This window comes from Eriocheir sinensis, chromosome 11 (genome assembly GCF_024679095.1).
Source record: "Eriocheir sinensis breed Jianghai 21 chromosome 11, ASM2467909v1, whole genome shotgun sequence".
NCBI lineage: Eukaryota > Metazoa > Arthropoda > Malacostraca > Decapoda > Varunidae > Eriocheir > Eriocheir sinensis.
This window is the reverse complement of record NC_066519.1, coordinates 5,960,769-6,032,456: the sequence shown is the minus strand read 5'-3', so window position 1 is coordinate 6,032,456 and position 71,688 is coordinate 5,960,769. Positions and strand designations below refer to the sequence as shown.

At 45.0% G+C, this 71,688-nt stretch overlaps 2 protein-coding genes and 1 long non-coding RNA gene across 3 annotated transcripts in view; 2 read left to right on the top strand and 1 right to left on the bottom strand.

Moving 5' to 3' along the window:
* Nucleotides 1-8,127, top strand: part of LOC126996802 (putative protein TPRXL) — a 68,479-nt gene extending 60,352 nt beyond the window's left edge. The window contains exon 3 of the mRNA XM_050857664.1: nt 2,764-8,127. Coding sequence (XP_050713621.1) covers nt 2,764-2,843 — 80 coding nt within the window. The 3' untranslated portion in view covers nt 2,844-8,127. The remainder of the gene's footprint in view (nt 1-2,763) is intronic.
* Nucleotides 8,128-22,156: 14,029 nt separating this feature from the next.
* LOC126996801 (uncharacterized) lies at nt 22,157-28,444 on the top strand. Its single transcript, XR_007751611.1, has 3 exons — nt 22,157-22,363; nt 23,431-23,544; nt 28,306-28,444. It is a non-coding gene; the product is annotated as an uncharacterized LOC126996801 (long non-coding RNA).
* Nucleotides 26,282-61,882, bottom strand: LOC126996800 (PDZ domain-containing RING finger protein 4-like). Its single transcript, XM_050857663.1, has 10 exons — nt 61,529-61,882; nt 60,440-60,622; nt 52,045-52,299; nt 48,144-48,242; nt 47,671-47,771; nt 44,365-44,542; nt 42,588-43,343; nt 41,740-42,153; nt 38,789-38,926; nt 26,282-30,221 (listed from the first exon to the last, which is right to left on the bottom strand). Exons 1-10 carry the CDS (start codon nt 61,874-61,876, stop codon nt 29,802-29,804), a joined length of 2,892 nt encoding a protein of 963 aa, XP_050713620.1. The 5' UTR covers nt 61,877-61,882; the 3' UTR covers nt 26,282-29,801.
* Between the last annotated feature and the right edge of the window lie 9,806 nt (nt 61,883-71,688).

Here is a 71,688-nt window from a genome sequence, read left to right as displayed (position 1 = left end):
GTCGAAAGCCTTTCTTCGTAGGATTTGTTGCGCAAGGGAGGGATCATTTTTGTTGCCCGACGCTGAACACCTAATTTAGCAATGTCCTTTGCATGGTGAGGAGACCAAAACTGTACCGCATATTCAAAGTGCGGTCTGACTAAACTATTGTAGAGCGGAAGTATTACATCTTTATTCTTGAATAAAAAGTTTCTTTTAATGAAGCCCTACATTCTGTTCGCTTTATTTGCTGCATCGATGCATTGATGTGAGAATTTGAGGTTTGACGCGATTTTGAGCCCCAGGTCATTAACGCATTGAACGCTTGTGAGTTTAACGCCGCGCATTTCGTTCTTGTTCCAACTTGAAGGACCTGGCACTTGTCTACGTTAAAGGGCATCTCCCATCTATCCGACCAAGCTGAAATTTTGTGCAAATCCTCTTGGAGGCTTTGCCTGTCTTCGTCAGTGAGAACCGAGTTACCAATCTTTGTGTCGTCTGCAAATTTACTAATGCGATTATTGAGTCCAACATCCACGTCGTTGATGTAAATAATGAAGAGCACCGGGCCAAGAACCGAGCCCTGAGGGACGCCACTAGTGACCGACGCCCACTCTGAGTTAAATCCGTCAATCACCACTCTTTGTTGTCTGTTGCTCAACCAATTCGCGATCCATTGGTTTACTTGACCGTCAATACCTATTTGCTTTAATTTATAAAGAAACTTATGATGTGGGACTTTATCAAACGCTTTCTGGAAATCAAGATAGACTACGTCCAATGATTTGGTTACGTCATAAACTGAGAAGAGGTCGTTATAAAAGGTCAATAAATTTGAAAGGCAGGATCTTTTGTTACGGAAGCCATGTTGTGAATCCCCAATTAATGAGTGGCTTTCGAGGTAACTCACAATTTTGTCTCTAATTATGCTCTCAAGTAGCTCACCTACAATTGAAGTTAGATTAATGGGTCGGTATTTACCTGGTATTTTTTTCTCTCCTTTCTTAAAAATCGGCGTCAGTTAGGCTTTTTCTAATCCGAAGGGACGATGCCTTGTCGCAAGGACATATTGAATACGGTTGTGAGGGAGGAGAGCATTTCGCACTTTGTTTCTTTAAGCAGTATAGGATATACTTTATCGGATCCGGGACTTTTATTTGTTTTAAATGAATGGAGAGCCTTAAGGACTTCATCGGTTGTTATTTCAAAATTAGGCAATGCATGCTCGAGATTTACATTAGTACTGGTGTTGGTGGTAGCGGGAGGAAGACTGTTAGTATTAAACACCGAGGAAAAGTAATTGTTTAAGAGGTTTGCAATGTGTTGGCTCTCAGACACTAGTGTACCGATGCTGTTTGTTAAAGGTCCAATTCCACTTCTGATCACCTTTCTGTTGTTTATGTAACTGAAGAAAGATTTCGGATTATTTTTACAGTTGGCTGCAATATTTTCTTCATATCTACGCTCTGCCTGACATACTAATCTTTTTACTCGTCGCCTGGCATCGTTATAAAGTCTAATGTTTTCGGGCGTGCTTTGTTCTTTCTTTAACCTGTAAAACAATTTTCTCTCCTTGACTGAGTGTTTAATTTCGCTATTAAACCAAGGTGGGCTTTTATTAGTGTTAATTCGCTTCTCGCAAAAGGGGACGAATGTGTTCTGCTGAGTGAGTAAGTGATTTTTAAAGCTTAGCCAGGCTTCCTCTACATTGCCGTCATCTGATAGTTGTATTTCTGTTAGTTTTTGTCAGATTTCTACGAAGTTAGCTCTTTTGAAATTGGGCACCTTTACTTTATTTTCAGTCACTGATGTTTGAGCTCTAATGTCGACGCGCACTAATTTATGATCGCAAGAACCGAGGTGTTCTCCTATCGTGACATTACTGACTAGGTTATCTTGGGTCGTTACAACAAGGTCGAGTATGTTATTTTGTCGAGTTAGTTCAGAAACCATTTGGCTCAGATAATTTTCTTCTAGAAATTCGATCATTCTATGTGACTCGCCTTCTGTACCTGACAGTGTCGCCCAGTCGATATGGGGGAGGTTAAAGTCTCCTAATATCAGTGAGTCGTTGTTATTAAGTGACTGCCTTAAAATGCTGTACATTTCAAGGTCGTCATCGAGTGATTGCCCGGGAGGCCTGTAGGTGACAGATATATTTAAATTGACTTTTGCAATGTTTACTCGCACGCACAAATGTTCAACGTTACTGTCTCTTGGTGTTTTGTCAGTGGGTTGCAAATAGCTTTTGACAAAAAGGGCGACGCCACCACCTCTACGGATTATACGATCTTTGTTGAAGAGTCTGTAGCCATCTATGCTGTATTCGGAACTTAAATCAGTGTTTGTGGTGTCGATAAATGTTTCGGTTATAGCAATTATGTCAAAATTTTCTGTTTGAGCAAGACATCTCAGTTCATCAAATTTGTTTCTTAGGCTACGCGCATTGAAACTAAGGATTTTTAAGTTATCTAGAGGCTTGGTAATAGAGGTGGTGGTACTTGCGGGATCACGGTTACGGGTTTGTTGTGATGCATGGCGTCTATTTACACGGGCGGGGTGGAGGGACGTGGCTGAGGGTCGTTTTTTGATCGGGTGTCACGTACTGCGTCGTTGAGGAGCCTTCCGAATCTGGCTGCCCCGACGGGAGACAGGTGTATTCCGAGAGAGAGAGAGAGAGAGAGAGAGAGTGTGTGTGTGAGTGAGTGAGTGCGCGCGTGCGTGCGTGCGTGCGTGCGTGAGTGAGTGAGTGAGAGAGAGTCTTAACATCCTCTCTCCCTCCAGTCAGCGGCAGGCCCGGGCCCCTGCTGTTCCTCCTGATGCCCCTCTTGCTGATGACCGCGGTGGCGTCCTGCTGTTGCTGATGGCGATGATGATGACTGCTGGGCGAGGGACACGACCAGGGCAAATACTACTACTACTACTACTACTACTACTACTACCACTACCACTACTACTACTACTACTACTATATGTACTACTACTATTACTGCTACGACTACAACTACTACGGCAACTACTACTACGGCTATTCATTCACTCTAATGTCCTCGTTCTATGATGTGATCATGTGCCTGTGTGTGTGTGTTTGTGTGTGTGTGTGTGTGCGTGTGTGTGTGTGTGTGTGTGTGTGTGTGTGTGTGTGTGTGTGTACTAGCATGAAGCATATCTCTATATTACTACTCATGATTGTATTCTAGTCTGTAAATATTTTAAGATACAATGAGCTCACCGTAGTATTAATTTTATGTGTATTTATTCGTATTGTATTATAGTGAGGAGAGAGAGAGAGAGAGAGAGAGAGAGAGAGAATGTTCTAAAATGATTTATTCGAAGTGTAACCAAAACGTTTCGGTATCCCGTTGAAAAGGATGAATTCTTCTGCCTGTAAATAGTTTGGTCCTTGATCCAGCTGTGCGTCGGTGTATAGCTCTGGAAAAGGCAAGAGGGAAAGTTAGGGGCATACGCTAAAGCTGCGCGTGTCCTCTGTGCTCTTCTCCGTCACAGTGGCCCGTAAGGTATGTTCATTTTCCTCACTACACAAAAAGATGAAATGAAGGGCAGGGCAGGCAGAATGTTAGTCGTGTATGATCCATGAGTTGAGGAATTTGCCGAAAAAGGATCTCCGTCACTGTGGCCCCGTAAGGTAGCAATGTTCATCTTCCTCACTGCACAAAGAAACGACACGGATTGGTGGGACAGGCAGAGTGTTAGTAGTTTATGATCAATGAGTTGAGGAAATTGCCGTAAAATGATCTCTGTCACAGTAGCCCGTAAGGTAGCAATGTTCTCCTTCCGCACTGCACAAAAAGATGACGTGGGTTGGTGAGACTGGCAAAATATTAGTCGTTTATTATTTATGAGTTAACAAATTTGCCTTAAAACAATATTCGTAAACGTCTAAATTTACATTCCAAGGAGAGGTTATGGACTGAAGCTAATAAATGGATGATGAGTTTGGGCAAGGGTGATGTTAATTAGGTTATACTTATACAAGAGCAGCGCAAGGCGCTTAGCTCTATGTGTTTGACTTAGATACATTCGAGATTCAGTAATTACGTAGACAGGACTTGGTTTACTAACAGAATGGGATGACCGGAACAGGCTTGGCAGAGTCCTAGTATGATAGGCACCAAGATAACGTTAGATAAAGTCGTGGATAAGGAGAATAGGTGAAGCTAGATTTACAGGTGATGTCCGTGGATAGGCCGACTGACTGGATTCTTGCAGACTACAAGGTAAAGAGAATGGATGGAATCTATTATCTTTATCTTGCTTAAACCCATATTCTCGGACACTTTCGGCTCTCACAACAACTATTTCCAAAGGCCACAAAGGAGATCAGTCTGGTTTTCATGAGTGTTTTCCGCATTCATGGTGTAGAAGCCTTGTCACGCCTTCACTAGGCCCATGAAACCACCCACGGCAATACTATAATACAGCCTCTACGAAAGTCTTATCAATTTAATGTGTGTATAAGAATCGAAGTGGTTGAGAATATGGGCCTTATAAGTGTTTTCATTTTCGTGGTCGCCATCTCGCTCGTACCGTCACCACGCTGTCACCACCAACTGTATTGTATATATGAACTATCGTATAAATTGACTGAATCGTATATATGAAGGAGGAACAAACCGTCTCCGTTGGTTAGGTGGGGTCACGTTAGGTATAGTTTCCTTAGCTAGAATTAGATTAAAACAAGTAAATAAATCCATCAACCTTTTGAGCAGCTAAAAAGGCCTGACTAGCTTTAGTTTGGTTAGATTAGTTGTGTTTGGATTGGTTCAGGTTAGGTTAGGCGTAGATTAGATCAAATTAGGATCATAAATCTAGATGAGGTCAGGATAGGTTAGGTTTGGAAACACACAAAGGTTGAAGATATACTACTTATGATTAAGAATTGAATGTACTTGTACAGTTTGCATGATGGCAGGACTAATAACAGATGAACTACCAAAGTAACAGAGTGGTAATCCAGGTGTTGTATGTCAGGGTAAACAGGGGGTCAGGTAAAGAGATAAGGTTAGAGCATTTTTCCGAAGCAGAATGACGAAGACTAGCATCAAAAAGCGAGGTGAAAAACATTAGGAAAGCCTTTTTTTTCTGTTGTTGCAGTGGACTGGTAATTGTAGTGACCCGCCTGACGCGGAAAGCCTCCCAAACTCATTCAGCTAGGGGGTACCTCTTGGGTCGACTGGTTAATGGTGGCTTCCCAACTTGCCAGCCGGGGTTCGATCCCGGGTACCGGAAACCCTTTCCTGATTTGGATGAATTTACCGAGTGCTTCGTGACACGGAGAGGTTGTGTGGAGATATGATAAAGTGAAATTCAGTTCGTTATATAGTGATTGACTAATGATGATGAAAGAGAGGTTACATATGTAAAATTTACATTGCCTTATATAAGATTAGGTTATTGACGTGTTAAAAGAATGAGGTTAAGTAAGTACAGTTTAGAACAGGTTAGGTTAGACTAGTTCATTGTAGAATAGAACAAGCTAGAATAGAGTTTAAACGTCGTGTTAATATTTATCAACAGCTCTGTGGCTAGTTTGACTTTTAAGTTCCATTTTTGGAACTGAGTTAGCAAGAAGTATTGGGTTTTGGACATATTACACACTCAGTCGTAAGAAGATTATATCTAAAAAAAATCAACAAAACCAACCAACCACGCCTTGAAAACGGGTCAAAAAGGCAAATCAGCCACATTATTGTTTTTTCTTTACTGTAAAGTAAATGGCTCAAGGGAAATAAATAAAGAAAAAAATACTAAAGGCCTCCCGCTGTTGATGAAAACTAATACGTTTAAAAAATCAGGCGTTACTAAAGCCTGTCTTCTTAAACGTTTCGGCGCCTCAGTTCGCTTGTTTGAAAAGACTCCTGTAAGAGTTGCTGGTATTTCCATGGACTGTTTTGTGATGCTGGTGACAGTTTTATTCAACTGCTGCATCTTGAGAGGAAAAAAAAAACACCCATGAAAACCAGATTAATCAAAACTTAAAGCCCATATTTCCAAAGGTCTCGGCGGCTCAATTTGCCAGTTTGAAAAGCCTCTCGTAGAAGTTGCTGGTATTTTCATGGACTGTTTTGTGACGCTAGTGATAATTTAACCAAACTGCTGCATCTTGACCTGGGAAAAAGTCATAATAGGAGCCCGACACGCTTAAGATTATGAACTAATTATGAACTTTACATTTCTGCCCGGAATCGTGACAAAACTATTCTCCGACTAACCAAAAACTCTTTCATTAATAGAAAATGCCAAAACCTTGCTTTCTCTAACTCTTCCCGTGACTTCTGGCATCTAGCCAAAAACATCTCCTCCACTTCACTTCTTCATCTTTCCCTCCACTCCTCAGTACTGATGGCAACACTGCCGTCTCATATATCTCTAAGGCTGAACTCTTCTCTCAAACTTTTTCTAAAAACTCCACTCTGGACGATTCTGGGCATATTCCTCCTACTCATCCCCCCTCTGACTCCTTTATGCCTGTTATAAAGCTTCTTCAAAATGATGTTTTCTATGCCCTCTCTGGCCTCAATCCTCAGAAGGCTTATGGACCTGATGGAGTACCTCCTATTGTCCTTAAAATCTGTGCCTCCGTGCTGTCACCCTGCCTGGTCAAACTCTTTCGCCACTGCCTGTCAACATCTACCTTTCCTTCCTGCTGGAAGTATGCCTTCATACAGCCTGTGTCTAAGAAGGGTGACCGTTCAAATCCCTCAAACTACCGTCCTATAGCTTTACTTTCTTTTCTATCTGAAGCTTTTGAATCAATCCTTAACCGGAAGATTCAAAAGCACCTTTCCACTTCTGACCTTCTATCTGATCGCCAGTATGGGTTCCGCAAGGGGCGTTCTACTGGTGATCTCCTAGCCTTCTTAACTGACTCTTGGTCATCCTCTCTTAGCCATTTCGGTGAAACCTTTGCTATTACGCTGGACATATCAAAAGCTTTTGATAAGGTCTAGCACAAATCTTTGCTTTCCAAACTACCCTCTTACGGTTTCTATCCTTCTCTCTGTACCTTTATCTCCAGTTTCCTTTCTGACCGTTCTATTTCTGCTGTGGTAGACGGTCACTGTTCTTCCCCTAAACATATTAACAGTGGTGTCCCACAGGGTTCTGTCCTATCTCCCACTCTCTTTCTGTTGTTCATTGATGATCTTTTCAAAACGAGCTCTCCTATCCATTCCTACGCCGATGATTCCACTCTGCATTACTCAACTTCTTTTAATAGAAGACCCACCCTACAGGAACTTAACGACTCAAGGCTGGAGGCTGCAGAACGCTTAGCCTCAGACCTTACTATTATTTCCGATTGGGGCAAGAGGAACCTGGTGTCCTTCAACGCCTCAAAAACACAGTTTCTCCACCTATCCACTCGACACAATCTTCCAAACAACTATCCCCTATTCTTTGACAACACCCAGCTATCACCTTCCTCAACACTAAACATCCTCGGTCTATCCTTAACTCAAAATCTCAACTGGAAACTTCATATCTCATCTCTTACTAAATCAGCTTCCACAAGGTTGGGCGTTCTGTACCGTCTCCGCCAGTTCTTCTCCCCCGCACAGTTGCTGTCCATTTACAGGGGCCTTGTCCGCCCTCGTATGGAGTATGCATCTCATGTGTGGGGGGGGGTCCACTCACACAGCTCTCCTTGACAGAGTGGAATCAAAGGCTCTTCGTCTCATCAGCTCTCCTCCTCATACTGATAATCTTCTACCTCTCAAATTCCGCCGCTATGTTGCCTCTTTATCTTCTATCGATATTTTCATGCTGACTGCTCTTCTGAACTTGCTAACTGCATGCCTCCCCTCCTCCCGCGGCCCCGCTGCACAAGACTTTCTACTCATGCTCATCCCTATACTGTCCAAACCCCTTATGCAAGAGTTAACCAGCATCTTCACTCTTTCATCCCTCACGCTGGTAAACTCTGGAACAATCTTCCTTCATCTGTATTTCCTCTTGCCTATGACTTGAACTCTTTCAAGAGGAGGGTATCAGGACACCTCTCCTCCCGAAATTGACCTCTGATTTTGAACACTCCTTTAACCTCTGTTCTGGAGCAGTAAGTAGCGGGCCTTTTTTTTTTTTTCATTACGCCCTTGAACTGTCTCCGTAGCTGTAAAAAAAAAAAAAAAAAAAAAAAAAGACAGATACAGAGAGAGACAGAGTGATGTTGGTAATAGTTTTAAGAGAGTATTGCATCATGAACGAAAAAATAACCCATGAAAACCCAGTTAATCTTCTTTGTGGTGGCCTTGGGAAAGTCTTAATAGGAGCCCGATGCGCTTAAGAAAACAGATACAGTGAGAGACAGAGTGATGCTGGTGATAGTTTTAAGCGACTATTGCATCTTAAACGAAAAATATTACCAATGAAAACAGTAATAATCGTCTCTGTGGCCTTGGGAAAGTCTTAATAGGAGCCCGATGCGCTTAAAAAAACAGAAATACAGAGATAGAGACAGTGATGCTGGTGATAGTTTTAAGCGACTATTGCATCTTGAACGAAAAAAAATCACCCATGAAAAAACAGTTAATCTTCTCTGTGGCCTTGGGAAATAGTCTTAATAGGAGCCCAGAGATACAGAGATAGAGAGACAGAGTGATGCAGGTTATAATTTTAAGCGACTATTCCATCTTGAACGAAAAAAAATCATCCATGAAAAAACAGTTAATCTTCTCTGTGGCCTTGGGAAATAGTCGTAATGGGAACCGGATACGTTTAAGAATATGGACTTGAACCTGCGAGCTGCCGGACCGAGACCATCACCTGTGCCGTAATTACCTCATTTTGTACCGAGCATACCTGGTAGTGTGGAGGCGAAGTGCTTACGTAGAGGTAGGTGGTTAGTGGACAGCTGTAAGGGAGCGTAGGTGTAAAGGAAATAGTTAGGTGGGCAAGAAGTGAAAGTGAGGCAGGGATATTTCTCTCTCTCTCTCTCTCTCTCTCTCTCTCTCTCTCTCTCTCTCTCTCTCTCTCTCTCTCTCTCTCTCTCTCTCTCTCTCTCTCTCTCTCTCTCTAACGCTCGATGTAATTGCTGTCATGAGGGTGTGTGACTATTGACCCGAAGAGATTACGACTCTCTCTCTCTCTCTCTCTCTCTCTCTCTCTCTCTCTCTCTCTCTCTCTCTCTCTCTCTCTCTCTCTCTCTCTCTCTCTCTCTCTCTCTCTCTCTCTCTCTCTCTCTCTCTCTCTCTCTCTCTCTCTTATTTATCTATTTATTTATTCGTATTCATTCATTCACTCATCCTTTCTTTATATATATGAATCACACGTTTTCATTTATATTCTCCGAGCGGTATTTTCATCAGCTCTGAATGCTAAGACAACAAAGTGCCGCTGTTATTTTACGTTGCTCGTGGCGTGCTAGTAATGACTATTGTGTGTTGTCTTGGTGTTAGTAATAAACGTCGAGTAATTATTTAGCCACCTGCAGGCGTCACTGTTTTATATATTTATGATGTGTTGGAGACAAACTTTTATATATATATGAAAGCTGAGAGAGACCACGGACTTAAACCTTCTTGGATGTTCGCCTTATTATTCGTCGACAAATACGAATTCCGGAGTAAATATTAACTTGCTGCTATAAAGATTTGAACTACTGTAGCTAAAAAAAAATCTGAGTACTTTCTTTTTTATTATTTGCTTGGTTCTTCTCTTATGCGATATAGAAGCAGCAAGTTATGGGCCTTTTTTAAGCATTCTTTACCTCTTGAGATGCATCAACAATAGAAAGAGGCGACCACGTGTTTCCAAGAAGCTTCCAGTTCGTCTTCTCTTTATCTCGTTCCTCAATAAACCTGCTCCCTTTGCCTCGGATTTCTTTCTCCCGTAATAGTAGTAGTCGTAGTAGTAGTAGTAGTAGTAGTAGTATAGTAGCAGAAGTAGTAGTAACAGTAGTAGTAGTAGTAGCAGCAGCAACAATAGTAGTAGTAGTAGTAGTAGTAGTAGTAGTAGTAGTAGTAAAGGTAGAAGTAAAAGAAGACTAATAATAGTAATGATAATAATTGGAAGAAAAAGAAGAGGAGGAAATGAACTAGGTAGATTCACATCCTACTTTACAGTTGTTTCATATTCTTGAAAATCTGTGTGTGTGTGTGTGTGTGTGTGTGTGTGTGTAATAATAATAATAATAATAATAATAATAATAATAATAATAATAATAATAATAATAATGTACGGTTTATTTAGGGATAAGCAGCTCTAGACCTCAAAATATACATATTATATATGGAGATCATCAAAATTACAAACTTAGAAATAACAAGGAGTAAAGTGTCTATGTGTTCAGGATTTTCACTCGTGTGTGTGTGTGTGTGTGTGTGTGTTTTACTTATAATATTTTATTTCAGGAACTCTCTGCATAACTATATAATACTTCCTTTTCTAATGTTTGGTTCTTTCTCCAAAATTTAGCATTTTCACTCCGGCCTTAACTAACAATCTCGCGCAAAGGTTTATTCATATGTTTCGAATCAGCTTCGGTCATCATTGGTGGCTAATGAACTGTTCTGTCATAGCTATCTTGTTTAATTCATATTATTTCCGCTCTTCTCGTCACCCCACCGTTAGCCTAAACACATCTCTAATATCTAGCACAGTGCCACGGCAGTTTTGTATGAGATAAAGGCCAAGGCTGCCGCAATACAAGGGCTTTGCAGTTCTAGAATGAGAGAAGAGGCAAAGTTGTCCGTCTCATTATTTCATTTTCAATAATATCCTTTGCCATTTAGTTTATTCTGTGTATTTTCTTATAGTTCCTTAAATCTACACTTATATATGAGCACTGGACTCATAGCTACGCCCTCACACGCGAACCATATGCAGACCCAGACCACTCATATGCAGACTCAAAGATACGCGTAACACTGCCATCTCGGGTTTGCTTCGGAGAAGGTAGCCCCTCCTCCTCCTTTATTTCTTCTTCCTGTTTCTTCCTCCTATATTGACGGCTTTGAGGTACGAAAAGCCTATTTTTGGGTTCCCTCTGAGCTAGTGCACTAGTCAGCAATAGAGGACTCGATCGCGCTCCAGGGACAACCCTGAATAAAACTGGCAACCTTATCCCACATCTGGATATAATGAATTCAGGATGCACTAGAAATTTCGAACCCAGCGAAGCAGGAAGGAACACGTCTAGCAGTCCCGCGCCATCCCACGGACCGACCTCACACACCCCGCCAGCTCATTCCTATCCCAGAGGAGAACTCCCCCGGGGACCGGGGGCTTTGAACTTGGTGGGGAAGGAAGGGCGGGAGGTAGAAGGCCGTGCACCAGCTCATTCGTGGACCCAAAAATAGGTTTTTCGTACCTCAAAGCCGTCATTTTAGGTCCTCTTCTAGCTAGTGCACTTGCTACCTACCACTTGGCGAAGGAGCAAAAAGCCCCCTATTCCCGAGGGGAAAGGGAAGACAACTGCTCAAGACCCCCAAAAGTTCAAAGAAGAACAGACGAAACAAAAGTGAGCCGAGAAACTAACGCCTCATCCTGGAAACGCAGGGGAGCGGGGGAAGAGCCTCGCATCGCCGCACTGCATCCATCACTCCAACCAACCGACAGAGGTGGGAGGAGGAGGCGAGGCCCCGTAAGCCAGGAACGGACGAGGAGCGGCGAAAGCATTCTAAATCAAGTCACTGCATCCGTCACACCGAACAGGCGACAAGACGGGAGATAGTACAGTGAGGCTTCAGAAGCCACGAAAGGCCTGGGAGGCGCTGCAAGAGCAACGAATTCCCGTCCTCTCTCCTTTCCCCGATCAGTCCATAGAGAGGGAAGAAGGGAGCGAGGCTCCAGAAGCCGCAAATGGCTAAGGAGGATGAAAACCGAACGTCGAATCAGACCTAAGCCCCAACCAAAACTGAGTGGATCAGTCAGGGTTACGAGGAAAATGGAGTTTATGTCAGAAGACCTCCTTTACAAGGAGCCCTTTTTAAGGTCACCGACTGCCCTCCCGAGCAAGGCGAGGAATGCCTCCTTCGGGAAGAAGGGCTTTAGCCAGTCGTAGCGAACCGCACCCTCCTCCGGCTGAAGAAGCCATTCAAGAGGTACAGGGCGTGCAAGGGCCAGAGCTTGCAACCACAGAACTAGAGGGTGGCCGAGTGGCCCTGCGCTTGACTAGCCAGAAGAGGAAGTCATGACCGTGAAACGGAAGGGGTGAAACAAAAGAATCACTCCTCTGTCTCCATCATCAGTGAAACGCCCCATCCTTAGCCGCAAGAGGGTAAGCTGGGCGGCAGGAGAACTACGAAAAGCCGTGCTTCCTCCCTCGCACCAGAAACCAGACAGAAAAGGTTGGTGGTGACGAAGCTCCAAAAGCTACGCAACGCAAACCCAGACCCTACTTGCCACCAAGGCTAGCCACTACGAAAGATAGGTGAAAGGGGCAGGAGGGGCGAAGAAAAGGAAGAGGTGAAACAAAGCATACCCTACTCTACCAAGAAAACCGAAAGACCCAGGCCTTCGCCGAAAGGGAGCGGCGAAAAAACGCCACAAAAACACCGCACTCCATCCTTCACGTTGACCAGCGGACAAAGATGGAAGGTGGCGGCGAAGCCCCAATACCCACGAGTCACCGAACCCCGCCCCCGTACCTTCAATCAGCGAAAAGAGAAAGCGGGATGGGTGTGAGGGCAACTACCAACTTAGCAGGCAAACGACCGGGGCACTCCTGCCGCCCGCCCGCATCTTGCCGTTTGAAGCTGCGAACAACCACCGAGGCGCCGCAACGACCCGCTACACTCCCGCTGCCCGTTCGCATGAAGCCGCTCGACGCCTCATTCGTGCGAACCACCGAGGCTTCTCAACCCGCTGTGGGAGGCGACTTGGTGGGCGCCAGCGTCTTCCTCGTCAGACAGCGGCCGGGCATCGCTCTGAACACATGATTCTACTCCGGTTCCAGCCCTGCTCTCACTCGGGTTAACTCAGAACCGTGGGCTCGTTCTGGGTGGCTTACCTCTCTCCTCTCCACGCCTTGAACTCCCGTTACTGCCGTGAACCTGACGCCCCTTCTCCTCCTGCGCCTCCCTCGTCTACCACGTCTACACCACTTCAAGGACGAAGCTGTGCTGCCTCGTCATTGCCACTCAGAGGACGGGACGGCCAGAAGAGGGAGAAGCCTTGCAAAGGATCATTGCTGAGTCCGGCGTGCTGAAGTTTTGTGAGGCTTGTTTTGGGGTTTCTACTTTATTTAAAGTAAACTGGTGTCTAACCATTTATCTTGTTTATTGTTATCCCTTCCGATTACACCACCCAACTCTGGAACCTTGACAGTGGGGGTGGAGGGTAGGAGCGGACGGAGGTGGCGAGCGTTCCACATATCGTAGCACTCCCAGTGAATGAGGCACGAATCGTCGCATTTTCAGCGAACGAGCCATTAATCGTCGCCCTTCCTTACTCACTCCGGCCAATAGACAGAGAGGAAAATTTGCGGCGAAGCTCCTCAAGACACTAAGAGGATCGGCGAAGGAGGCACGAGTCGCCGCACTGCTCCACTCCGACTAGCCGACAGAGATGGGAGGTATAGCGGCGAAGCTCCATGAGCCACGGATGGCCCACGAATGGCCTACGAATGGCCACGAAAAGACTCCGACCAACAGGCAGACAAAGGAGGCCACAGAGAAGTTCCGTAAGTCGCTAAAATCCAAAATCACCACTCGTCCACCTTTACTCAGTGAAAGGAACAGGGGAGAAGGAGGGGAGGGCGAAAGGGGCGGAACGGCGAAGGGGCTACGAAACTATGTGCATCTCCCTCACGACCGAGGTGCTGGCGGCGAACCTCTGAAAGCCGCGAACGGCCGAGGAAGCATGGTGAAAGAGCCCTGAAACACCGCCCTCCCTCCGTCACTCCGACCAACGAACCGAAAAGGGAGGCGGCAGCGAAGCTCCAGAAGCCAGAAAAACTGAAAAGGAGCAGCGAAAGAACCGCGAAACACCACACTGTCCCTCACTCCGACCATCCGAAGAGGAAAGGACGTAGCGGCGAAGCTCCAAGAGTCACGAAAGAAAAGCCTAGGAGGGTCGACAAAAGAGCCAAGAGTGGCCGCCCTCCTCCCGTGACTCCGACCATCCGACAGGGATGGGTGGAGGTGGTGGCAACGGCCCGGAAGCCACGAATGAACACGGAGGAGGGGCGAAGAGCCACTCATCGCCGCACTCTATCCCTCACGCCGACCACCCGACAGAGGTGAGAGGAGGAGGCGATGCTATGGAAGCCAGGAACGGAAGAGGAGTGGAGAAAGAGCCACGCCTCGCCGCACTATGTCCTTCATTACGACCAACCGATAGAGGTGGGAAGAAATAGCGAAGCTCCGAAAGCCAGGAACGGCCGAAGAGGAGCGGCGTAAGAGCCACACATCGCCGCGCTGTGCCCTTCACTCCGACCAACGGACAGAGGTGGGAGGAAGTAGTGAAGCTCCGGAAGCCGGGAACGGCTGAGGAGGAGCGGCGAAAGAGCCACGCATCGCCGCACTATGTCCTTCACTACGACCAACCGACAGAGGTGGAAGGAAGTAACGAAGCTCCAGAAGCCAGGAACGGCCGAGGAGGAGCGGCGAAAGAGCCACGCATCGCCGCACCGTGCCCTTCACTCCGGCCAACCGACAGAGGGGGTAGGAATACATAGGAAGAACAGACACCAGAAGACCTATCGGTCTATGGCGAGGGTGTCCGTTTACTACCGCTACCACTAGTAATCTACGTGTGGTAGGACAGGACAGAAAAGATGAAGGCTCCTCCCCACCCACCCCTCCCTCCGGCAACGCGCCGACAGGAAATAGTTAGAAGAGAACACCATGCACCTTTAAGGAAGAAAGGGACATGGAAATTTTACAGTAAAGACAGAAATAAGAGGAAATTACTACCCTTAACTCACACTACTGGTAACCTAAGCTGTGGAGGAAAATGACTTCATTACATAAGAACATAAAAACACAGAAACACTGGGAGAATAGAAGAGGACGAGTGGCCTGCACAGGGCAGCCTCAGGATCCCCCCTAATACTCACGATGGGTGAGATATAGTTTCAGGGGCACAGGTGGAGGCTTGATCCTCGTTTTACCGGCGGTACTAGGGACGGCACCAGTAACCTGTCACCTTACTGCACCCACACCTCACTCCACCTGTCATGCGGACATTAACCGTTGCTTTACTCTATTGAGAGAGAGAGAGAGAGAGAGAGAGAGAGAGAGAGAGAGAGAGAGAGAGAGAGAAAGATAGATAGATAGATAGATAGATATTAGGGTAGGCGGTGGCCGAACTGGTAGCATACTGGGCCCACATTCACCGCGTGATAGACGACGCGGGTTCGAATCCTCACGCTACCACTCGGATTTTTCAGTCACCGCCGAGTGGCTTAAAACTACCCACATGCTGTCCTGAAGACCACCCATCAACCCGGACTCTAGAGGAAGCCGTCCAAACGAATCAAGAACGAGTTCCGGGGGCCAGCATGAGCCAATGCAAGATGGCGCCACTATAAACACTGCCTGCCAGAACGGGCTGGGCCGACCAATATATATATATATATATATATATATATATATCTATATCTCGCCATATATATAGATATATATATATATATATATATATATATATATATATATATATATATATATATATATATATATATATATATATATATATATATATATATATATATATATATATATATATATATATATATATATATATATATATATATATATATATATATATATATATATATATATATATATATATATATATATATATATATATATATATATATATATATATATATATATATATATATATATATATATATATATATATATATATATATATATATATATATATATATATATATATATATATATATATATATATATATATATATATATATATATATATATATATATATATATATATATATATATATATATATATATATATATATATATATATATATATATATAGTTATATAGTTATATATAGTTATATATATATATATATATATATATATATATATCTATATATAACTATCTAACTATATATATATTTTTTTTACAACAAAGGATGCAGCTCAAGGGCACACAAAAAAAGAAAACAATAATAAAAAAAAAGCCCGCTACTCGCTGCTCCTAAAAAAGAAACAAAAGAGGTGGCCGAAAGGAAGATCAAATACGAGAGGAGAGGTGTCCTGATACCCTCCTCTTGAAAGAGCTCAAGTCGTAGGCAGGAGGAAATACAGATGAAGGAAGATTGTTCCAGAGTTTACCAGCGTGAGGGATGAAAGAGTGAAGATGCTGGTTAACTCTTGCATAAGGGGTTTGGACAGTATAGGGATGAGCATGAGTAGAAAGTCGAGTGCAGCGGGGCCGCGGGAGGGGGGGAGGCATGCAGTTAGCAAGTTCAGAAGAGCAGTCAGCGTGGAAATATCGATAGAAGATAGAAAGAGAGGCAACATTGCGGCGGAATTTAAGAGGTAGAAAACTATCAGTATGAGGAGGAGAGCTGATGAGACGAAGAGCCTTAGCCTCCACTCTGTCCAGAAGAGCTGTGTGAGTGGAGCCCCCCCACACATGAGATGCATACTCCATACGAGGGCGGACAAGGCCCCTGTATATGGACAGCAACTGTGCAGGGGAGAAGAACTGGCAGAGACGGTACAGAACGCCAAGCCTCGAGGAAGCTGATTTTGTAAGAGATGAGATATGAAGTTTCCAGTTGAGATTTTGAGTTAAGGATAGACAGAGGATGTTTAGTGTTGAGGAAGGTGATAGCTGGGTGTTGTCAAAGAATAGGGGATAGTTGTTTGGAAGATTGTGTCGAGTGGATGGGTGGAGAAACTGTGTTTTTGAGGCGTCGAAGGACACCAGGTTCTTCTTGCCCCAATCGGAAATAATAGTAAGGTCTGAGGCTAAGCGTTCTGCAGCCTCCAGCCTTGAGTCGTTAAGTTCCTGAAGGGTGGGTCTTCTATTAAAAGAAGTTGAGTAATGCAGAGTGGAATCATCGGCGTAGGAATGGATAAGACAGTTCGTTTTGGAAAGAAGATCATCAATAAACAACAGAAAAAGAGTGGGAGATAGGACAGAACCCTGTGCGACACCACTGTTAATAGATTTAGGGGAAGAACAGTGACCGTCTACCACGGCAGAAATAGAACGGTCAGAAAGGAAACTGGAGATAAAGGTACAGAGAGAAGGATAGAAACCGTAGGAGGGTAGTTTAGAAAGCAAAGATTTGTGCCAGACCCTATCAAAAGCTTTTGATATGTCCAGCGCAATAGCAAAAGTTTCACCGAAACGGCTAAGAGAGGATGACCAAGAGTCAGTTAAGAAGGCTAGGAGATCACCAGTAGAACGCCCCTTGCGGAACCCATACTGGCGATCAGATAGAAGGTCAGAAGTGGAAAGGTGCTTTTGAATCTTCCGGTTAAGGATTGATTCAAAAGCTTTAGATGGACAAGAAAGTAAAGCAATAGGACGGTAGTTTAAGGGATTGGAGCGGTCACCCTTCTTAGGTACAGGCTGTATGAAGGCATACTTCCAGCAAGAAGGAAAGGTAGATGTTGACAGGCAGAGGCGAAAGAGTTTGACCAGGCAGGGTGATAGCACGGAGGCACAGTTTTTAAGGACAATAGGAGGCTCTCCATCAGGTCCATAAGCCTTCTGAGGATTGAGGCCAGAGAGGGCATAGAAAACATCATTTTGAAGAATCTTTATAACAGGCATAAAGGAGTCAGAGGGGGGATGAGTAGGAGGAATATGCCCAGAATCGTCCAGAGTGGAGTTTTTAAAAAAAGCTTGAGAGAAGATTTCAGCCTTAGAGATAGATGAGACGGCAGTGTTGCCGTCAGGACTGAGAGTGGAGGAAAGATGAAGAAGTGAAGTTGGAGGAGATGTTTTGGCTAGATGCCAGAAGTCACGGGAAGAGTTAGAAAAAGCAAGGTTTTGACATTTTCTATTAATGAAAGAATTTTTGGTTAGTCGGAGAATAGATTTGGCACGATTTCGGGCAGAAATGTAAAGTTCATAATTAGCATTAGTTTGAAGGCTCTGGTACCTTTTGTGAGCTACCTCTCTATCATTGACAGCACGAGAACAAGCGTGATTAAACCAAGGCTTTTTAGCGTGAGGAGTAGAGAAAGAACGAGGAATGTATGCCTCCATTCCAGAGACAATCACCTCTGTGATGCGCGGAGCACACACAGAGGGGTCTCTATCCTGGAAGCAATAATCATTCCACGGGAAATCGGAAAAGTACATCCTCAGGTCGTCCCACCGAGCTGAAGCAAAATGCCAGAAGCATCGCCTCTTCGATGGGTCCAGAGGGTGTACAGGAGCGATAGGACAGGATACAGAAATAAGATTGTGATCGGAGGAGCCCAACGGAGAGAACAGTTTGACAGAATAAGCAGAAGGGTTTGAGGTAAGGAAGAGGTCTAGAATGTTGGGCCGATCTCCAAGACGGTCGGGAATACGTGTAGGGTGCTGGGCCAACTGCTCTAGGTCGTTGAAGATAGCAAAGTTGTAGGCTTGTTCACCTGCAATTGGACTGAGACTAGTGAGAGAATTTTTACCGAAAATTCTGCCTCATGCTATAATACTTCCTAGCTATTTACTGTTAGGCACGGTAGGAGGAGGCTTGCTTTGTTGACTATTATTTTGGGTATCATTAGAGGGTAAGCCTGACTTCTGGCATCTAGCCAAAAATATCTCCTCCAATTTCACCTCTTCCTCTTTCCCTCCTCTCCTTAACCCTGATGGCAGCACCGCCATCTCATCTGTCTCTAAGGCTGTACTCTTTGCCCAAACTTTCTGTAAGAACTCCACCTTGGACGATTCTGGGCATATTCCTCCTACTCATCCCCCTTTTGACTCCTTTATGCCTGTTATTATGATTCTTCCTAATGATGTTTTCTATGCCCTCTCTGGCCTCAACTCTCAGAAGGCTTATGGACCTGATGGAGTGCCTCCTATTGTCCTTAAAAACTGTGCTTCTGTGCTGACACCCTGCCTGGTCAAACTCTTTCGTCTCTGCCTGTCAACATCTATCTTTCCTTCCTACTGGAAGTATGCCTTTGTACAGCCTGTGCCTAAGAAGGGTGACCGTTCCAATCCCTCAAACTACCGCCCTTTAGCTTCACTCTCCTGTCTATCTAAAGCTTTTGAATCAATCCTTAACCGGAAGATTCAAAAGCACCTTTCCACTTCTAACCTTCTATCTGATCGCCAGTATGGATTCCGCAAGGGGCGTTCTACTGGTGATCTTCTTGCTCTCTTAACTGACTCTTGGTCATCCTCCTTTAGCCGTTTCGGTGAAACTTTCTCTGTTGCGCTAGACATATTGAAAGCCTTCGATAGAGTCTGGCACCAGTCTTTGCTTTCCAAACTGCCCTCTTTCGGATTCTATCCCTCTCTCTGTTCCTTTATCTCCAGTTTCCTTTCCAGCCGTTCTAGCTCTGCGTTGGTAGACGGTCACTGCTCTTCCCCTAAACCTATCAACAGTGGCGCTCCACAGGGCTCTGTCCTATCACCCACTCTCTTCCTGTTATTCATCAATGATCTTCTTTCCATAACAAACTGTCCTGTCCACTCGTACGCTGACGATTCCACTCTGCATTATTCAACTTCTTTCAATAGAAGACCATCACAACAGGAAGTACACGACTCCAGACTGGAGGCTGCAGAACGGTTAACCTCAGACCTTGCTATCATTTCCGATTGGGGCAGAAGGAACCTTGTGTCCTTCAATGCCTCAAAAACTCAATTTCTCCACCTATCAACTCGACACAATCTTCCAAACACCTATCCCCTATTCTTCGACAACACTCAGCCGTCACCTTCTTCAACACTAAACATCCTCGGTCTATCCTTAACTCAAAATCTCAACTGGAAACTTCATATCTCCTCTCTCGCTAAATCAGCTTCCTCGAGGTTGGGCCTTCTGTATCGTCTCCGCCAGTTCTTCTCTCCCGCGCAGTTGCTATCCATATACAGGGGCCTTGTCCGCCCTCGTATGGAGTATGCATCTCACGTGTGGGGGGGGCTCCATTCACATAGCTCTTCTGGACAGAGTGGAGGGTATAAGGTTCTTCGTCTCATCAGCTCTCCTCCTCCAACTGATAGCCTTTTACGGCTTAAATTCCGCCGCGATGTTGCCTCTCTTTCTATCTTCTATCGATATTTCCACGCTGACTGCTCTTCTGAACTTGCTAATTGTATGCCTCCTCCCCTCCCGCGGCCCCGCTGCACACGCCTTTCTACTCATGCTCATCCCTATACTGTCCAAACCCCTTATGCAAGAGTTAACCAGCATCTTCACTCTTTCATCCCTCACGCTGGTAAGCTCTGGAACAATCTTCCTTCATCTGTATTTCCTCCTGCCTACGACTTGAACTCTTTCAAGAGGAGGGTATCAGGACACCTCTCCTCCCGAATTTGATCTTGCTTTCGGCCACCTCTTTTGATTCTTTTTTTGGGAGCAGCGAGTAGCGGTTTTTTTTTTATTATTGTTTTCTTTTTTTGTGCCCTTGAGCTGCCTCCTTTGTTGTAAAAAAAAAAAAAAAAGCCATAACTGAATCAAATGTAGAATATTTGGACTGATTTCTGCGCTCCGTCGAGTGTATATAACGACTGCTGGTAATCCAAATAGTAATAATCAGAGTATTTCTTCATGAGGACATTATTTGAAGTTGTTTTAGTTGTGCAGTATGGGCTGTTTTATATAGCTCTTGCACACCCACCTACCCCTGTTATGTTTTTGTATTAACCACATTTGAGTGACGACCCCGAGACAGCTGGGCTTTCATGCTCTTAGGAGAAGCAATTTATGTATTTGCACAAAAGTAGTAGACAGGTACAAATCATATTTTGCTGTTATTCATATGTGTTGATTTGATTGCATTGAGTAATTTCATTTACTATTTTCCAGCAAACCCATGTTCAGAATTAGTTGGTTGGCTGGCTATTCATGGCCTATGGAACCAGTGCATTATTTTCAGTAGGGTGAAAAATAACTTGTGTTTTTGTAGTTTTCAAAAAGCAATAAACCAGGATTTAGTTTTAAGTACATATTTTTTGCCTCAGGTTGTTGTTGGTGATTCCTAGGCTGCCTGGCCCCTGAGAAAGGTCATTGCCAAGACTGGGCTTTCTTACTGTGCTCTCATGGAGTGTATTCCATGTTGTTGGCACATCTGCCTGATAAATTTGCCTTGGGTTGATAAGCATGGATACTGTACTTAGGCCAACAGGATGATAGTTCCTGCTGCCCACAGATCCATTGTTGGAGCTCAAATGACATCCCTATGTACATCAGTTTATTGCCTTTTGTTGAAAGTAATTTCTTGGTTTCAAATCCTTGAAAGGTGACTTTCAAGGATTTGAAACCAAGAAATTACTTTCAACAAAAGGCAATGAACTGATGTAGCCTACATAGGGATATCATTTGAGCTCCAACAATGGATATGTGGGCAGCAGGAACTATCATCCTGTGCATCTAGGGGAATGTTGCCCATGCATGCCCATATGGTTACCACATGGGGCCCACTCTGCCCACCTGGGCCCCACACAGATACCTTGTTGCATCCCCCATCTGGGGTCCGTGTGGGCAAATGTGGGGCCCATATTTGCCTATCCGGGGCCCACCAAGATTGCCCAACTGGGAACCCATATTTTTGCCCACATTTTCCCATATGTTGCCCACAAGGGGCCCACATTTTTTGCTAGCTGGGCATGGCAGGCACCTCCCATCTCCTTTATTGTATTTTTATACAACATTAAACCTACAACTCATTAATATCAGCTAAATTAAAGTAAACAATGGATGTATTCCCTTCTCGCATTGATTACCAAGAATTTGTAGCTACATTACCTTATCAACCATCATAATTATTTCATTAAATAGAAAGTGGTACATTTTGTGGTACATTTTTTAAATTTAGTGGTACGAATAGTACTTTTTCAGTGCAGCATGCGGTGCATTTTTTTTTTTTTCGAGGTGGCAACACTGTAACATGCGATCAGTTTGTCATTCCTGACGTCACACCAAGACGTTTTGGGGCCGAGACTAACAACGCCCCTTCCTCGCCCTGGTTTGTGGGAGCGAGCTCACTCTCCACGAGCGACATCGTCCCTTTCAGGTGAGGAAAGAGCCGTTCACGGTGTTCAACTCACTTTGGCTATAATTAATACTATAACTGAGACTGGGATTCTCACGAGCGACATCGCCCCTTTCAGGTGCGCCAAAGGCAAGCCTGACAGATGGGAAGCTGGGCGTCTCCCAGACCAAGGCCAACATGCAGCAGTAAACACTTTTGAAGCTGCGTTGTGGGGGATTGCCTGTGGCAGGGTGTGTGAAGAGAGGAAGGAAGGAGAAGGCCAAAAGGGTGGTATGTGTGTCGTTCTCAGGGGTAACAATGGATAAGCGCAAACACTCACTAGTTTTAGTTAGGACTTAATTAAGGTGTGGAATGGTGGAGTCTGTGTTTCCCCGTGTGGGTGGAAACAATTATGATGGTGCTACTTATTCCCATGTGTGCATGTTAGTTTAAGGTGTTAATGTTAACCTGTGTTCATGGTATTTATAAGTGTAATTAGTGATGTAAGATACGTAAGCTAACCTCTAATCAGTGGACCCTGTCCAATGACCCTTAGTTCACCATCAGAATCTCTACACAATAATTACCTCAAGTAACATTCTTAAAGTCGCATTACCTATATTACTTGGGCAGGTGATGATCCTGTGTGCGATAATGGTGCCTTATAAGACTGGGTGAATAAACTACTAATTTTACTCTGTGGTTCAAATGATCAATAATTAATTCTACTTTGAGGTATAATGAACCTACATAATTAATTAAAAGAGTGCCCATGAACGGCACGACAGAGTCGGTCAATTGCTTCTCATCAAGAACACAAGCTAACTTTGTTTCTTACCTTCATGGCAGTGATGGAGAAATTCCTTTGTATCATCATTTGGTCATGTCTCAAACCTCTGCAAAACATTTTTAGGATTTTTTTTCTCCTACAAGAACATGATATGGGTCCTGTCCATTGTGTGTCTCATGTTGCTTGGATGTACTAGAGTCCCAGTCTGGTGAAAATTATACAGTGCATGATGGTGCATGAGCCCTCTCCATAGTCACTTTGCTGCATCTCTGCAGATCACACCAAATGTTCCTTCATATGTCTTAGGGTCTGTGCAGGTGTGGATCCAGGAAAAAAGTCTGGGGGAGCCTGATATCAGGATTTTTTGGGGTGGAAGGGGCATTAGTATTAGAGTTTTGTTGTTATAGCCGCAGCACGCTTTTGAGCTAATTTTCCTGTATCCGCTCATGACCATGGGGGGGCCCAGGCCTTCTGGGCCCCCCCTTGGATCCGCCAATGGGTCTGTGTGAGCCTGTAGCCAACCTTCTGGGCTTTTCATTCTCCCTTTCAATGCTGTTATTGTTTCCAGGCCAGAAGCTGCGCAGCGGTCACACAACACAGTCAAGAATATGACATTTCCTCACCAAAGTTGTGTCATTGGAAACACAATATGAAGACAGAAGATGAACACTCGCCTGCTGAGGTAAGATGATGAAAATTATGAAAATTTAAGTGTGTATTTATTTTAACTTCTTCAGCACATATATAGTTTCAGTGATTCAGTGCTTGAGAAATCTTTTATTTTTTCCTTGAATGAGAAGTGAGAAAAGTTGACTTGTTTGGTCATTTGGGAATCTCGTCAAATTTCTGTTAATTGGAGACAGAATATTCTGGTGTCAAGATGGGCAATTTACCATCCTGTGGGCCTCAGCAGGTTGTACAGTGGAGGCGGGTCACTGACACGATAGCTTTCCTTACACCACCTTCCCCAAGGATCACAAGCATCCTGGCACACCATGGACACTTTTCCCCCCATATATTCCATACTTATACAGAGGACTGAGCTGCCTAAACTCATCTACCTCTTCTTCACCCAGCCACATGGTACATCTTGCTTGTGCCATCCACCATAACACTGACCCTCATGATAACTGTCTCAAGCCCATAGTACATGCTTCCCTTCTCATACTTCAGTTATATAATTTTTTCATTGCCCTCTTGTACCATAATATAACAGAGAAAATTACAATGCTAATTTTAGCCATTTATTCTTTAAAGTTGTTCACAGAAAGCTAATTGGGAAAAAGGTCTGGATTTTGTTGGAGCTGATATCAAGGGGATGGCCAAGGAAGGCGGAACATGTATGTAGGTACTGTGGGCATGAGACAGTCGTCATGAGGGTCATCATTGTTATGGTGGACTGCAGAAGCAAGATGCACAGTGTGGCTGTGTGAAGAAGTGGATAAGTTTTGAAAAGAATCAGTTCAATCCTGTGTAGGTGTGGAATATATGGAGGGGAAAGAATTGAACTGTGGCAGGGTGTTTGTGATCCTTGGGGAAGGCAGCACAAGGAAGGCTATATTGTGTTAGTGGCCCGCCTGAGTGGAAAGACCCTCAACTTCATTAAGCTGTTGTACCTCTGCTTGACTGTGTAGAGACCTTCCTTTCTGGCTGATCATGCGAGTATTTCCCCTTTTCTGAGCTGGATCTATTTCTCTTTTATATTGAGACTAATTTAAGATGATATGTAATTCGAACAGTTTCAAGGACTAAGTAATACTGTCCAGGAAGAAGTACATAGTGTGAGTGTATGAGTCTTGGTATGGGTGTGACAGTGAGGGGAGTGAGTTGTGTGGCTGAGTGGTGAAGTATGGTACTTTGAGGTGTTTGGACATGTGAAAGCAATGAATGAGGATGACTTTGTAAAGAGTGAATGAAAGCAAGACTGGGGGAAAGAATACCAAAGAAAGACCAACTGTGAAAGAGATGAAGTAAGTGAGTAAGTAACGAGAGAAGAAAGCGTGGGTAGACGAGGGCGAGGGAGCAATGTATGATGGTATTGTGTACATTAATGGTCTGCTCTCGACATGGAAAATCATTAGAGCATTTTGTGTTTTAGTAAGCTTTCTGGGAGATAATAAAAGTTCAGGTTAAGTTGAGGGCATCCACTATAGCTGCAAGTGGGCCAATGGGTCGTCATAAACCTCATCACATAACATTAGATAGTGCATAGTAGGTATAGATGAGTCTAACTTTAACTAGGCTTTTCATGCTTTTTGAAATTGGTGCTTGTGCCCATGTGACTATATATGGGAACATTGCTGAAGGGGAGCATGTCTGAAATCTCCAATGTTTCCTGTTCTAACACACTCTCTGCTTATTTCAATTTCTTGCTTGCTAACTCTTTCCAATATTCATCTATTATGCTAATCCATTTTACTTGTGGTCTTTTCCTGGTAACATTTCCCTCACTCCTGCTCAAGAGGGCCATGGCTGAAGTCTGCAATTTTTCACACACACACACATACACACATACACTGTTTCTTCAATCCCTTCCCTGCCAACTTTGCAATACTCATCTGCTCTGTTGATCCATTGTAATGATGGTCCTCTGTTGGTAACATTTCCTTTCAATTTGTTCTCATGCATTAGTCACAAACTTATCCTTATTAACATTCCCCAAGCATCTCAAGAGCAGCTCACTTCACTCATTCCACCACTCCACTGTCCACTCCCCTTGCTGACACACACACACACACACACACACACACACACGGCCCGGTAGCTGAGTGGATAGAGCATCTATCTCACAACCGGAAGGACTGGGGTTCAATTCCCTGGCCGGGTGAAAATAAGTTGGGTTCATCTTCTTTCACGTGTAGCCCCTGTTCACCTAGCAGTGAGTAGGTACGCGACGTAAGGCAAGGAGTTGTGACCTTGTTGTCGCGGTGTGTTGTGTGTGAGTGGTCTCAGCCCTACCCGAAGATCAGTACTATGAGCTCTGTGCTCTTCTGTAGGGGAACGGCTGGCTGTCTTGAGAGAGACCCGCAGCAGACCAAGAGGTGAATTACACACACACACATACACACACACACCGTGGCACAACTGGTTAGAGCATTGCGCTGCCAGGCTTCACGGCCTGACAGGGCGGCGGTTTGAGCCCGCTCAGGCCAGATTCTTTCCGTTGATTATAGGAGTGGTTACTGTCCCCCCTTGAGCAAGGGGGATGGGGTGTGTGGTGTGTGAAGTCCCGGCAGTACCCAGAGATCGACGATAAAGAGCACTTGCTCATGTCAGGAGGGTACCTGCTGGCGATTACAAGTCCAACATGTGATCATGCCGTGGTGAATTACACACACACACACACCAAATAGCTGTTGCCACTCACAGCAACCAAAGAGGACAATGCACCATGTAAAAAGGAGACAGAAAATCCATACTAAATATCAATGATTTACTTTCAAGCATAACATATTCTTAAACTGCCATATTCAATATAAAGCTTTTTTGTTCCTATACACAAATATACATCAATATAGAGTATGCATAAATTTTTAAAATCACCAAGGGAGGGAAGAGAGGGAGACTAGTGGTGTGGCGGCCGCTGGCGTGGGGCGGCTGCTGCCTCGGCGAACACAGTGGCCTGACGGAGCGGACTGGGCTGTGGTGGCCAGTCCGTGCCCTCCGCTCCAGTTACCTTGCTCACCCAGGGACCTGCCGTGGCCGTGTGTGGGTAGGCAGGGCTCTTCATTACTTCCCCAAGGGGAGATTCAGGGGTCGACTTTTTACTCATTTTCTGAAGGGCGTATTTAGAAGTCTGCTTTTTATGATTTTTTTTTCTGAAGGGGAAATGTAAGGGGTCATTTTTTTACCATTATTTTCTGGTGGGCAAATTTGGGGGTTGACTTTTTAGTTATTTTCTGAAGGGCAAATTTAGGGGATCAAATTTTAACCGTATTTTTTTTTAACGGTAAATTTAGGGGATCAACTTTTTGCAATTATTTTTAAGAGCGGGGTAAATTTTTTTCCATTATTTCCTGAAGGCAGCTTCAAGGGGATCAATTTTGTATAATTATTTTTAAGTGCAAATTGTTGTTGATATGGTGGCACTCTGGAAAACTTGAGTTGAGGTTTATGAAGGAAATCCTGTACTGCCAAGAGTCAAGAATGCATGTCAACCTTCACCATGGCCGAGCTTCATTCTCCTGCCACAGTTCACAAGGGGACTGTCAGGGTGGCTGCTTCAGTGTATGGAGCAGCACGACATTTACTGGTCCTTCGGTCTGGAGTCATGTTGTGAATGCCAGACAAGGGATGGTAAGTGCAGTGCAGAAGCAGATTTGTAAGTCCACCATTTTCAAAGTTATATTTCCCCCGGTTGTGATAGGTAACTGGAGTGGTGTGGTGCACATGGACTGGCCAGCACACCCTCAGCCTTGCAGGAACAACAACAACAACAAAAAGAAGAGCTATGTAGGAAACACAACTGTGCTCAATGCTTTGAAGCCACAGAAAGTCGGATGAATGACGCTTTTGATGCGCGCGGCACAGACAAAATCCTGAAGATACAAAACCCGACCAGCGCTTGGAGGGACACGGCGGCGCCTCCAATGTGTGTGTAGACTTGATTCACTGACATGTTGATTTTTTTGCTTTTATTACACATGTAAACACCAAGTATAAAACAGTGTGTGTGTGTGTGTGTGTGTGTGTGTGTGTAGTCTTATATTTTCTTAACAGGGATGAGCTATACAAGTTATATTCAGCCTCCTGATAAATTTTTCTATACATTTCTTTATTTGTTTTTAAAGCTCTGTATGTTGTCTGCAAACACCATCTCCTCTGCTAGACTGTGTGTGTGTGTGTGTGTGTGTGTGTGTGTGTGTGTGTGTGTGTGTGTGTGCACATACATATATGATGGTGCACACGTGTGGACGAGTTGAGTGAGCAGCATTCAGTGTTATGTACAAAACTTGCTGGTGGAGCCGAGCCAAGAGTGTAATGCTCACAGGGCTGCCAGAGACTGTTCTGTGTCTCTGGTCTGGGCAGCGAGTGCATGGGAGTGGCAGCGTTTGTGGGCTGGAGGGTGTGAGGGTGGCTGTGTCTCATGGTAACTATTGGGTGCCGGCCCAGGAACACTGGCACCCATGCACTGGCTGGGAAATGCTGCGTCTTTCTGCCTGCCTGTCCACCCACCGCCCTGCCTGGGTCATGTGGGCATGGCTTGGTCTACCACCTCTTAGGCACCCTTTACAGTAGTGCATGTGTCAGGGAAAAACTTGAGTCATTTTGAGTGGTTATAGAAAATATTGTGCAAATAAATGATCATTTTGATACTTTATATTCAAACTTTATATTCAAGCTGAAGGTCAATATTCCAAAGCAGTGTTTCTCCTGACACGTGCTGCGTGCAGAGGTGCTCACAGGTGGGCAGCACACCCTGTACACACTCTTATCTTTCCAGGGTGTTGCCGGTGGCCACTCCAGGCAAGCAGGGGTGAGAACGCTGCCTTCTATCACGCTGCAGAAGGAAGAAGAGGACTTTGCCTGCCTTTGCTGCTCTGCCCCTCCACAGTGAAGGGGCAAGCATGCTTCATCTATCCCTTCACTCAGCTGCCGGGAGTGAGCGAGTGGCTGCAGTCTGTTCCTAGCATCACTCAGCATCGGAGGTGAGTGCAGCCTCTGTCTGGAGCATCGCTTCACAACAGGTGCAAATTAGGAGCCTCAACCTGTTTACAAAGGATGCACAAACCATTCTCTTTATGACACACTGCTCCATTCTCTCCTGTACAAACCACTTATTTACAAGAAACTTATGAAGAGAACTAGGTTGCACTATAGAGCTAACGTTAACAGCTGGGGTGCCGGGTGGAGGAGGGCGAGGGAGGGAGTTTGGAGTTTTTGGTAGATCAGCTGTCATTCATTATGCCTCCAGGGGTGCCCGAGGGTAGCGGTCACCATCAGCCTCAGGGTGGGGATACACACAAGACCTCGGCCAGGGAGGGAGAGCAACGGCTGGGCATCGCTGTGACTACTGAAGCGCCAACACACACACGCACACACACGAAGATGGTCTACTCAATGCAGTGAATAGCAAGGTCTCCGTAGTGAATAGCAAGTCCTCCATAGGGAACTCGCACGCTAAGCCAGGAAAGCTTGTGTCCTGGGAACAGGCTCAGCCCTAAACCATGAGGCTGCCGCTGGACACTGGCGGTGAGGGCGTGGGTGTGGAGAGTCTTGCATAAACTTTGCTCAAGGATATATTTCAGTCTCAGAATTTAAAAAAAAATTTGATAAGATTAAAATGATATTATTACATTCCTTTAAAAGCAAAACTTTGTTTTATAGTCATGTTTACTATGAAAATGTTTAGTACTACAAATTTGTTCAAGAACTGTGCAGGATACAGTGAGTGCCAAAGCAAGTGGCCTGAAGGTTCAATGATTGTCCGGTGAAGCTGAAGACTGAAAATTCTTCTCAGATGAATTTAGAAGCTGTGTTTGTAGGCAAAGGAAGTGTCTCAGTATTTACATGTTTATCAAAGTGAACATGTGGATTTTTATCACAATGAGACAGTCAATTGTTTGTATAAAACAGCAATTTTTCCTTCTGCAGGGCCAGATTATGTCTCTGAACAATGCACGTGGGAGGCCCAGTGGGTGCAGGCGGCGCGGCAACGATTGCGCTGCACTCGAGAGTGAACCGAGTGAGTGTTGCCACAACCTGCTTCACTCTGAGGTTAGAGAAACAGTGTGAGCAAGGAGAGATGCTGGTGTAGTCACATGCTCTGATCTATTGTGGGTCCCTCCTCCCCTTGGGTCACCGGACCAGGCCGCACATGGCAAGTGCTTCGTGTTTAGGGGTCAGAGTGCACCTGTGCAGCGGCTGCGTCACCCAAAGGAAGGAAGCGATCGGTATCACTTATAAGTAACTCGTGTGACGCGAGGTCTTGGTGTGCCCTCAGACGGTGGTGACGGAGAGGAGGCCTTTCACCAGCTGCTGGCCGGCCTGGTGTGGCGGCGGGGGCGGGTTGAGCGGCACCACGGGCGTCCTCACTCCATAGGGCGGCTCCTCCGGCTCACGCTTCCTGGAGGACGACACTTTCCTGTGGGAGGCGTCCAGGGTGGCCGAGGTCTTCCTTCTGCTGGAGTGGTCCCGCCAGAGCGCCTGGTGAAGGCCGTTCTCGAGGGTGCTGGGACGTGGGGGCGGCTGCACGGGCTCCTCAGGGGGAAGGTGTGCTGTAGGGGCCTGGGACTGTGCTGCCTGGGGCTGGGGCTGCTGCTGTTGGTGCTGGCGACGCAGCAGCTCATGTCGCCGCCGTCGCTCTCGCTCTTTCTCCAGGTGACGCTTGCGCTCCTCCCGACTCCAGTAGCGGCCAAGCTGTGGAGGGAGAGTGGGTGAGTCACGGCTGGCCGCAGCAGGCTGGTAATGGGGCGTCTAACTTTGTAAACCAACACATGACTAACACAAGTATCTGTAGTACTAGTAGAACTTGAGTTACAGCAAGGTTTGGGACCAACAGGCCAGATGTAAGTCGAAATTTACATAGAAATATTATTCAAATGTCTGGGCCTTGAGTCCTCCCTACTCCCCCACCTTTGTCCTCACAAGCTTGCATCACCCCAGCCCTGCACTTGGTTGACCCTTTAGCCACACAGTGTTGTGCAATGTTACAAAATTGAGCTACCAAGTTGTGCCAAGGTGGTGGTGTTAGCCAAATGCCCCACCAAGTCACTGTGCTGTGTTGTAGGGAGGAGGGGGGGAGCACATTGCTTACAAAGGATACATTGTAGTTAAATAAGTAGTCAGTATCACCTCTGCTGCATCTTCTTACCGTCTGTGAATGTTTTGTTCAACTATGATTGCTGTTTCTGGTGAACAATCGCCTGTAAGAGCTGCTGTGGGAAGATTGTGAGATGCCTTTCACAATGCCCATCAGCTTTCTTTCACCTTACGGAGCAGGCAGGCAAAGTACAACAACGAGCACAAAATGTGAAGCAGACACAGAAGCCAATGCTGCCGCACTTTGGCAAGCACACTACTGAGTTGCTACTGTAGCATCCTCAGTCTTGGGCTAGGCACAGTATTTTGTCTCCTCTGCTTGCCTGAAACATGTTGTTCATTGTGTGGGGAGTTGTGGCAGCTAATGGGTGAGCTGAATGCATCTCAGGCTTGTAAACAGTGCAGGGAACTGGGTAAACTCACTCTACCTTTGCTCAGCTAGAGTGCTAGCCAACTGGGGCATGTTGAATCTAGCAGCATGCTTGTTTAGCAGACTGTAGGCCTATAAACTGATAGAGTAGCGACTAGTGACTGTAGTGTTGGAGTGCTTACAGCATGAGTTTCACAGGCAACTAAGCGTGAAGCGTGGGTGGACTGGCCCAGCCACTCACCCTTCCCCCTCCTGCCTCACCCAGCGTGAGTGGACAGTGGCGGGGTATGGATGGGGGGGGAGGTAGGAAGTGTGGGATTTATATGTAAACATACAGCTGCTCTACCCACGGCAGGATATTTGAAATGTCAGCTCATTACTTAAACCAAGTATTAACTAATATTGGGCTGGTCATAAATGAAAGGTCATAATCCACTTGAGGACTACCTTTATGTACTTTGACACAGGCAGTCTTTAACAAGCTTGTAGTTCAATTGCAGTTTGTTTGCATTTTACAAAGGTATAATATGTTCATATTTAATACGGATAGTCCTCGTTATGATGTATGTGACTTACAACCACTTGCAATTACGAACAGGCCAATAATATCAGTAATATATGGTTAAGGGTTGCCACTTCAAATATCCTGCCACGGGTAGAGCAGCCATTTGTTTACAAAGCTCCCCACCCCCATACACTGCTGTTGTCCTCCCATGCTCACCTTACCCCAGCCCACCCACACTTCCTCCTCATTTGCCTGTGGAACTCAAGCTGTGAGTACTGCTCTTGCTACAGTCAGCTATACAACCATACAGTTTGATTTACCAGACTCCATTTGGCTGGCACGTGAATCGAAGAAGGGTGGAGTGAGTCCACAAAGTTATCTCCTCTGTTCTCAAGTCTCAGCTGTGTTGGGTTTACCTGTTAGCCCCATCACTCCCTGCAGGCGGTGGTCAGTGGGGAGGGGAGCCAAGCCAGACAGTCCATCAACTGTGCAACCAACATGGCTTCCCACAACAACAGCTCCCTCGTGACATTACTGCAGCAGTCCTTATGGGCAACTGAATGAAACATTCGCAGAAGGCAAAAAGATGCAACGAAGGTGATACTGGCCATTCATATAACTATGTGTCCTTTGTTCACAAACACTAATACTGCTATCTTGGCAAAACTAAGACTCGGTAACTCCATTGCTTAATGTTGAACATCTTTGCACACTTAACAGGTCAACCAGATGCAGGGCTGGGGCGGGGCAAGCACATGAGGACAGAGGGGGGGCGGAGGAGGGAAGGAGGAATGGGCACACTGCTCTATTGGCAGCAGGACATTTCATTGATATTATATCATATTCCTTAATTTAAATTTTGACTTACAACCAATTTGTCTTATGACTTGCCTCTCAGAACCAAAGCCCATGGTAACCCAAGTTACCTGTACCTACCATCCATAACTAAACAACACTACTACTTGGGTGTGCTCAGTGCTATTGTCACAGTGCATGTGTGTGGTACCATTGTAAATCATTGCTGACAGAAACAGTCAACAAATAGGTGCATACACAAGGAGGGGAGGGGGCATTGCCTTAGCCTGGGGTTCCTCTGGGCAAGTTTCCATGCAGGCCCCTCCCATGGTAATTACCTCATGGCAAGTCAGACCTACTCACTTGCTTGAACCATGACTACACACCTACCCTTCCCATTCCAATCCCTTTGACACAGCCATGAGTCATGTGGTCATGTGGGCATCTCCTTGATCTCCTCCACTCTGTACAGTCTCTCACAGAAACATCCCGGTGACAAGCAGGGTCAACTTCTGGGCTTCACAGACTATGCAGGTAATAGCTTCCAAGGAATATTTGCAGATTTGACACAAAATCATTTCAGCAATATCCCATGATTCTGTACAGGCACTTGTTACCAGAAGCATCAATCTGCCTTTTTGTCATTATTTAAAGTCCACATCTCACAGCCATAGAATATGACAAAGGAGAAGCAAATTGAAAATCCAGATCTTTGTTCTGCACAAATATCAACATCGCCATATACTCATGTTGATGAGTCCACAACACAGAGGGCCAAGCCAATCCACTGAGTGACTTCCTGGTAAGACCCACCAATTTTTTGCACTACACTTCCAAGGTATGTAAAATTTCTGGTGACCTCGGCAAGTGACAGATTCAAACCTGTCATTTGTGCTCCCTGTCTTACTGTATGGCTGTGAGACATGAACACTGGATAGTGGCTTGGAGAGGCGTGTTGATGCCTTTGGTACCAAGTGCCTTCGTAGGATCACAGGGTATTACTGGAAAGACTTTGTGTTGAACCAGCAACTTTCATCATGAAACTTAATCCAGGAACACAAACTCTGGCTATATGGGCACGTGGTGAACCTTCCGATCATCGATCCTGCTTATAGGGTTGTTTCAGTACGAAACAACCCTGAGTGGAGGGCACCAAGGGGGCACCCACACAACTCATGGCTGTGGTGAGGGGATTTGAATGGGAAGGTAAGGTGTATGGAGACTTGCTCAGGGGGACTGTCCAGGGTGGAGATGGTAAGTGAGTGCAGTGACACCCCCCTTATGCTCCCCAATAGTTGGGCGGAGATCCCACCATTCCGTTTTGATGGTGGCCATCAACGTAATGATGTCACGAACCTCCCCATATGAGAGTCCACAGTGGGAACCGGGTGTCGTTTTATCCTCCGTTGATGGCCGACATTGAATGTTTGAGAGATGAAATGGAGTAACTTTGTCTAGCGACGGCAGCGCTGGTGACCGTGCAGTGATGTTGAATATTCTAGATGTCATGAAAATATGAAATAGAAGTACTTGGATACAAAACATTATTTTTGCATTATGTATGTCTGTTTCGTGTGGTGATCAATAATTTCCTTTGAAAACTGTAAGTGTGACAGCAGCGCACACCATCGCACTATCAACCACCTTCTCTGCGTCCTCCACGAGGCGGCCTCTCCAGTAATAGGCGGTGCATCCAGAACCTGTGCTGCTTCCTGGCTGGCCCAGAAACAAGTACAAGGCAGCAATCAAGACAGCGTTACCGTCCATGCGGTCTGTGCTTTGTCTGTCAACAAACTTCTCGTGACGGCATCTGTCTTGTCTGCATTGAACAGCCGCTGGTTTTATGACATCATTGATGTCATTATCATTTACGGCCACCTACAGAACAGTACAGTGGGAACCCTGCTCTAGTTTGTAGGAGTGTACACTGCAACAAGAGACATGAGGCTCAGGGTGTGCTATAGCCTCACCCACAATATATTCAGAGTGACCTCAACCACAAATGGATGCAGTTTGCTGGAGAAGTCCATAGCTGCCCCATAAGATGGGCACCATTGTTCATGCCAGACCATTAGTAGGTGTACCCCCACCAATGATCTCACCACTGCCAGGCCTCTTCATCTCCCACTATATCCACCCTCAGGCTTCTGAGTTCATTTAACACGTTACCCGCGTTATGGCAACACCCAAGACTCTCCCCCATCGCGGCAACCTTCACGCCGCTCTCCCGCCAGTCACAGTGAAGCTATCGGGACGAAAACACGTACGTACCTTCTCTCCATCCCTATGACTCATATGCATTCATAAAAGTGGTGTCTCACCGGTGGCCCAACACGCGGAGTAACAATATTTTTTTCTGCTATCGCGTGTTGGGCCACCGGTGTACAACTCACCCCTTGTACCACCCGTGGCCCAATTCGCCATACTGGCATGTATTATTGTTCTATTGCGTCTTGCGCCACTCGTGTACCACTTATTTTTTTTGTAAATAATGTGAATGACAATAAATATATATGTCAATTATTCAATTAGTTGTGAATAAAATAGATAATATTTGATGTGTAAGTACTATGCAATGATCTTAGTCTCATTAGGATGATTTATTGATATCTTTACATGTTTTTTGTTTACAGAAATGGATCCCTCGTTATTCTATAGCAGCCGTATTGAAGATGAAGACAGCTCTGATGAAGATTTCACCATCTCCAATGAGAGTGACTCAAGCAGCAGTGATTCCAGCGAAGAAAGTGATGAAGCAGGAGGCACAGAAGGTGATAGAGCAGATGAAGCAGGAGATACAGATGATGATGGAGCAGATGAAACAGGAGAAGCAGATGATGATGATGATGATGATGATTCTGTATCTGCTAGTAGTCTTGCACCTGCACATGTATGGGGGCCTGTTTCTTCCAAACAACGTTCCTATGCCTTTACTGGCAGAGAAGAGCTGGCCATTTTGCCTCAGGTAAACTCGGTCACTGGAAAACCAGAGCCTATTCATATGTATGAATTATTCATAACGGATGCTCTTTTGGACACAATAGTTTCTCAGACAAATATATATGCCCAACAAAAAATAAATGCAACACCACTGACAAGGAGGTCAAGGCTAAATGCATGGAAACCCACAACAAGGAATGAAATTAAGAAATTCCTTGGTATAATTCTATACATGGGAATTAATGGTATGCCAGAAATATCTTGCTATTGGAGTAAAAACAAGCTGTATGCTGGCTCTTATATTAGCAGTGTGATGACCAGAGAGAGGTTTGAAATCCTTCTTAGGTGTATACATTTCAGGGATAATACTGATGTTAATGATCCACCTGATCCAATATTCAAATTGAGACCCTTGGTCACTGCCATCAGAGATCGCTGCCGGGCTGTTTACAAGCCAGGCTCCATGTTTGTGATTGATGAGAGTATGGTTCCCTTTAGGGGCAGAACTAAGATTAGGCATTATCTTCCTGGTAAATCACATAAATATGGCTTCAAGTTGTACAAGGTATGCACTCCAAGTGGGTATACATGGAATTTCAAGATTCATTCAGGCAGTCAAACAAAGCGCCAGGGACTAAACTCCACAGAAAGTCTAACAGTAGAATTATGTGAAGAACTATTTGATCAAGGTGCCACTCTTTATGCTGATAACTATTACTGTTCACTGCCTCTAGCAGAGTACCTATTGGATAAGAAAACTTACCTTTGTGGAACCCTAAAGAGCACAAGAAAGTACCTTCCAAAAGAAATCACTGAAAGCAAACTTAGAAAGAATGAAATGAAAGGACAGGAAAACAGCAATGGAGTGAAAGTTTTCAAATGGAGGGATAAAAGAAATGTTCTGACTATCTCAACTCTGCCTGAACACAGTGATCAATTATTTCCCAGCGGCAAGGTAAACAGGCGTAAAGAAGAGGTTTTCAAACCAGAAAGTGTAATGGCATACAACAAGGCAAAAAAAGGTGTAGATGTCTCTGACCAGTACACATCCTACTATAGTCCACTGAGAAAAAGCAAAAAATGGTACAGAAAGTTGGCCTTTGAACTGATTACTGGACTAGTAGTTGTAAATGCTTGGGTTCTTCATTGTCAGTACTTTTCTAGGGCTAAGATGAGTCAGCTGCAATTTCGAGAGGCTTTAGTTTGTTCACTCATTGGAGATGAACCTGATAAAATTAGACCTGGAAAAAGCCCTGGAGTCATATCAGGAAAAAGAGATCTTCATAAACTGACTGAGAAAGATGGACCTAAGAGAGCTACAAGAAAAGGTGTCGTGGCTGCTATGAAAATTATCTCTTTCTGAAGGATTCAAGATAGCTAGAAACAAAGCTAGAAGAGTAAACACCTTTTGTTTTCAGTGTGAAGATAAACCACACCTGTGTATAACATGCTTTGCTGAGAAGCACAGTGCATAAATTACAAGTCAGTAATACTTTCTTTTCACTATTAGGAAAACTGGTATGTTCAGGATGTATATTACTTTACTCAAGATTAATTTTTTGTTTTTCAAGATTATTGAAAGGATTTCAGTGCTATAACGCATTTTCCTATAAATTTTAAAGATTTGTTCATTTACCTAAAATGTTAATTTCAGTATTAAAAGCAATAAAACCATCCAAAGTGTAAAACAACGAGTGGTATTGCTCACAGCAGTCATACTAATCACTTTCAATATAGTAAAAAATTCCTAGAAATTTAATTATATTGTCAGTATACGTATTTTTCAATTTAGCTTATCCAGTTCTGCATGGGAGATTGTATTTTTGAATATTACATATATTGTTTACTTTTTATATGAAAAATGAATTTAATATTTAGTTTTTGAGTCTCAACATTTTGTATTAAAAATATATTGAATTGCAAATTACTTTGTTTAATTTTCCAATTATTTTCGACTTTTCCATACCCTTTACTAATGCATGAAACACTAAGAAATGATCACTTAGTATTTAGAAATGAGAAAATAATATTTATATTTATACCCTTGTTTAATCTTGCTTGGGCCACCGGTGTACCAATTCCCCATAAAGGAAAGTAGTTAATGGTACACCGGTGTACCAAGACGCGGGTAACGTGTTAATAAGTAAGGTTCTAGACATTCCAAAAGCTCTCCAAAGCCTGATTCCCGGCCTGGTTCTGTGGGCAGGCGCCACTTGTGCACCTCCCTGACCACCCCAAAAGATAATGAAGGGCTAGGGGTCCCTTCCTCCTAAAAGCAGCCAGGCACTTTTCTTAATTTCCTCATATTTGCCACATATGGCAACCATGTGCGGGCACCTCACTTGTGCGGATCAAGTCCTTCATGCCGGCTACTGGGTCACTGGCTTTCTCTGACACATAGGAGGAGGTGGGTTGACACCACCCTTTGCCTGATGCTTGCCTGCCATGGTGCATGCTCTATTTATTTTAAGTATTGTATAACAAGCACAATGAACACCATGTTTCAGGCAAGCAGAGGAGACAACAAAATACTGTGCCTAGCCCAAGGCTGAGGATGCTACAGTATCAACTCAATATTGTGCTTGCCAAAGTGTGGCAGTGGTGGCTCCTCTGTCTGCTTCACACTTTGTGCTCAGTGTTGTACTCTGCCCACCTGCTCCGTAAGGTGGATGGAAGCTGATGGGCTTTGAGAAAAAATGAAGTGTTAGCGCACTAAGGTCAAGGTAGAAGTTCAGCCGCTGCCAAAGATTCACAGCCTCCAAGTGGTGGTGTGCTCTGCTGCGTGGATTATGATGAAATTCATTCAGCCACTTGATTCTGTATTGCAATAAACTCACTAATTTTTTTATTCTACTGTTCAGCAGAATGGCACCCACAACACGATGCCTCTAATGGCAGCACATTCCTGCAAATGATGGTAACTCAACTAGGGTAAGGTGGACCTGGGTGCATATGCTATAGCTGCACGTGACCTAAGTGGTCATCTCCATCCCATTAGGCCTTGAGCCTGCGGTGGGTGAGAGCTCTTTACCCCGGGACGCAGGGCCAGTGTGACATCCGGGTTACCACAGTTCATCTTCCCCAGGTTTCCCCAGGTTTCCCCAGGTGCCCATTCATCGACCAACTCCAAAAGGAGGATGAAGAACTGGATGAGTTGTGCAGCATCTGCCAGGGCTGGGATTTGAACCCGGGCATGTGGCTTCATAGCTAGGCGCACTAACCACTGCACCACGGAGGAGTTTGGACTATGGATGACCTCGATAATTTCAATGCAGGTGAGTTAATTGTGCATTAAACGAAGACTCTTTGCAAGCCACTCCTCCACACTGTGCCCCTCCTCAGCACTGTGGTGAAGACTGTGCTCAGCTGTCCAACCCAGCAATGTGAAACAACCATCAAGAAGTATGCAAATAAAGTTTCAGGAGTGGTCAAGTCACAACCACCTCCACAAACCCCTTTCCCTCCTGTCCCTTTTACACCCTCCAATCCCTTAGCACCTCCCCATCCCCTCTATACCGCCTGATCACCCTCCTCCCTTCCTTACATCACCCTCACCTTCATCTCGGACATGGCATCATCGTCTGTGGTCAGTCCGGCGCGCTCCTCGTTGATCTTGATGGCACGCTCCTTCAGAATCTTGCTCCTGACGGGACGCTGCGTGATGTACCGAGTGCCATCAGGCCGACGCTTCACCTGGAGAGGATGGGGGGTGAGTTAGTGAGTGTGGTGAGGAGGAGGAAGGGGAGGTAAAGTGTAGTATTTGGGTGTGTGGTGTGAAGGAATTGGAGGAAGAGGAACAAGAAGAAGAAAAGGTGTAAGGGGTAAGGTAGGGTGTGTGGTGAGGAGGAGGAAGAGGAAAAGGACAAGGAGGATGAGGTGGCAAGGTGTAAAGGGGGTAAACGTGTATTGCAGACGTCTTGTAGAAAAGTAATCTACAGTACCCTCTCGAGTTTCGCGATCCTCGAGTTTAGCGCTTAGTCCTAAATTCTTACCGTCACGACTTTCGCACATTACCACCACGAGCTTTGCGTTGCTTTGACATGTACGGGTCACGTCTACCTACCGTTGGCGTCATGCGTGCTGCCTTTAAAGGTGGTGTCCAACCATTGGGGCTATGGACAACCATGGTTGCCCGTATGCCCAACCAGGAGCGAGTTAATTGTTGGTTGTCCTTATGAATGGAAAACGGTTGTGAGTACGAGCGTGGGTACCGAACGGCTGCATGTAAACAAACAGATGACGGCAGTGGCTGAGGAGTGAGGACCAGTGGAAGATGGCCCACCAATAGACTCGTAAAATGGACTGGCAGAGCTGCTTTGCTTACTACTTAACTAACAAGATAAGAGAACACCCCGTGCTGTGGAACCACAGTCCAACAATCTCTATATCAAGTCTATGAAAATTGTAGAATTCTCGGTGTTGTTTTCCTTTTCTTCTTCTTCTTCTGATCTGTAATGCATGGCAGCGATGGTGAGAAGTAATAGTGAAAAATAGCCAGAAAGGGCATAGAAAAGCAAAATCAGGGAAAGAAAAGGACAGAAAAACACCTAAGTTCAGGGTGAAGTGTACAAGTGTGCACTGTTAAGTAACTAAGGGGCGCTTTCACAGTTACTTTGTTTTGATCGTTACCAATGGTGGCGATCGCCGCTTAGTATTTCACGTGAAACTGGCCGATGGGGTAGTGGCGGCTGCAGACGAAGCGAGAGATGTTGAGAGTGTGTGGTAAGTGCGGGGCTAGGCTAACCCCGCAGCCGCCACTACCCGATCGGCCAGTTTCACTTGGAAATACTAAAGCAGCGATCGCCGCCATTGGTAACGATCAAAACAAACAAAATGACTGTGAAAGCGGCCCTAAGTGCATGTTGTGAAGTATAAAAGTGTGGAGAAGGAGGACCTAAGAAGTGATACAAAGCATTACAAGTCAAAAGAAGAAGTTCCACTACACTGGCCGGTGTTGCGAGAAATATCTCCCCGATGAAATTAGTCATTCTTCTGTCCACCACGCATGCACGCTGTGGGAATACACAGCTTTAAAAGTATTAATTTGCCTGGTTTTGTTCTAGTCTGTCCGCTTGTGATCTTTGTGAGCGCTGAGGGAAATATGGAAACAGCAAGCAAGTTGAACCTCTCTGCGAGCTATTTTGCGGCGGCGGCAGCGGTTTACGTTCAATTTCACGATTTTTAACAGAAAGAGTTAGCAGATTGTTTCATAACACACAGAAAACTTCCAGAAAAATATAGGTTTGTCCAACTGTCCCACGGGTGACTGCTAGCGACCGCCCTTACTTTAGCAGACGACACCACGTGGATCACAAGCGTGTATTCAGAATTGCCAGCCAATTGTAAGGCAGCCGCCTTCAACTGGGGCTTAAAAACAGTCTGTTCTTACTTCACATTTTCTGCCTATTAACAAGGTACGTATTTTGAGATAAACAAGGGAGTAAAGTCGAAAAAATTGTGATAACAAGGGAGTAAAGTCAGAAAAAGTCATTATTTTCCATGGGTCGGCGGAACCAATAAGCGCTTTTACATGGATTTCAATACCTCGAGTTTCGAGATCCTTGAGTTTAGCGCCATACCTTCGGAATGAAGCAAGCGCGAAACTCGAGAGGGTACTGTAGTGTAAAACTGTCTCCCTAAGGCTGTGTTTTGTTCAATGGAGGAATTAGTGTGGTGAGGAGGAGGATGATTAAAGAGAGTACCTGTTATGAGTAGGGGGTAATTAAGGGTACAAGCAGTGTACAAGAGTGTATTGCGGATGTCTTATATTAAATTAATCTAGTGTTAAGATGACCAAGGTTAAGTTTTGTTTGATGGAGGAATAAATTTTAGACCCCAGATAACAATGCATTTAAAAGTAGACACCTAAACTTAATATTAAAAAAACTGTTCAGAAGCTCTTACTTTTTAATGAGTCTAATCAGTGAGTTCAACAAAGGAATAAATTGAAGCCTGAAACCTGAACCTGAACTTGATTAAAATTGTTCAGAAAATTTTACACAATTATATGCAGCAGTTCCACATATTTCTAAGTGACATTTTCCCTGTGTTGAAGGAGACTCTGATAACAGTAGACTTTTGGAGGGAAAGCACAGTGTGTCTGCCCTCCACTATGTTTTGGTTGCCACAGCATCAATACCGTGCTCTGCCTCAAAGTATTTATCATTGCTGTCCTGTGAACCAAAGGCTTAAAAGTGTCAACCCTGTTTGAAGATTTGATCAAAACTGAATAGCGAATAATCTTTGTCCTAATTACTAATACTATTGTATCTAGTGCTATTATTATTACCTTTATCTACTAGAAGTCATGCCATGAGAAGTACATTTGTAACACTTTATTGGCTCTTCTACTACTACTACTACTACTATTACAACTACTGCCACAACTTACAACTACTACTACCATGCCTTACCTTCCACTCCATCTTGAGGTTCATTGGCCCTACTACTGCTACTATTACAACTACCAGTGCTACTACTGCTCTACTACTACCACTGCGCCTCACCTTCCACTCCATCTTGACGGGCTGGTCATGGTGGGCTCTTGGCGGGGCGCGGGGGGGCAGGCCGCGTGGGGTGGAGGTGGGGGTGGAGGGGGCGCTGGTGTCCCTGGTGAGGGCCTGCCGGAAGAGCTGCTGCTGGAGCCAGATGGTCTGCTGCAGATTAGCGGCGTTGGTGTACATGGTCTGGGCCGGCAGGAAGGTCACGTAATTCCTGTTGCTCTCCGTGTCTGGGGGAGCACCGGGGGGCTTGTGTGTGGGGGGATGGGGGGGTGGGGCGGTGGAGGCGTGGTCTGAGTCCTGACTCCGCCCCGCACCGCTGCTCTTCTGTGGGAGGGACGCATGGAGGGGCGGAAGCCTCATGCAGCGGCGGCAGCTGTCGCAGGAGATGGCGGAGTATGTGTCCGACTCAAGGCTCACCTGAAAGGAGGAGGAGGAGGAAAGTGAGGATTGGGCCAGCTGCTGCTGGTGCTGGTGGAACACTTGGCTGAAGGTGCAGCGAGTCTTTGTGTGAAGAAATGAATCAAAAGGGAACATGCAGCCATACCACCCCACTCACTCATTTGTCACAAAAGTGATATGTTGCACTCATACATGCACACAACCCACACCCACCCACCCACTTACACACACACACAGACACACACACACACACACACACACACACACACACACACACACACATTGGTGAAAATAATTACTACATTGTTTTTATCTGAGATAGAAAGTAAAGGACTTTGTTTCGTCCATGCGCTAATGTACTGATAGCGATTGAATTGAATTGCTGCTCCGCCCCACCAGTGCCACCACTGGCCTGACTCAGGGAGTGTGGCCTCGGGGTGCCTGGTGCCTACCTGGAGTGACTGGTCGTGTGTGGGCGGGCAGAGGGTGAGGGTGGACTGCCTGAGGGCGGGGTCCTGGCCGAGGCTCAGTTCCAGTGTGGGGGGCTGGTGGGTGCTCCCGGTGGAGTCCCCGGTGTTGTAGGCGGAGGAGGAGTCCCGCTCCTCCTGGGGCTTCGGGGGGGTTGGTGATGGCTTGGTGGAAGGGGGGGAGCGAGGGTGAGGGTTCTCCCTCATCCACTTCTCCACGGACTGTTTCCGCTCTGCCGCCCGCCGCTCACGCACACTGCCGCCGCTGCTGCTGCTGGTGCCGCTGCCCCGGCCTGCCCGGCCAGACTGGGCCGGCTGGGGCTGCAGGGCCTTCTGGTGGCCCTGGGGCCGGGGCTGGGTGCTGGCGCGGCCTGGCGTGCGGCGGCGGCCGCTGCCGCCACCGCCGGGTTCATACGGGACACAGTAGATGGGCTCGTCAGACTCGCTCACGTCTGGGATGGACTCGTAGATGTGCTCCGACTCTGAGCCAGGGGGCGGCGGCGGCCTGGCTGGCGGCCGCCCAGAGACTGACCCTTTGGCTGGAGACCGTTTTTGTTGCTGTAGTGCCTGCTGCTGCTGCTTCTGCTGCACTTCAAGAGGAACCTTGTACGGGGCCTCCACCTCCTTGGGGCCGCCCCGCCGCTCTGCTTCCAGCTCCTCGCACTCCTGGGCCAGCTCTGCCATCTTCTCCCCCAATACGGCCATCTCCCGCTCCATCGTGCCGGCGCCAGCGACCTGCACCTGCAAGACATAATGACAGCGTGGGTGGATGTTTGTGTGTTTGTTGTGTGTATGTTTGTTTTCTCTATACAACAAATTCTAATAACTGAAAACTTGGCAAGGGCTTCTGACAAGTGGGGATATTTTATTCTATTTTTTTCAAATTTAACTGCATGATGAGGCACCTTCCTGCTGCCCTCAGAAAGGTGTTAACAGTAAGGCTGCGTTTACACCAAGCGAGTCGCGTCGAGTCGAGTCACGTCAAGTCATTTGATGCGATTAATTTTGACGCATCTCCGTTTACACCGACTGCGTCAACCTGAGTCAAGTCAAGTACTCAGTCACCCATTTGACCTCATGGAGAATGGATGCATATTCTCTTGCTGAAGTAACTGCTTTGCTCTGGCTTCGTTGTCGCAGACGGAAAAATAGAGCTCGAATCTGGATGCATCATCTGAACACCAAGAGGCCAGATTTTGGAAGCTTCAGTCATTTATTCCCAGACCTGGTAAACTATCCAGAAAAATTCTACAACTTTTTTTGGATGACAAATGAAAATTTCAAGAAGCTGGTGGAGTTGACTGGACCTTCCATTAGGAAAATCAACACCTACAGGCGTGCAAGTTGATAAGGTGTTCCACCAGCATACTTCAAGACACCACGGCAGACTCGCTGTGACTGACGTCAAAATAGGTCCAGTCCTAAATGTGACTCGACGCGACTCGACGCGACGCGACGTGACGTGACTCGACGCATTCGGTGTAAACGGTTTCTTTCAAAACCCATACAAAATCAGTGTTAAAACTGGGGTGGCGATTCATGATGCGTCATGAATCGTCATGACGCGACGCGACGCGACTCGACGCGACTCGCTTGGTGTAAACGCAGCCTAAGGCTGCACACTGAATACTAGAGAGCACATCTTATAGTGGTGAATGAGTCCTGCCAGCGCAGCGGTGATCAAACTCCAGAGTCACTGCACTGTGCCTGGCAATGCCACCCAGCCTCCAGGTATGGCTGTGGGCAGGTTGATGAGCCTCACCTGTGAGCCTCTAGAGGAGGTGGAGGATGTGGAGGAGTCTCTCTTGGTGGGTTTCCGTTCACAGGAGGAGGAAGTGGAGGAGGAGGAAGAGCGGGTGGTGCTGGCGTGGGCCGAGTCCTCCTGGGAGACCTTTTTGCTGTCGCCGCTGTTGCTGCTGCGCATGGACAGCACCGGGGACCTGCGGAGAAGGGAATGTTGTTAATGCTGCTGCTGATACTCTGCACCCTTTACTTCAGCTTAATTTCTTTATCCTTAGTTGACTTGTTAATTTACTAATCCCAGAAAGCTCTATTCAAACTATTCATACTTAAAGCAGGGGCGGATCCAGAAAATCAATTTGGGGGGGGGCCCACGATGGTAAAATTTCATAAGTTAGCGACAGCCTAAAAACTGCGAAGACCAATGGATAGTGATGGCGGTTCTTTGCTTAAAATCCGCAGCTCCAGAGCAATCAACGTATATGTGACAAATGAATTTTTCTTGTACATAATGAAGTGCAATCAATATTTAAGCTGGCAAGCAATAACAAGAAACAAATCAAATTGTACATTCGACCAGTGAAAGGCAGATCTGAACAGGAAGAAATCATCACCATACGAGCATTTGAAGAAAACTGAATGTTTATTTCGATGTGTAAGCAGCAAGGGTGATCATAATACAGGTCATATATGAATTACAAACCTAACCTTTACAAAAAAAGAGTTAATATGTAAAATCAGACACAGCTGAAGATAAAAAGGAATTCTTATAGGGCTTCTTTTACATGGGATTGAGGTAACACATTTGCAAAGATTGGCTGATCTAAAGAAATATATTTACAAATTCCCAAGTATTCAACAAGTGCCTCACTAAGCAAAGAGTAGTCTGCGTTTTTTTTCGCCGAATTTGCTTATCACTCTCTCGACTGAAATGGGGATATCATAGTGGACAGAGAGGAGGGCAAGTCCGTTCAGGCGCTCTTGGCTGACGGTACTCCTCAGATAGGTTTTCAGCTTTTCAATGCTGAGAAAGATCTATCGGCTTCCGCGTTGGAGACTGGAAGTGTCAACAGAGTTTTCAAGAAAATGGCAAGATTGGGGAACATGCTGGTGCTGGTGTGTGCCTGGGCTTCTTTGATAGTTTGGAAGACCGGAACAGATAATGCCCAGCGCTCCGCTTCCGCCATCACGAGTGTCAGGGATTCGATGTCGAGCTCGTAAAGCTTCACCGCTTGAAGCACAACTGCAACGTCCGTTTCAGGGCCTTTGAGGAGTTGCTTGAGCTGAAGTGCGACAGGCACTGTGTCGTCGCTGAACAGACTCTTCAACTCAGCCAAGACGTGGTCCACGAATGGAATGTACACCGCCCAGCAATAGTACTCCTCAGCATTCTCGCCCGGAACATTTGATTGGTGGGTCTGTCGTCCACATAGTTGTGGCACAGGGATGGTGTCATGCGATGACCCCACCTTGACCAAAAGCTCTTTCGCTTTCATGAACACGTCGTGGAAATGATTCTCCGCATCTGCTCTGAACTTGGCAAAAATGGTCTCAACGCCACGAATCATGGCATAGGCTGACACCAGGTTGCCATCTTTTCTCGGAAGAGTTCGGCTCGGCTCGAGAGTATGCGCCAATATACACTCCACTACAACCAGTCCAACGAGAAAGCAGGGAACACGTGTGGCAATGAGAAGGAGCCCAGCAGTGGCGTCAAGTTCTTCCTCGAGAAAACAGCGATGACAGGCAGAAATTCAACGAAAACCAGCACTGCGTCATGCCTCTCAATCCACCTGGTGGGGCACAGGGGAACAAGCTTTTCACGCTTGGCCGAGGTAAGCTTGACAACCTCTGTGAAGCGGAGATTGCGCATATTCGAAGAATGAACGAAGTTGTACACCTCAGTCAGTGTTTGAAGAGCGATCTTCACTTCCTTGACGTCACACGCCTTCGTCAGTACTAGATTCTGCCGGTGGTTAGAGCAGTGGATTGGCTTGGCCAGGGTGTAGGCCTACTTCTTCATGAGTACTGCGGCACACCCTTTGAATTTTCCCATCATGGCACTTGCTCCATCGAAACCAAGTCCCCTGCACTTGGCCATGTCCAATCCAAGGTCTTCAACGATGCACAAAAGGAGCCAGGCTAAACCTTTACCGGTGAGGTCTTGGGCGTGCACAAAGGCAAGGAAGTCTTCCCTTATTTCCTCTTTGAAGTGCCGGATGATGATAGTGGCCTGCACTAAAATTCACTTTCTGCTTGCATGTGAGGAATGTCACAAAGATTTTTTTCCTAGGCCTTTAAATCTTGTTCTATAATATTCAATATACAATTACTGAAAATAAATAGAGAAAATCCTGAGTTCTCCAGAAATGCAACAGAAAGGTAACAGTTTTCATTTTGACTCTCAGAAAGTGGACATTTTAGCAGATGAGAGGGGGGGATCATCCGTCACCCCTGACCCCTCCCCCCCCTGGGTACGGCGTACTACGGCCCTGTACGAGTATATAGATTGTTAGATGAGTGCGGGGCCCATAAAAGCGCGGGGCCCTGGGCACGTGCCCGTTGTGCTCTAACCCTGCAGGAGTGAAAAATTACATCAAACACCGAAAAAATTTAAATCTTGCCTGAGCATCCCGTCCACCTCCGCATAGTAAAGCCCAAGGAACCTATAGAGGAGGATTTTTTTAAAGTTTGGAGAACAGCGTCCAGAGCTATCTAGCGGCGGCTGGTTTCGCTCCCCAGCTCTCTAGCTTTTTAGGGGTATCTTAAATATATTTTATGTTTTCTCAATTCATGGATATTTCAAATGTTTCAGTTATCCTAATATTTTTTTGGGGGGGCCCGGGCTATCTCATCTGGCTCCCCACGCCCTTATCCGCGCCTGCATATGCCTACAGCAGACGACACATTCCGTATTATAGTTGCAGCACATTTATAAGCGAGTCAGTTTTGTACCCACTATCCACATACACTCAAGATTTTCTGAGGGGGGGAGCCCCCCTCCCCCCCCCTGTAACTGCCCCTGACTTAAAGAGCTTGTGGTACAGCCTTTAAAAACTTTCAATTTATCTACAGATTTCCAAGTGTCAGTCGTTAAAAGTGATAAACAGATCAACAGAACCAACTAGCAATGCCTTGAAAAGTGGGTAAAAAAGACAAATCAACCACATTTTTTGTTAAGACTAATACGACATTTAAAAAATCACGCGTATGTCTATTTGTACACTTGCTCGTTCCATAAAGCTCTATTCGAACCAAACACACTCCCACCAATACAGGAAAACACTGACAACACGACACCCATTGTCTTGCCTCCCAGCTGACTGACCTGCTTGTGAGGAACTCCGAGTTGGCCTCCAGCAGCTCCACCTCCTCCTCCTCCTCCACCACGTCCTCCAGCACCTCGCCCTCCACCAGGTCATCCTCGTCCTGGGGGGAAAGGCGACGGTCAACACAAGAACAGTCAGATAAAACGGTCAGTGAGGAAAAAGTTGGAAAAAATCAATGAAAATCAGTCAAAAATTTGGAGAAAATAAAAAATCTGTCAAAAAGTTGGAGAAAATCAAAGAAAATTAGTCAAAAAGTTGGAGAAAATAAAAAATCAGTCAAAAAGTTGGAGAAAATCAAAGAAAATCAGTCAAAAAGTTGGAGAAAAACAAAGTAAATAAGTCAGAGAAAAATCACCTTTCCTTGTAATCAAACATACACCACATCACATCACCACACACAGCACACACACACAGCACACACACACCACACACACACACACACACACACCACAACCAAGACTCGAGGACTCACGTAATACTGGGTGCGGGAGACTAGCAGGCTGACCCTCGTGCCACAGCCAGCAAACAGCTCCTCGGTCTGAGCCTTGGTAGTGAGCTCCACACCATTGATCTGAAGGCAGAAAGGAAGGTTGGTCATCTATATTTCTTACAGCACAAGAAGACAGATCAAGGGACACATTCTTATAACAATGCAGGGCTTACACATTCATAATATGGCTTTAGTGGAGGTTGTGTTAGTGTTTCCATGGGTTGTGTTATGAGCCTGGTGATAGATAACCCAGCAGCAGCGACGGGCCAAATTTGTGCCATGATATAAACCCCCCAAAATAGATGATACATAAACTGATCACAAATGCTTTGATATATATTATGAAATGGTTTGTGTGAGTGATGATTTTTTCTCATTTTTCTCGCTTAGAGGGACCATTAAGAAACATTATCCCTGCTGCTACTGGGTTAATTGACAAGGCTTCTGCACCATGAATGTGAAGACACGCTGATGAGAACCCGTTTAATCTCCTCTGTGGTCTTAGGAAATGTTTGCTGTGAGAACCGAGAGTGTCTGAGAATATGAACCCAAGTGCTATGCCAAGAAAAATAGGGCCTGTAACTCGCTGGTTCCACACACAAAGAAAATATGAGAAAATGGTAAAACAAGATGACAAATAGGTGAGGAAAAGACAAAAAACATGAAAAAATGGCAAAAAAAATAATGATAAAAAGGTGAATAATGAGAAAAGGGAAAAAAATTGAAAAAATGGCAAAGAAATTTCAAAAAAAAAAAAAAAAAAAAATCGTGAAAAAAAAATTAGTCATCACATCACACCCTTCACCACAACCACCACCACAATGCTTCCACCACACCACTATCACCACCCTCTTACATACTGCCACCACCACCAGCACCACCCATATCACCACCACCACCACCCATGACAAATCACCACATTATATTCATGAGCCCAGCAATGTCCACTCAACCCCAGGACGAAGGCTTAGGGTGACCCACACATAAATTTCTGTGCTAAGAATGTGCTTGAGAAATATGAATGTGCCTTGGGGCCTAAACTAACTAGGGTGCATGTAGGCCTATTACTAACCTTACCTACTTAACTGTTCTACATTTCTCTGTTTTCTGCTGCTTTGTTTTGCCTTGTATTCTATCTTGCCCTGCTTTCTGCTTTTTCTTTTCTATTTTCATTCTATACTTATATCTATTCTTGTTTCCTATTTTCTTTTTCTATTTCTATCTATGTTCCCTTCTTTTCCCTTCAATGCTGTTCTCTTATCTTCCCTTCCCTGCTGTTCTCTGCTCTTCCCTTCCCTGCTGTTCTCTGCTCTTCCCTTCCCTGCTGTTCTCTTCTCTTCCCTTCCCTGCTGTTCTCTTCTCTTCCCTTCCCTGCTGTTCTCTGCTCTTCCCTTCCCTGCTGTTCTCTTTTCTTCCCTGCTGTTCTCTTTTCTTCCCTGCTGTTCTCTTCCCTTCCCTGCTGTTCTCTTTTCTTCCCTGCTGTTCTCTTCCCTTCCCTGCTGTTCTCTTCTCTTCCCTTCCCTGCTGTTCTCTTCCCTTCCCTGCTGTTCTCTTTTCTTCCCTGCTGTTCTCTTCCCTTCCCTGCTGTTCTCTTCCCTTCCCTGCTGTTCTCTTCTCTTCCCTTCCCTGCTGTTCTCTGCTGTTCTCTGCTCTTCCCTTCCCTGCTGTTCTCTTCCCTTCCCTTCCCTGCTGTTCTCTGCTCTTCCCTTCCCTGCTGTTCTCTGCTCTTCCCTTCCCTGCTGTTCTCTTTTCTTCCCTGCTGTTCTCTTTTCTTCCCTGCTGTTCTCTTCCCTTCCCTGCTGTTCTTTTTTCTTCCCTGCTGTTCTCTTCCCTTCCCTGCTGTTCTCTTCCCTTCCCTTCCCTCCTCTGCTGTTCTCTTCCCTTCCCTCCCCTGCTGTTCTCTGCTCTTCCCTTCCCTGCTGGTCTCTTCCCTTCCCTTCCCTGCTGTTCTCTGCTCTTCCCTTCCCTGCTGTTATCTTTTCTTCCCTTCCCTGCTGTTCTCTTTTTTTCCCTTCCCTGCTGTTCTCTTCCCTTCCCTGCTGTTCTCTTTTCTTCCCTGCTGTTCTCTGCTCTTCCCTTCCCTGCTGTTCTCTTCTCTTCCCTTCCCTGCTGTTCTCTTTTCTTCCCTGCTGTTCTCTGCTCTTCCCTTCCCTGCTGTTCTCTTCTTTTCCCTTCCCTGCTGTCCTCTTTTCTTCCCTGCTGTTCTCTTTTCTTCCCTGCTGTTCTCTGCTCTTCCCTTCCCTGCTGTTCTCTTTTCTTCCCTGCTGTTCTCTTCCCTTCCCTGCTGTTCTCTTTTCTTCCCTGCTGTTCACTTCCCTTCCCTGCTCTTCTCTTGTCTTCCCTGCTGTTGTCGTCCCTTCCCTGCTGTTCTCTTTTCTTCCCTGCTGTTCTCTTTTCTTCCCTGCTGTTCTCTTTTTTCCCTTCCCTGCTCTTCTCTTCCCTTCCCTGCTGTTCTCTTTTCTTCCCTGCTGTTCTCTTTTCTTCCCTGCTGTTCTCTTTTTTTCCCTTCCCTGCTCTTCTCTTACCTTCCCTGCTGTTCTCTTCCCTTCCCTGCTGTTCTCTTTTCTTCCCTGCTGTTTTCTTCCCTTCCCTGCTGTTCTCTTTTCTTCCCTGCTGTTCTCTTTTTTTTCCTTCCCTGCTGTTTTCTTCCCTTCCCTGCTGTTCTCTTTTCTTCCCTGCTGTTCTCTTTTCTTCCCTGCTGTTCTCTTTTCGTCCCTGCTGTTATCGTGTCTTCCCTCCCCTGCTGTTCTCTTTTTTTTCCCTTCCCTGCTGTTCTCTTCCCTCCCCTGCTGTTCTCTTTTTTTTCCCTTCCCTGCTGTTCTCTTCCCTTCCCTGCTGTTCTCTTTTCTTCCCTGCTGTTCTCTTACCTACCCTGCTGTTCTCTTTTTTTCCCTTCCCTGCTGTTCTCTTCCCTTCCCTGCTGTTCTCTTTTCTTCCCTGCTGTTATCTTTTCTTCCCTTCCCTGCTGTTCTCTTTTTTTCCCTTCCCTGCTGTTCTCTTTTTTTCCCTGCTGTTCTCTTTTTTCCCCTTCCCTGCTGTTCTCTTCCCTTCCCTGCTGTTCTCTTTTCTTCCCTGCTGTTCTCTTCCCTCCCCTGCTGTTCTCTTTTTTTCCCTTCCCTGCTGTTCTCTTCCCTTCCCTGCTGTTCTCTTCCCTTTCCCTGCTGTTCTCTTCCCTTCCCTGCTGTTCTCTTCCCTTCCCTTCTGTTCTCTTTTCTTCCCTGCTGTTCTCTTCCCTCCCCTGTTGTTCTCTTTTTTTCCCTTCCCTGCTGTTCTCTTCCCTTCCCTGCTGTTCTCTTTTCTTCCCTGCTGTTATCTTTTCTTCCCTGCTGTTCTCTTTTTTTCCCTTCCCTGCTGTTCTCTTTTTTTCCCTTCCCTGCTGTTCTCTTCTCTTCCCTTCCCTGCTGTTCTCTTTTCTTCCCTGCTGTTATCTTTTCTTCCCTCCCCTGCTGTTATCTTTTCTTCCCTTCCCTGCTGTTCTCTTTTTTTCCCGTCCATGCTGTTCTCTTCTCTTCCCTTCCCTGCTGTTCTCTTTTCTTCCCTGCTGTTCTCTGCTCTTCCCTTCCCTGCTGTTCTCTTTTCTTCCCTGCTGTTCTCTTCCCTTCCCTGCTGTTCTCTTTTCTTCCCTGCTGTTCTCTTTTCTTCCCTGCTGTTCTCTTTTCTTCCCTGCTGTTCTCTTTTCTTCCCTGCTGTTCTCTTTTCTTCCCTGCTGTTCTCTTTTCTTCCCTGCTGTTCTCTTCCCTTCCCTGCTGTTCTCTTTTCTTCCCTGCTGTTCTCTTTTCTTCCCTGCTGTTCTCTTTTCTTCCCTGCTGTTCTCTTTTCTTCCCTGCTGTTCTGTTTTCTTCCCTTCCCTGCTCTTCTCTTCTCTACCCTTCTCTGTACTCACCTGCAAGATCTGGTCGCCTATCCTCAGCCTGCCGTCCCTGCTCGCCACCGTCCCCTGCTCAATCTGGGACACGAGGACCTCCGTCACCACGCCCTTGTACGCCTGCTGCCCCGCCCCCCCATCGCCCCCGCCCTCGTCCTCTGCTGCCCCCGGGTCCTGCTCCGCTACGTGCGTGGGCGGGGGGGCGGGGGCGTTGCTGTAGTAGAGGGTGAGGCCGAGTTTCTCATTCTCCGTGGTGCGTTCCAAGATGATCTCCTGAAGGGGAAGGGGGACTGGTTAGGAGGGTTTGGGTGGGAGGGAGAGAGGGAAAGTGGGAGAAGGGAGGGAAAGAAGAGGGTAGGAGGGTGGGAGGGAGGGAGGGAAGTAAGGGAAGGAATTGAAAGTTATAAGTACAAATGTTAGGTAGGTATTTAGTCTCTCTCTCTCTCTCTCTCTCTCTCTCTCTGAACGTCCGAAGCATCGTGCGCGGTCTCTGAGCTCCTGATGAAACACTTACTGCCATCTTCTCCAACATTTCGTGACTCATACATCCACATTTTTTAAGGCTTTGGTAGAGGTTGTGTTAGTATTTCCATGAGCCTAGTGACAGTCTGACAAGGCCTCAACACCATGAACGTAGAAAACCACCCATGTGAAGGCGACTAATCTCTTTTGTGACTTTGGAACTAATTGTGGGAGCCGAAAGCGTCTGAGCATACCGACCTTACACACACAGATTTGGTAAGGCTTTCGTAGAGGTTGAGTTAATACTATTTCCATGGGTAGTTTTATGGGCCTAGAGATAGTTTGACAAGGCTCCTACACCATGAACGTGAAAACACTTATGACAAACCGACTAGATGTTGAGCGAGCCGAATGCGTCTGAGAATATGAACTGAAGTGACTGAGCGATCGTTTGAAGATTCGGCTCGGTTCGATTTCGGTTCAAACGACTTTAAGAAGTTTACTTGAATAGTGAGAGGCCACAATTAGTGTCTCATACAGGTAAGTTAAGAGGAATATATAAAGAGAATAGAATCAGCCTCTCTCTCTCTCTCTCTCTCTCTCTCTCTCTCTCTCTCTCTCTCTCTCTCTCTCTCTCTCTCTCTCTCTCTCTCTCTCTCTTATTCCTTAACCTCCTTCCTTTACCCATTCCTCCTCCTCCTCCTCCTCCTATCCTCTGATCCATTTTCCTCTCTACTTTCTCTTTTCGTTTTCATTGACATTTTCATTTTATTATTATTATTTCTTCCTCTTCTTTTTCTTCTTCTTCTTCTGCTTCTTTTTCCTCCTCCTCCTCCTCTTCCTCCTCCTCCTCCTCCTGTTGTTCGCTTGCCAGGCCGCCATCCATCCTTCCCTCAACCCAAGACAAAAAAAAAAGATTATTCTAACTTCCAGACTTGGTAAACGTGTCCATTAGAGAGATGAAGGTGTGTGTGTGTGTGTGTGTGTGTGTGTATGGAGGAAGAGGTAAGTTTGAGGAGGAGGAAGGGGAAGAGGAAAAAAGGAGGAGGAGGTAAAAGAGAAGGAGAAGTTTAAAGTGGAGGAGGAAGAAAAGTAGGAGTGAAAAGAGAAAAATGGGAAGGAGGAAGAAGAAGAAGAGGAAATACGAAAAGGAAGAAGAAAAAGATAAAGATGAAAATTTTGATGAAAAAGAAGTGAAATTAAAAAGAAAAAGAAAAAGTAGAAAGATACGGAAACACGGACAACTGATAAAAGTGGAAAGAAGAAATAGGAGAGAAAAAGAAGATGAGGAGGAGGAGGAAAACGAAGAAAAGGAAGAGAAGGAAATAGACGCAGAGGAGAAGTTGAAATAAGTTAAGAAGGAAGAAGAAAACAAGCAAAAAAAGCCTGAAAAGAGAGAAGGAGAGAGAAACGCAAGAGGAGAAGAAGGAAGAAGAGGAGGAGAAATATAGACAGAAGAAAAAGAAGGAAGAGAGGAGGATAACAGACAATGGAAGAGGAAAAGCAATTGTAGGAAGAAGAAGGAGACGAGGAGAAGGAAGAAGAGGAGGAGGAGGAGGAGGAGGAGGATAAACAATCGATGATATAACCCAGCATCAGAATCCAGTGTTTGTTGTGTGTCCAGTTTTCAAGAAGCGGTTTAGAGAGGCTTTGATCATCCTAATGGAGAGAGAGAGAGAGAGAGAGAGAGAGAGAGAGAGAGAGAGAGAGAGAGAGAGAGAGAGAATTGATTGAAAATAACATAATCAAATGCTCAATCTATGCATTCTCTCTCTCTCTCTCTCTAATCACCAACCTGTACAAATTTTTCACTCTAAAAACAAAAAAAGAAAAGAAGCAGAGAGAGAGGCGGAAGAGAAGGCAGAAAAGGAGGGAAAGGAGGAAGAAGAGAGAGAGAGAGAGAGAGAGAGAGAGAGAGAGAGAGAGAGAGAGAGACCAAAGTCTAATTGGTTTTCTGGAGAAGGATAAATTTTCTTCTATTGTTTCTCCTTGTGATGTAGAGAGGGAGGGAGGGAGGGAGGGAAAGGAAGAGGAAGGGAGAGAGGGAGGATAGGAAGAGAAAGAGAGGAATAAGGGAATAAAAGGAAGTGAGGAAGAGGAAGAGAGAAGGGAGAGGAGAAAGGGAGGAAAGGAGTATGAGGAAGGAGGAGGGAAAAGGAAGAGAAAGAGGGAGGAAGATTAAAGATGGGGAAGGAAGAGTGAGGAAGAGGAAGGGAGAAGAGAAAGGAAGATAAAGGGAGGAGAGGAAGGGAAGGAAGAGAGAGAGAGTGAGGAAGAAAAGGAGAAGGAAAATGAAGTGAGGAGGAAGGGGGAGGAAAAGAAGAAAGGAAGAAAGGAAGGAAGGAACGAGCGAAGGAAAGAGGGAACAAAATAAACAAGGAGAGGATGACGAAGAGAGAGAGAGAGAGAGAGAGAGAGAGAGAGAGAGAGAGAGAGAGAAGAGGAGAAGCGAAGAGAAAAGACGAAAAGATAAAAAAAAGAACGAACGAAAGAAAGAGAAATAATATGAAAATAAATATAAGCGAGGGGAGAAAACTTACGAAAAGAACTTGAGGGACAAAGAGAAGTGAAAATATGTTAGTAATTGTCCTTCCTTTGTCCTCATTACCTCACTGATTACCGCGGCCACGACCCAGCACGGCAAGGCGGAGTGACGGAAGGAAGGAAGGAAGGAAGGAAGGAATAAAGGAATGGAGGAAGGAATAAAGGAATGGAGGAAAGAATAATGGAAGGGATAAAGGAATTAGTAAGGGAATAGAGGAAAAGAAGAAGGAATAAAGAAATGGAGGAAAAAATAATGGAAAGGAGAAAGGGATAAAGGAATAGAAGAAGGAATAAAGGAATGGAGGAAAGATTAATGGGAAGGAGGAAGGGATAAAAAAATTAGTAAAGGAATAAAGGAAGGAATCGAAGAAATGAAGGAATAAAAGAATGGAATAAAGGAGTGAAATAAATGAAGGAAGGAAGGAATAAGGAAATTAAATTATGAAATAAAGGAATAGAGGAAGGAAATAAAGTAAAGGAATGAAGTAAATGAATGAATTAGTGAAATAAAGGAGGGAAACAAAGGAATTATTATTATATAAACGAATGAAAAAAGGAATGAAGGAATGAAATAAAAGTGTGTGTGTGTGTGTGTGTGTGTGTTGTTGTTGTTGTTGTTGTTGTTGTTGTTGTTGTTGGTGGTGGTGGTGGTGGTGGTGGTGTTTTGGTTGTTATAATTCTTCTTCTTCTTCTCCTTCTCCCTCATGCGTTTTGCTTTCCCCTCCATCTCTCCCCTTCTCCATTTTCTCCCTCTCCTTCCTTCCTTCCTTCCCTTCTAACCCTCCTCCCTTCTCCCTCTCTGACTTTCCCTTTCCCTCCCTTTCACTTTCCTTCAATTATCTCTCTATGAATTTCTCTCTCTCTCTCTCTCTCTCTCTCTCTCTCTCTCTCTCTCTCTCTCTCTCTCTCTCTCTCTTCTCCCGATCTATCCATCTATCTATCTATCTTCCTTTCTTTATCTATCTATATCTACCCGCATACCCTCCGGGTATGCGGGTGAAGTGTTTTCACCTCAGGGAACTAGACGTCCCTGCCCTGCATAGTCTCAGGTCACCCTTGGACAAGGTGTAATACCTGATCTGTCTCCCGTGCCAGGGTCACGGTGAAGCCTCTGGGCAGCAGCAGTGGTGGATTGGACTGCAGGCAGAGGATCTCTTTATGAGACAATGGCTGGAGTTTCCTAGTCAGCTGGACCGTGCCTAATTATTTAGGCCTGCGGTGTAGAGGAGTGTGGCGACCTCTACACTAAAAAGCCTCCCTGGGAACCAGTTGTCGGTGTGAGCTTCCCGTCCCTCCCCTCTATCGACGGTACTCCCATCCCTAGTCTGCATAACAGCTGGTTCTTGTTTTCTCCTGAAAGAGATGTCTTCCGTGGGCCATTTGAGGTTGTACCTCCCGGCTTCTAGGTGGAGTTTCTGAGGGTTTTTCTTATACTCAAGGAATATTTCAGCTTTTTGGTCTCTCAGGAAGGGCGTCTGATACTCTCTAGAGTTGGTGAAGAACACCTGGTGACAGGTGCCACTGGCCAGGCCTCGAAAGGGTCGCAGAGTTGGGTTAGACGTTTCGGAAAGTGGGAACGAATTGCTGGTTCCTCTCCTCCCTTGCCAGCTCTGCTCTATGTGACTACGCCGGCCCCGTTCTATGGGACAAAACTTCGAGGACAATAGCTGAAAAGCGCCGGGTTGTGAAAGTCTCTCTCGTGACCGAGGCTCAGGACAAGGGATTGGTCTTTGAGGCGTTTTCAAGACCCTGTAGGAGCGAACTCCCAGTGTTGGAGGCATCTAACACAGCAGTATCTAGTTTCCATGCACAATTTTTATCCAACTCAATTTATGGTCACATTTTAAGTTATTTCGAAAGCGCTTTTAATATTTGCCGAAACTGTAAACTCGCTTAAATTTCTAACAATGCCTTCGAACCTTAAGTGTGACGTCTGTCCCGGACGATTTGCAGCTCAGTTCTTCCAGCTGAGTAAAACTTGCCGCCTCTGCGTTCAAAGATTACATCTTCAGAAGGCTGTGACTGAATGGAAAGTCAAACATAATGATCTTGAAAAGAAATTCGAAGCCCTTCAGGAATTTGTTTCAAATAATGTGGCAGTGACTCCACCATCGATGGTGGAGAGGCCCTCCACCGAGACTGTGCCCTCTCCAGACGAATCTCCTGCTTCACGGGAGGACGTGTTACCTGCCTCACAGGTTGACTCCCAGCCTGCCTCACAGATTAACCCCCAGCCTGCCTCACAGGCTAACCCCCAGCCTGCCTCACAGGCTAACCCTCAGCTTGCCTCACAGGCTAACCCCCAGCCTGCCTCACAGGACAACCGCCAGCCTGCCTCACAGGCTGACCCCCAGCCCGCTTCACAGGCTGACCCCCAGCCCGCTTCACAGGCCAACCCCCAGGCTGCTTCACAGGCTAACTCCCAGGTTGCCTCACAGGACATCTTCCAGCCTGCCCCACTTAACGCTTCTCTTCCTGCATCACAGGATGTCGGGTTCTAACCTGTAAGGAATGGAGCCAAACCGAAGCAGGCAACCAAGAATTTACTGACCCCCACTACCTTCAATAGGTTCCAGGTGCTGGCAGACGCTCGATGTCAGAAGCGGCGTACCTCAAGGATCAGTGCTTGGCCCCATGCTCTTCTTAATTTATGTTAATGATATCGATGATGGGCTCACTTGCAAAGTATCTAAATTTGCTGATGACACAAAAATTGCTAGTAAAGTAATTGCGACACTCGACGAAGAAGCTTTACAATCAGATCTAGATCGACTTGCACGTTGGGCCAATCAATGGCAAATGAAATTTAACGTTGACAAATGTAGTGTTGCACATCGGAAAAAAATAACAATCGCGTTCAGTACGTAATGAATGGCAAACAACTTTCTGCAGTAAGCAAAGAAAAGGATCTTGGAATCACTATATCAAGCGATTTAAAGCCCGGTCAGCATTGTTCAGAGGTAGTTAAAACTGCAAACAAATTGGTTGGCTTCATCGGACGAGTCTTTAATAATAAATCGGAAAAAGTAATATTAAAACTGTATAATTCGTTGGTTCGACCCCGTCTAGAGTACTGTGTACAGTTTTGGTCTCCCTACTACAGAAAAGACATAGAAAAGTTGGAACGGGTTCAACGAAGAGTAACAAAGATGATTCCTAGGTTGAGAAATTTATCATATGAACAAAGGCTTAATGAAGTAAATTTATTCAGTCTATCAAAACGAAGAAAGCGAGGCGATCTAATAGAAGTGTTTAAAATGTTTAAAGGATTCAGTGATATTAATGCGGAAGATTACTTTACAATTGATCGATCAAATGAACAAGAAGAAATCAGAATTTGAAGATAAGTGGTAAAAGATTCTCGTCGCACGAAGCCAAATACTTCTTCTTCAATCGAGTAGTTAATGTTTGGAGCTCTCTACCCTGTGATGTTGATAGTACAACAGTTACGACCTTCAAGAATAGATTAGACAAGTGTTTTGAATCCAACCAGCAACTAAGATATTACTCATTGTCGTAATAACGTTAAGTTCTTTCGAATACTGAAGTCCTTGTCCGCTTTTATCGCCCGGTTAGTGGTAGCAGTAATGGTAGTTCTTTCCTCTTTCCTACATAATTTCCATGCAGTTTTTCCATGCTGCATGGTTTTTTTTCCTTTCCTGCCAGCTTTGGCTGGAGGGATAGGGGGGTTGGGAGGAGCCTTCGCCTTTGATGTCCTTCATCTTCCACCCTTGATTAGATAGTTAGTGTAGCTTGTCACAAACAGCCTCGTAAGGACCAGCAGGTCTGCTATTGTTTGTTCTTCCTTTGTGTCCTCTCTCTCTCTCTCTCTCTCTCTCTCTCTCTCTCTCTCTCTCTCTCTCTCTCTCTCTCTCTCAGAACAAAAGATGAAAACGCACTAAAAAAGGGTTTAAGGAGACATCGCTGTGAGAGAGAGAGAGAGAGAGAGATCAATGACAATAATATCTAACCTCTGTCTCTCCCTTTCTTCCTCCTCTCTTTCCTCCTTCCTCCTCTTCCTCTCCTCCCTCCTTTCCTCCTCTCTCTCATCTCCTAATCTTCTTTTCATAGCGAGGAGGAGGAGGAGGAGGAGGAGGAGGAGGAAGAAAACGGCCAACATGAAAACTCCCCGATTAGCCATAACACGCGGGTCACTGGAAAGGTTTGGATCCCATGAAGGTGTGCTATAGAGTGTTGGATTCCCTTGGTGCGGGGCAGAGGAGGATTTGAAGCTTCCTTAAGGGTTGTTAGAGGTTTCGGGCGTTTCTTTGGTGATATGACACACACACACACACACACACACACACACACACACACGAACAATCATCAGTAATTGCTTTCCTGAACTTACTCTCGTCCGATTGTTGGAAGAGGAAGAGGAGGAGGAGGAGGAGGAGGGGGGGAAAAAAGCGTTACCTAAACATCTAATTATCGACTTTCCTTCTCCTCCATTCACTGTTTTCTCCTCTTTTGTTTTCCCTCCATTCTCCTTTCTTCTCTTATCCTCCAATTTCCTTTCCTCCTCTCTTTCATTCTCCATTCTCCTTTTCCTTCTATCTTTCTTCCTTCTTTTCTTCTCTCCTTCCTTCTTTCTTCCATTCAACCTCTACCACTCTCCTTCTTTCTTCCATCCAGTTCTTTCCTTCCCTCATTTCCTCCTCCACCTTCTCTCCTTCCACTAGTTTCCTCTCTCTACTTCTTCCTCCATCTCATTCTTTCCTCCACTATATTCCTTCCTCCCTTTATATATTTTCCTTCATCTATCCTTCCCTCCACTTACTCTCTCCTATGATTTATTCTTTCCTTCCTTCTTCCTTCCTTCCTTCTTTCCTTCATTTCTTACTTCCAGATTTTTACGTATTTTTTTTCTTCCTTCCCAAAATGATGGTCTGAAATCTCTCTCTCTCTCTCTCTCTCTCTCTCTCTCTCTCTCTCTCTCTCTCTCTCTCTCTCTCTCTCTCTCTCTCTCACACACACACACACACACACACACACACACACACACACACACACATCGCTCACTTTTTCTTTCCTCCTCTCCTTCTTTCTCCATCATCTTTTCTTACATCAATCCTCAACCATTTTCCTTCATTCTTCCTTTCTCCTTCTTTCATCCTCTGTTTCCTCCGCCCGGTTCTTTCCTCCACCCTTTTTTTCCTCCCCATTTTCTCTACCACCTTCTTTCCTCCACTAATTTCCTCCATCTACGGTTTCCTCTATCTACTTCCTCCTCCACCTCATACTGTCCTCCACTCAGTTCATTCCTCCACCTACCTTATTCTTTTCTTCCACTCAATTCTTCCTTCCTTTACATGTTTTCCTTTATCTCTCCCTTCCTCCAGTTATTCTTTCATTTCACTTACTCCTTTCACTTCTCTTCCTCTCTCCCTTTCTCTCTGCCACTCACTTCAAGGTCAATCTCCTGCTCCAAGTACTGCGAGATCGACTGCGGGAGATCGCCGGGGAAGATGTAGTCGCCGTCCGGGGAGTCAGAATCGCTCCCGTCACCCACACCAACGCCCACGCCCGCCGCTGCCGCCGCCCACGCTGACGCCGCCACCTCCCACTCGCTCACGCCCATCAGGGAAATCTGTAATGGAGAGGGATGAGTGGGGTGGGGTGATATGAGTGAGAGGTGGTGGTGGTGGTGGTGGAGGAGGTGGTGATGTGGTAGTGAAGAAGAAGAAGAAGAAGAAAAGATGGAGAAGAAGAAAAGAAAAAAGAAAAGAAAAAGAAAAAAAAAAGAAAAAAAAAGAAGAAGAAGAAGAAGAAGAAGAGGAAAAAGAAGAAAAAGAAAAAGAAAAAGAAGAAGAAAAAGAAGAAAAACAAGAACAAGGAAAAGAGTAAAAAAGATAATAGAAGAACAAGAGTGAAAAATGATAGTCTAATAGGAAGAAGAAATAGGAGCTGTAGTAGTAGTAGTAGTAGTAGTAGTAGTAGTAGTAGTAGTAATAGTAGTAGTAATAGTAGTAGTAGTAGTAGTAGTAGTAGTAGTAGTAACATAAGTAATAGTAAAAGAAGAAGAAAACGATAATGATGATGAAGCGCACACACACACACACACACACACACACACACACACACACACACACACCTCCTCTCCTCTCCCTACCCTCACACACACAACCCCCTCCCCTTCCCTTCCCTTCCATCCCCACCCCTATCCTTTTTTTTTCCTTATTCTCTGTTTCCTCCACTCAATTCTTTCCTTCGCTCATTCTTTCTTTCCCTTAGTTCCTCCTCCACTTTCTTTCTTTTCATTAGTTTCCTTCCCTCTTCATCCTCTACCCCCCTTCCCTCCCCGCCCCCGCACATAACCCTCCCTCCACCCTCCGCAACCCAACCCAACCCAACCCAACTCAACCCAACCCTCCTCAACTCAACCTAACCCAACCCAGCTCAATCCAACCCTCCTCAACCCAACTCAACCCAACCCTCCAAACCAACTCAACCCAACCCTCCTCAACTCAACCTAACTTAACCCAACCCAACTCACCTCCGTCTGCGTCCCCGTTGTGCTGCTATCTCCATCCCTCACACTCCCCTCCTCCTCCCGCGCCTCCTCCTCCTCCTCCTCCTCGCCCTTCCTCCCCTGCTTTCCCGGGGCGTGGGCGTGGGCGGGGGGCGAGGGCGGGTGCTGCTGGGTGTTGTTGTTGTGGGGGCGCCGCAACACCTGCACCAGGATGGGCTCCTCCGCCTCCTGGAACACCTGCACCGCCTCAGTGTGGCTCAGCCCGCTCACGTCGTGCCCGTTCACCTGGAGAAGGAGGTTCGTTAGCACCGGGGGGATGTGGCACAGGGGAAAATTAATACCTGGAGAACTTACTCTAATCATAACACTCATAACCTTAGCACCTGTGGAAGTTATCACCTCCAAAAACTCAACACCTGTGAACTTAGCCCCTGTGGAACTTTGCACCTGTGGAACTTGTCATCTGTGGAACCTCAATTACCACCTCCAAATACTTAGAACTTGTGGAACTTAAATTATCACCTCCAAAAACTTAGAACCTGTGGAACTTACCACCTTCAAAAAAATTAACACCTGTGAACTTAACACCTGTGGAACTTTAATTATGCCCTCCAAAAACTTAGCACCTGTGAATTTAACATCTGTGGAGCTTGGGACCTGTGGAACTTACTAATTACCACCTCCAAAACCTTAGCACCTGCGGAACTTTAATTATGACATCCAAAAACTTATTACCTGTGGAACATGTTATACTTAAGGCCTATGGAAAAAAGCCTCATTATCACCTTTGAAAATAAGCTTCTTCATAACCTTTGAAAATAAAAAACGGTGGAAGTCAGTCTGTTAGAAACCTCTAGAAAATGAACTTCACTGACGCCTATGGAAATAACCTTCATCACAACCATTGGAAATAAGCACCTGTGGAAGGGTCTCGTCAATACCTCTATAAATTGATAACTATGAAAATTACCCACATTAACACCTCTGGCAATTAGGACCTGTGGAAATTATTCTCAGTAACACCTCTGGAAATGTCTCATTAACACCTGTTGAAAAAAAAGCATAGGTGGACGTTACACTAATTAATATCTAAATATCTGCACCTGTATAGATAAGCCTCATTAACACCTGTGGACATATGCACCTAAGGAAATTACTGACGCAGGTGTAAACGACTCGTAGATAAAAAATAAAAAAATCCTCTATGGAAGTTGTCTTGCTCGTCCTTGTGAAAATTAGCACAGTTGGAAAAATATCTTAACTCATGCAGAAATAGTTGTCTTGGGTAAAGGTAAAGTTGGGGGCTATAGCTGGGCGTGGCCCCGGTGCTCACCTCCGTCACATTGGCCCGCGAGCCTGTGGTGGTATGAGCCCATCACCCCGGGGCACAGGGCCAGTGTGACATCCATGTTACCACAGTTTGCCTTCCCCAGGTTTCCCCAGGTACCCATTTATCGACCGCAAGGGAAAATGCAGATGGGTGAGATGCACACAGACTACCCGGACCGGGATTCGAACCTGGGCCAGTGGATTCGTAGTTAAGCACCCTAACCACTGCACCACGGAGGCCTTAGGAATGACACGTTGATAATATGTGTTGAAATCATTCTTATCAGCGCGTGAGGAAATTAACTCCAATGATAATGACTAATTGGTGGCTATTGAAGATTACTCATAGTGACACCTGTATTAACTTTCACTTTCGGATGCGGCACAAGTATAAGCGTACTGATTAGCTAATAAACGACGCAAGGAGATTAATGAAAAAAATATTAGAAAAGAAGGTTTGGTGTGTGTGTGTGTGTGTGTGTGTGTGTGTGTGTGTGTGTGTGTGTGTGTGTGTGTGTGTGTGTGTGTGTGTGTGTGTGTGTGTGTGTGTGTGTGTGTGTGTGTGTGTGCATGCGCGCGTGCGCACCACGTTGTACATGCCGTTAATGAGGTGGTTAACGAGGGTCATCTGGATGGCACACACCTGGAGGAAGAGGAGGGAGAGGAAGAGGAGGAGGAGGAGGAGGAGGGAAAGGAGGAGGAGGAGGAGGAGGAAGAGGAGGAGGAGGAGGAGGAGGAGGAGGAGGAGGAGGAGGGTACTGAGTGAACATATTAACAAACTCTCTTTCACCTTCATCCTTACTTTCATCTTCCTCATTATCCTCCTCCTCCTCCTCCTCCACCTCCTCCAGAAAACAGGACAACCCCGTACTTTTAAGCGTCACGGCGCCTCGGTTCGCCCGTATGAATAAATTCCTGGGATTATCATGGCATGTTCTGTGATGACTAAAATGATTCAGGGAGTGAGAAACTTGCCTTATGAGAATAGACTTAAGCATTTAAATTTACACTCTCTGGAAAGACGAAGGTTTCGAGGAGACCTTATCGAAGTCTATAAATGGATGAAGGGCTTTAATAAAGGTGATGTCAATAGTGTTTTGGTGGTAAAAGAGCCAGGTAGGGCGCGTAGCAACGGTTTTATGTTAGACAAAATCAGATTCAGCAGAGACATAGGCAAGAATTGGTTCACTAATAGAGTGGTGGACAAATGGAACAGGCTTGACAGTCATGTTGTGGGTGCCAATAATATAGATACATTCAAGAAGAGGTTGGACGAGTTCATGGATAGTGAGGTAAGGTGGGGTTAGGATTACAGGAGCTGCCTTGTATAGGCCAACCGACCTCTTGCAGACTCCTTACGTTCTTATGTTTTAATGTTCTTATGCTGGCGATAGTTTTTCACCACTTCTGCACCTTGAACGGGAAAGTCACCCATGAAAATCCGACTGATCTTCTCTGTGTCACGTCTGTATAAGCCTGTTGGAAAAGCCTCTCGTATGAGTTGCGGGGACTTTCATGGACTGTTTTGTGATTCTAGTTTTCAGGACTTCTGCATCTTAAACGGGAAAATCACCCATGAAAGCCCGGTTAACCCTCTCTCGTCCCTCCTTCCCTCCCGCCCTCCACTACCCCATTACTAAGTTTCTGCACCTCTCCGCCACCTCTCCATCACTCCATCCCTCTACCAGTCCATCTTTATCACCTGTACGTCGCGGGCCCGCCAGGTAATGCCAGGTGTCCATGATGTAAGTGGGCATTGTGGATGGTGGAAGATGATGGCTCTGTGATGATGGCAAGACGGAGGAGCATGCGATTGGTAATGATGGGTGGTGGTGGTGGTGGTGGTGATGGTGATTGTGGTGGTGATTGTGGATGTGGGTTAATCTTCTCTGTGGGGCCTTGGGAAAGAGTCGTAATGGGAGTCCGATACGTTTAAGAACATGGACCTTTCACCCGTTACCTAAGGACTGCTGGGTGACATAGGTGAGGTGACCGGCCATCTGTCTCCACTCAGGCCGGGGTTCGAACGTGGGCTCATATTAACACTTAGATGGCTCCCATTACGCAGGTATGGGATTGGACAGAACGAGAACATTAAAGCGTGAATTGTAGTAATGGAGGCGTGTGATTACGGTAATGACTTAGACGCGGATCATATTTTAAAGTTATAGAAAAATAAAACGGGATACGGCAGTTCAGTTCTCGTTGCACTGTCACGTATACACACACACACACACACACACACACACACACACACACACACACACACGCCGGGGATCCGAAACCTAATAAATATTCAAATCGAAGCCATGAAAAAATTATAGGCGGGAAGATTACTTGAATAAATAGATAAATGATTAATTTATTGAACCATCAGCCGCGCCCGTGCACACACACACACACACACACACACACACACACACACACATCATCATCCATCCACACGTACATACAGGGATTGAAACAGACAGACAGACATAACCTTACATAGAAACCATAACACACACACACACACACACACACACACACACACACACACACACACACACACACACACACACACACACACACACACACAACACACACACACACACACACACACACACACACACACACACACACACACACACCACACACACACTCACACACACACACACACCACACACACACACACACACACACACACACCACACACACACCACACACACACAAACACACACACACACACACACACACACACACACACACACACACACACACACACACACACACACACACACACACACACACACACACACACACACACACACACACACACACACACACACACACACACACACACACCCTAGTTGAGAGTAAATGAACGAGTAAAGGAGTAAAGGAACGAGTAAAAGAGTAAAGGAACGAGTAAAAGAGTAAAGGAACGAGTAAAAGAGTAAAGGAACGAGTAAAAGAGTAAAGGAACGAGTAAAAGTAAATAAACAAGTAAAATAGTAAAGGAACGAGTAAAAGAGTAAAGGAACGAGTAAAAGAGTAAAGGAACGAGTAAAAGAGTAAAGAAACGAGTAAAAGAGTAAAGGAACGAGTAAAAGTAAATAAACAGGTAGTAAAGGAACGAGTAACAGAGTAAAGGAACGAGTAAAAGAGTAAAGGAACGAGTAAAAGAGTAAAGGAACGAGTAAAAGAGTAAAGGAACGAGTAAAAGTAAATAAACAAGTAAAATAGTAAAGGAACGAGTAAAAGAGTAAAGGAACGAGTAAAAGAGTAAAGGAACGAGTAAAAGAGTAAAGAAACGAGTAAAAGTGTAAGGGAACGAGTAACAGAGTTAAGGACGAGTAAAAGAGTAAAGGAACGAGTAAAATAGTAAAGGAACGAGTAACAAAGGAACGAGTAACAGATTAAAGGACGAGTAAAAGAGTAAAGGAACGAGTAAAAGTGTAAGGGAACGAGTAACAGAGTAAAGGAACGAGTAAAAGAGTAAAGGAACGAGTAAAAGTGTAAGGGAACGAGTAACAGAGTAAAGGACGAGTAAAAGAGTAAAGGAACGAGTAAAAGTGTAAGGGAACGAGTAACAGAGTAAAGGAACGAGTAAAGAGTAAAGGACGAGTAAAAGAGTATAGGAACGAGTAAAAGAGTAAAGGACGAGTAAAAGAGTAAAGGAACGAGTAAAAGAGTAAAGGAACGAGTAACAGAGTAAAGGAACGAGTAAAAGAGTAAAGGAACGAGTAAAAGAGTAAAGGACGAGTAAAAGAGTAAAGGAACGAGAAAAAGAGTAAAGGAACGAAAAAAAGAGTAAAGGAACGAATAAAAGAGTAAAGGAACGAGTAAAAGAGTAAAGGAACGAGTAAAAGAGTAAAGGAACGAGTAAAAGAGTAAAGGAACGAGTAAAAGAGTAAAGGAACGAGTAAAAGAGTAAAGGAACGAGTAAAAGAGTAAAGGAACGAGTAAAAGAGTAAAGGAACGAAAAAAAGAGTAAGGGAACGAATAAAAGAGTAAAGGAACGAGTAAAAGAGTAAAGGAACGAAAAAAAAAGTAAAGGAACGAATAAAAGAGTAAAGGAACGAGTAAAAGAGTAAAGGAACGAAGAAAAGAGTAAAGGACGAGTAAAAGAGTAAAGGAACGAATAAAAGAGTAAGGGACGAGTAAAAGAGTAAATGAACGAATAAAAGAATAAAGGACGAGTAAAAGAGTAAAGGACGAGTAAAAGAGTAAAGGAACGAATAAAAGAATAAAGGACGAGTAAAAGAGTAAAGGAACGAATAAAAGAGTAAAGGAACGAATAAAAGAGTAAAGGACGAGTAAAAGAGTAAAGGACGAGTAAAAGAGTAAAGGAACGAATAAAAGAGTAAAGGACGAGTAAAAGAGTAAAGGACGAGTAAAAGAGTAAAGGACGAGTAAAAGAGTAAAGGACGAGTAAAAGAGTAAAGGACGAGTAAAAGAGTAAAGGACGAGTAAAAGAGTAGAGGACGAGTAAAAGAGTAAAGGAACGAATAAAAGAGTAAAGGACGAGTAAAAGAGTAAAGGACGAGTAAAAGAGTAAAGGAACGAATAAAAGAGTAAAGGACGAGTAAAAGAGTAAAGGACGAGTAAAAGAGTAAAGGACGAGTAAAAGAGTAAAGGACGAGTAAAAGAGTAAAGGACGAGTAAAAGAGTAAAGGACGAGTAAAAGAGTAAAGGACGAGTAAAAGAGTAAAGGAACGAATAAAAGAATAAAGGACGAGTAAAAGAGTACAGGACGAGTAAAAGAGTAAAGGAACGAATAAAAGAATAAAGGACGAGTAAAAGAGTAAAGGACGAGTAAAAGAGTAAAGGACGAGTAAAAGAGTAAAGGACGAGTAAAACGAATAAAAGATTAAATGAACGAATAAAAGAGTAAAGGACGAGTAAAAGAGTAAAGGACGAGTAAAAGAGTAAAGGAACGAATAAAAGAATAAAGGACGAGTAAAAGAGTAAAGGAACAAATAAAAGAATAAAGGACGAGTAAAAGAGTAAAGGACGAGTAAAAGAGTAAAGGACGAGTAAAAGAGTAAAGGACGAGTAAAAGAGTAAAGGAACGAATAAAAGAGGAAAAGGAACGAATAAAAGAGTAAAGGACGAGTAAAAGAGTAAAGGACGAGTAAAAGAGTAAAGGAACGAATAAAAGAGTAAAGGAACGAATAAAAGAGTAAAGGACGATTAAAAGAGTAAAGGACGAGTAAAAGAGTAAAGGACGAGTAAAAGAGTAAAGGACGAGTAAAAGAGTAAAGGAACGAATAAGAGTAAAGGACGAGTAAAAGAGTAAAGGACGAGTAAAAGAGTAAAGGACGAGTAAAAGAGTAAAGGAACGAATAAAAGAATAAAGGACGAGTAAAAGAGTAAAGGACGAGTAAAAGAGTAAAGGAACGAATAAAAGAGTAAAGGAACGAATAAAAGAGTAAAGGACGAGTAAAAGAGTAAAGGACGAGTAAAAGAGTAAAGGACGAGTTAAAGAGTAAAGGACGAGTAAAAGAGTAAAGGAACGAATAAAAGAGTAAAGGACGAGTAAAAGAGTAAAGGACGAGTAAAAGAGTAAAGGACGAGTAAAAGAGTAAAGGAACGAATAAAAGAATAAAGGACGAGTAAAAGAGTAAAGGACGAGTAAAAGAGTAAAGGAACGAATAAGTGAGTAAAGGAACGAATAAAAGAGTAAAGGAACGAATAAAAAAGTAAAGGAACGAGTAAAAGAGTAAAGGAACGAGTAAAAAAGTAAGGGAACGAATAAAAGAGTAAATGAACGAGAAAAAGAGTAAAGGAACGAATAAAAGAGAAAATGAACGAGAAAAAGAGTAAAGGAACGAATAAAAGAGTATAGGAACGAATAAAAGAGTAAAGGAACGAGTAAAAGAGTAAAGGAACGAGTAAAAGAGTAAAAGAACGAATAAAACAGTAAAGGAGTTTAAGCAAATTAGTCAAACAGCTTCCGTAACACAGAATCAAACGCTTTCATCCAGGCAAGTAAATTCGTTAGAATAAGAGTAAAGGAGTTTTGCAGTAACATTAGGCGTGACAAATAAATAAGAAAAAAGACTTTAAGCAAATGAGATAAATAACTTCCAGTAACACAAGATCTGACTCTTAAATCCAGGCAAATAAAGGAGTCTGAATATGAGTAAAGGAGCTTGAAAGTGACTTAGACGGATTTGTTTATCTTATGCTTTGATCTCCGAGGCAGAAAATAAGCTTAAAAAATTGAATAAAGGATCTTGACGTGAACATAGATCTTACATTTTGATCTCAAGGGCAAGTAAAGGAGTTTGAATAAGAGTAAAGGAGCTTGAAAGTAACATTAGGAGTGACATGTTTACCTTATGCTTTGATGTTAGAGGCGAGACAATCATCTTTAGGAATTGCATAAAGGATTTTAAAGTAACAAAAGATCTTGCAATTTGATCTTCATGATGATAAAAGCTTGCATAAGAAGGCTTCAGTAAGGGCGCAAAGGAATCATATTCTTAAACATTATGGCGTTCAAGCATACACATTTGACAAGGCTTTCGTAGGAGGTATGGGCATTTCCAGGGCTAGTTTTATGATCCTAGTGGTAGTTTTATCATTCTTCTGCTTCATGAACTTAAACGAACACTCATGAGAACCCGATTGATCTCCTTTTTGGCCTTCAGAAATGGTTGAAGTGAGAGGTGGAAGCGTCTGGCAATACCCACCAAGGAGTTCGCCGTAACATCAGGTGTGGAAATTTCAAGTTCAATAACGTTTATGAAAAGTAACGAATGTTTTGTGTTATGGAGTAAAACGTGGAGAGAGAAAGAGAAAAGGTGTCAGGCAGTCATGTTGTGAGTGCCAATACGACAGACACATTTAAAAAGAGCTTAGATAAATATTTATGAACACTGGGGTTAGATTCACAGGAGTTGCCTTGCACAGACCTGCCGCCCTCTTGCAGACTCCTTATGTTCCTATCTTCTTATTTCTTTTGGAGCGTAAGATGTTGCCACACTCTGATCACTGGTTTGTCAGTTGCTGCAGACTAACATGTAACGGTAACAAAAGACAGATCAATGGTTTGTGCTAGAACGCAATAAGGGAAGAGAAAAAGGAACAAGTCAAAAGAGAGATGGCGTACAATGACCACTAGTTTTGTCACGAGTCGCTGGAACGAACTAAATATGTAACGGAAATAGAAGAGAAATTAATGCAATGTGTTAGTTGACAAAAACTGAAGAGAAAATAAAGGTTTATATTTTTTTTTAAGTGAGAGATGTTGCTGTATTGTGTTCACTGGTTTGTCGAGACGCTGAAACGACCTAAACACGTAACGGCAATAGAATAGAACTCAATGTTATGTGTTAGGAGGCAAAAGTGAAGAGAAAAAGGGATGTGTCTATATCTTTCTTAGGCCAAGATGTTCCCAAATTCTGAGCATTGGTTTTGTTGAGTCGCTGACACAGACTAAAGTGTTTCCGCCTCCTCCTCCTCCTCCTCCTCCTCCTGCTACTACAACACAATACTCTTACTACTACTAGGTCCTCCTCCTCCTCCTCCTCCTCCTATTACTACTATTACTACTACTGCTACCACTACTACTACTACTAAAAATAATAAATAAAATAATAATAACAACAACAACAACAACAATAATGGTATAAATTCAAAAGGGTTTCTTGGACACTTCAGAGGAAATTCTCTCACAAAGGCTTTTATTCTCGCTATTATTATTATTATTATTGTTACTATTATTATTATTATTGCTCTTGTTGTGGCGGTGGTGTTAGGGGGTGTGGTGGTGGTGGTGGTGGTGGTGGTGGTGGTGGTGGTATTACTAAGTTTAGGTTGAAATGGTAGCAATTATTACGGGAGTAGGAGGAGGAGGAGGAGGAGGAGGAGGAGGAGAAGTGAGGAGGAGGAGGCATTTGGGTTACGGATGAGCTGCTTCACTTTAATCTGTGTAGTCAATGTTCCTCCTCCTTATCCTCCTCCTCCTCCTCCTCCTCTTCTTCCCCCGGCGCGGCCGAGAGGGATGGAGGGCGTTTAGTGACGAGGAAAACAAATGGGGGTCGCTGAAGAGGAGGAGGAGGAGGAGGAGGAGGAGGAGGAGGAGGAGAAGGAGGAGGAGGAGGAGGAGGAGGCAAGGCCGCTTTTAATTTTTCAAACTCATTTACTCCTCCTCCTCCATTTCCTCCTCCCTCCTCCTCCTCCTCCTCCTCCTCCTTCTCCTCCTCCTCCTTCACTTCGACTTCTTTCTCTCCCTCACTATGCTTAAAAATATCTCTCTCTCTCTCTCTCTCTCTCTCTCTCTCTCTCTCTCTCTCTCTCTCTCTCTCTCTCTCTCTCTCTCTCTCTCGGTAAGTCAGTCAGTCAGTCAAAGAAAGGGTGAATAAGAAAGTCAGTACTCTCTCTCTCTCTCTCTCTCTCTCTCTCTCTCTCTCTCTCTCTCTCTCTCTCTCTCTCTCTCCTCAGAAATCCAATAATTTTAATCATCACGCGGTTTTGAAAATGTGGATATAAAAAAAAAATGTTCAGAGAGAAGGTTTGGGAGGGAAAATGAGAAGAAATGTGCTCTCTCTCTCTCTCTCTCTCTCTCTCTCTCTCTCTCTCTCTCTCTCTCTCTCTCGTTACTATGGCCGAAAGACAATTTGGGGCTAAGTGTATCGGTTCTCTCTCTCTCTCTCTCTCTGTAAGGATCAAATCACGGACCTCCTGCTACAAGACACGGTGTGGTGTCATCTGCCATCCACGTATCCTAAGACATCCCATCCTGATCTGCGCATGCGCGGAACCCGATGTTTACAAACACAGTGTTGATATTATAGTTTGTCCAATTATGGCGGCAAGACAGCATGACAGCTTATATGGGAATATGGCCAAATTCAAAGATGACA

Coding starts and splice junctions, on each gene's coding strand:
- LOC126996800 (XM_050857663.1), bottom strand. CDS start 61,876: ATGAGTGTTATGATTAGAGTAAGTTCTCCAGGTATTAATTTTCCCCTG. Junction 48,243..52,044: donor TAGGCGACCAGATCTTGCAG/GTGAGTACAGAG, acceptor TTCTGCCTTCAG/ATCAATGGTGTGGAGCTCAC. Junction 30,222..38,788: donor ATGCCATGTCCGAGATGAAG/GTGAGGGTGATG, acceptor CTCCCTCCACAG/CTTGGCCGCTACTGGAGTCG.